Source organism: Notechis scutatus, chromosome 1, assembly GCF_049901735.1.
Source record: "Notechis scutatus isolate UNSWTSFEM ecotype Mainland chromosome 1, rNotScu1.2, whole genome shotgun sequence".
In the NCBI taxonomy this organism is placed as follows: Eukaryota; Metazoa; Chordata; class Lepidosauria; order Squamata; family Elapidae; genus Notechis; species Notechis scutatus.
The window spans coordinates 228,322,957-228,395,045 of record NC_142009.1 but is presented as its reverse complement, the minus strand read 5'-3'; the positions used below and the strand labels follow the sequence as shown (position 1 = coordinate 228,395,045).

Here is a 72,089-nt window from a genome sequence, read left to right as displayed (position 1 = left end):
CTTCCGGTTTGAGTTCCTTCGGCGACAGATAGAAATCCGCGATCGTGCGCGGTTTCAGTCTGGTCTCGCCACTGGAGCGCACTGAGCCGGCTGATTTCGGGGCTAAGCCACCCCATAGAGGTGGTGAAGAGGGGGGAGACTTCCAGCAGGGTTGAGGAGAGCCGCATCTCTCCTCCTCAGCTGGCCATTACTCCCTTTCCCAAAGGCGGTTGCAGCGGTGGTCAGAAATGGCCACCTCAAAGAAGAACTCGACCGGAAAAGAATGTGCAGGAGGAAGATAAGAAGTGAAAGTTTTGGCTGACTGGGTTAAATTGCAAAAGCAACAACTAAGGTACCCTGGAATTTAAATTTACAGAAAAATAACATCGCTCCCAAAGAAGAGTCGGAAGCAGCGAAGGAAAGTGAAAAGGGAAAGGTTTGGGGTTTTTTTCTTCTCTCCCTTTCCCTATACTGACAACTATGAGACTTAAATAACAAATCGGAAAAATCCGCTTTGACATCAACAGGCAATTAAGCTGAAAATAAAACAAAATGTCAAAGGGATAATAAAGATTTTTGGACACTAACATTTTTTTTCATAAGCAGGAAGGGAGAGAAAAAGAATAAAAGGGCAGGATCTGGAAAGAGGGAGGAGACTGCCTGGAATTAAAAAGAACCTACAGTAAAACTTCAACAAGACTTCTAAAAGATACATTTGAACGGAAACTTTGTAACTAAACAGTAGAACCCCAGGAAGAGAAAGTGAAAAAAAGAGCAAAAAGAAACAGCTTGTGTGAATTTGGATTACTTGGTGATCTTTGGATTCTTGGTTATTGCATTTGAATGACTAAAATTAATCAGGTGGTTGTTTAAAAATTTATAAAATGGCACTACTTCTGGATGAATTGAAAATGGAACTTAAAAAGTATAAAGAAGATGCACAAGAAGGGAGATGTTTTTTTGGCTTTGTTTTTCAATTCTTAGAAATGGAGATTTGGAACGATGAGAAACAACAAGAAACGTCTGCAAAACAAGAAGACTGGGACAAAGAAGAAGCCATCTTTAATGAACAAGTAATTCTATGTGGGGAAGAAAAAGGAAAGGGGGGAAAGAGAATGGAGAATTTAAGACTTAAAAAACAACCAAAGAAAAGAAAAATGATTCAAAAAATAAGTATAATACTGGAAAGCAACAGAAGAGGGGAATACAGAAGAGAGAAATAGAGGTAGAGAGACAAGGGGGTAAAAGGGGGAGAGAGAAGAAGAGGGAAGAAGGAAAGGAAAAGAAGTTACAAAGGACCGGAACAAGATATAGAGAAACAGGACCTATTTAGAGATAATGGGTGAAAATTTAACTGAAAAAGGGATTCTGTAAAGGTACCATTTGCCGGCGTATAAGACGACTTTTTTGCCCTAAAAACATGCCTCAAGTGGGGGGTCGTCTTATACGCCGGTAAATACATTGTCACTCGGTGCAAGAGCGACGGGGCGGAGCTCCGCAACTTGCGAAGCCCCTTCAAGCCCAGCCGAAGTCTCTCTTCCTCCTCCTCCTTCCCACCCACCCACCCACCCTCCGCCCGGCTCGGGCGCTGCGGAGGCCAATCTGGAGGTGGGGTGGGGGTGGAGCGGGAGGGTCTCTGGGGGCCGCCGCCAGCCAGCCCCGAGCCGCGTAATGGCCCGGGAGTGGGGGAGAAGGTGGTGGGGTGGACTGTGGCGCCCTCCTTCTGGGCAGCGGGCGGGGGCGGCAATTTGCTCCTCCCGCTTCTCCCTCCCTCTTTGAAAGACCGGGAGGGCTGTGCTTGGGGCGGGGGGGTGTCCTCAGGAAGTTCCTGATGGGACCCGCTGGGCAGGGCCACCCGGCTCCCGAGCTGCTTTCCAGGGTCCCCTTGGGAAGAAAAGGGTCCGTGGCGGTGGAAGAAGGCGAGCGCCCTCCTCCCGCCCCTGTCCCGTCCCGTCCCTCCTCTTGTCCCCTCCTCCTCCCCGCTTAAGAGAGAAAGATCTGCCTCCCCTGCACCGAGCTTCCACCCGCGCCGCGTCTCCCAGCAGCGCGCTGCAACTTGGGAACCGGCCAAGCGACTTTAAAACCGAGCGGAGGCCAGAGATAGCCGGAATTACCCTCCACACCACACACACACACACACACACACACACAGAGAGAGAGAGTTGGCAGCTGTCCATCCCCCACCCTTGAGTCCCGATGGCACGCACGCGGGGCTGTCACAAAGAAAGGGAGAGGAATTGAGTGCCAGCCTGAGAAAGGCGAAGCTGCCTCTCTAAAGCATTTTGGTGGCTTTGTAAGTTTGGGGGAAAGGGGTTGGGGGTGTCAATCAAGAATTATATCCAGAATACCCCAAGTGTTACAACTTACCGTATTTGCCGGCGTATGAGACGACTTTTTGCCTTGAAAAGCATGCCTCCAAGTGGGGGGTCGCCTTATACTGCGTAGTATATAACAAAAACTATATTTTGAGTGGAAATGTTGGGGCTCGCCTTATACGCCCAGTCGCCTTATACGCCGGCAATACGGTACATAAGATTGTATTGTTATATTAGTAATAGAAATAACTTTAGAAAATTGGAAACAATGTATGATTAAAATGAGGGATAAAATAGTTAGTGTAATTTAGTGAAATGTTTGTTAATAAAATAAGTGAAATAAAATAAATGAGAAAATTGAATTTGGAAGGGATGGGAACATTTTAATTAGTTAATGTTTTATAAAATATAAATGAAGAGGGGGGGGGAATTAATTATGGAAAGCTTATAATTGTTCCCATAGAAGTATGATATTTAATTGAAAAGTAATGTTAAAGAAGTTAAGATTTTAATGAATATTAACATTAATGATAGAATTGAATTGGAATGGAATGTGTTGTTTTAATTACATATATTGATATTTTTTTCTTTTTTTAAGAATATAGTGTGTATTTTAAGAATGTACCAAGCAGAATCCAAATGGAAGTTATGTATTATATTGAATGTTATAACTTTAGGGTATATATTGAAGCCTAAATAAGAGTTAAATGGATAAACTTAAAAGATATAAAGGCGTCATACTCCAATCAGTAACTACAGGAGAAACTTTGTTTAATGAGAAAAGATAATAAATAATTGAAACAGGACAGACAAAAAATATAAATATAATGATTTGAATTGAGACGAGATAATTAAAATAAAATTGAGAAAATTAAAAGAGGGGAGAAGCTATGCAGAAAATGTAAAACAGTAATAAGATATGGAATAGAACATAAAAATGAGCATGAAATTGAATTTGTGTCTGTACAAAGAAATGTAACCCGGGATTATGCTACTTTCAAAAAAGATGTTTTATTTGTATTTTTTTGTGAAAACTCAAATAAAATTTACAAAAAAACCCAAAAAACTAAAGGACCATAGGCTATACTGTTCATTATAGAACAGTATTGAAATAAACTTAGATAATAAACTTACAAACTCAAATTCAGCCATCTACTGGCTGAATACTTCTCTAATTGTTGCAATACAAAATACATTCTAACATGTATTCCAACACAAACTTTTCTTGAATAATTCAACAATGGAGCAGCACAACTCCAGGAAGCAAGCTTCCATTGATTAAGTGTTCTTACTGTCAGGAATTTCTCCTTAGTTCCAGGTTGGATCTGTCTTTCATGAGCTTCTATTATTCTTTTTGTATTGACTCAGTATGGCCTCACTAGTGCAGGATAGAGCAATATTATCACTTTTCATGAAATTGATACTATTCCACTTTTCATGCAGCCTAAAACTGCATTGACTTTTTTGTCAATTGCATCACACTCTGGCTCATATTTAAGTTATAGTCCATTTGGACACCAAGATCCTTCTCACAGTTGCTACATGCCTTGCTTTTCTCTTGTCACTGAACTGCATCTTGCTGGATAGGTCCCAATGCTCATGTCTGTCAAGATTCTTCTGAACTATGACCCTATCTTCACGGCGGGGTTGGGGAAAGCCTTTCCACCTACCATCCGAGGGTCAGGAACCCCTGTGGGAAGGTGGAGTCCTCCGCACAAACCCGGAAGTCATCCCTCTGCGGGGAAGCCCTGACCTGACTCCTTTCCCGTGGGCGCCACTGCAGCTGGTGGGAAGACGGGGCGGTCCGAGAACGGCCTCCGCGGAGCTCCCTTCGCTGGATCTCCCCACCAAACGCCTGCCCATCTATTCCTTGTGAGAATGGAATGGCGTTTGGCTTTTCACCGCTTGCTCTAAAGGGCGCATCTGTCGACATTTGCCTGCCTCAGGGACCCCGCGCGTCATACCAAATGCGGGAGCACGGTTGCCTTATCGGCGCTCTCGAGAGGTTCTCAACCCCGTCCTTGCGGAAGGTCCGTCGAAGCCAGGTATCCCTCGATGACTGCACGTACCCGAAGTAGGACTCCGGCAAAGGGCCGTCCTCCTCCTCGGGTGTGTTCGCGGGGAGAACGGGTGGCACCAGAACGGCTTTCTATCGGAACCGGGCAGAAATAGCTCCATGGTCCACAGCGATGGCCCAGACGGGGAGGTGAGGTTGGGTAGGTTCCTCAAGAACTTAGTCCTTTTGTGTGGTCCAGAAGGGCAGATCAGCGTCCTTTGGGGGAGGTTTCCAGCAGCCAACCCAAACCACTGTGGGCACCTTGGACCCAGAGCGGGTACCCATGTATGGATGGGAGGTCAAGAGAGGGCGGTCTACCACTATGTCAGTTGATGGAAAGGTTCCTTCTACCAGGATGAAGAACTTAACTTGTTTGATGTACAGTTATCCAGGGAGACTCAAGAAGGGCCAGTCTGTTGGGCTCCCCAAAACCAGGGTTAGTCCGGTCCACTGCATCCCTGACCCCCCCAAATAGAGCTTGGTCTAGTAGGCTCACAGAGATGCTGACCAGATGTTCTACTGGGCTTTAGACAGCCAGGTAGGACAAGTCAACGGGGCATCTGATAGCCTAAGCAAGGACTAGTCTACCAGACCTCTGATGCCCAGCTTGGAGGGACTGGTCTACTGCTTCTTGGTCATAGTGATCTACTGGGCTTCCAACAGCCTTGACAGGCCCATGTTTCTGCATTTCCAGTGGCCAGAGCTGTGATTGGTTTGCCCACCTTACTAGCAGTCTTCTGGGCTTGCCAAGAAATTGAGTAACTGATGCCAGAACAGCCTGCTCTTGGAATGATTGCATGTGATGCACCAGCCAAATCAAGGCAAAGATGTTCCTTGCCATGATCTCCATTTTGGAGCAGGATCCATGAAAATCACAACCTATTTTTGGTAGTATAATCCAATTCAAAAGTCTTTTAAATCTTCTCGGTAGACTTCATTTGCTTGGTCATGGAGCCCCAGGTTCTGCAGCACCCAAAATGCACTCGAACACTGTCTGGTCTCATAATGAAGCAGCTGCAAGCAAGAACAAGCTGATAGCACACCAAGCATTCCACAATCCAAAACTCAGCCCATTAGATTTCTGACACAGGAACCTTAACTTTATCCAGTTAAGTTTGATAATAGAGGCCAATCCCCATTGCCTTTTCTCTAATCATCCATGGTGATGTATGGTCTTATTGTGGGTTCATAAATATTAATCCCACTGGCAAGAACCTGGGCAGAATTTTGTTCTGAATCCTGCGGGGTGTAAGAAGGGGAAGCAGGAAGGAGGGAGGGAGGAAAGAGAAGAAAAGTAAGCTAAGAAACATTGTTTTGTTCAAGGAAGATAAGAACTCCTTTGTTTTTGTTTTTATCATTTTATTATCATTTTAGCCTCTACAATGATTCATATTTACTGGATATTGCGGTTACAAGTACATAGGTGACATTGAATTTATATTCCTATCCTGTTGCAAAAATATATTAGCTGAAATAAAAGATAGCTATAATTATTCTGCAAGAATAATTAAATTCTGCTCTGGTAACCAAAAGGAATATAACAATCCAGCATATTAATAAATATTAGTAGAAAAAAATATGAAATGGATAAAAAGTAATTTGAAATAATTTGTGATTGGCCCATGACCTTGGCCATAGGCCATTAACCATATTGCTAACCATATTCATTTTTTCTTGTTATGTTTATGATATAAAAGAGAGTTTTTCCCACAAACAAATTTATTCTTTAAGATTAATTTCAAAGTCTTAATATTCCAAATCCAATATTCCAATGTTTTCTGAGTCATTAGTCCATTTAAAACTTTCTGTAGCCAAAGCCTTGTCTTATTTTTGCTGTTTATTTTAATTATTTAAAGATTATAAAGATAGATATTCATTTTCTTATATTAAGGATTAAAGGCACTCACCCAGTGTTTGTGATTTTGTTTCTTAGAAAGTATCTAACTTCTTTGAAGCAGTTAATAGGAAATCATGGAAAGTAGTAGCAGAGGAAATGTGAACTGGAGATGTTATGATGAATTCTCTTGTCTTCCAATTCTTATTCCATCCTGAGGAATAACTGTTAGGAGAACAGCTTGGGCAATTTCATGTCCTCTCTTTGTCTAGAGAGGACATGAAACCTGAGGATCAGGAACCCCCATGGGATGGCGGAGTCCTCTGCATGACCCTGGAAGTCATCCCGCTGCGGGGAAGCCCTGACCTGACTCCTTTTCCAGTTGGTGGGAAGACGGGGCGGTCCAAGAACGGCTGCTTTTCACACAGCTGACATCAAGTCACCTGCTTTTTAACCAAATCTTTTCAAAAATAATTTAATGTAACTTTCATTTTCAAACTTTTTAATTTCAAGCATGTAAACATGTTTTTTTCTGGACCCCAAAAATGAACCAAAAGGTCAGTGAACTATACAACTGCAGAAAAGAAAAGGTTTATAAAAGTGTGTGTGTGTGTGTGTGTATGTGTGTGTTTGTATGTCTGTGTCCTGAATTTAAAAATACAGTGATGGACAGGAAATTAGATACTTTCTCCTAAGTGCTTCTGAGTCTGCTTATTCCCTTCTCAGAAAATAATAATGGGGAAGTGAATTGGTGCAGGAGAAGATATAAATCCAATGTCCCAAAGTGCTTTTTCAAGAGGCAACTGGATTTTCTGGACGTCCAGAAAAAAAGCACCTTTAGGACAACCATGAGCAGATGACTGAGAATCTCCATAGACATATAAATCCAATATGCTCCTGCCCTCTTAATCTACTGTTGAAGTACCATTTTGTTAACGTTGGTGCTGAAAAATAGTTGGGGTTTTAGTGAGAAGATGATGGAAACAATTATTTTGCCATACTTGAACCATGCAGTAAGACTTTAGATAACAGAGCTCTCTGAATGTTAAGATTATCCAGGCTAGCTAAAGGATAAAAAAGAAATATGTTCTATGTGAGAACAGCTTATTTGGGGGGGATTAAAAGAAAAACAGAAAAAAGGAAAAGGCAATTAATATAGAAGGACTTCTGAGAATAAATCTATATTAATATTTTCAGGGTAAAAAGTGCAAATATCTTGACATTAACTGTTTGTGGCATTCATCTTATACTACTATTTTGTGCATTATTTACAAATATATACAATTTATGCGAATGTAAGAATTCGTTTTCATTCATATTTTCTTAGGGTATCTTCTATTTCATTGCTTTCTTTTTCAGAGTTTTCTTTACCTCCTCATTCCTGAGACTATAGATGAGAGGATTTATCATAGGAATCACAACTGTATAGAAGACAGATACAACTTTGTCTCTCTTCAAAGCATAGCTGGAACTTGGGCGTGAGTAGGTGAAGAGGATGGAGCCATAATACAAAGTGACAGCAGTTAAGTGAGAGGCACAAGTTGAGAAGGCCTTCAGTCTCCCTTCAGTAGAACGTATCTTCAAGATGGCTGCCAGAATGAGGACATATGAAGCAAGGATAAGTGCCAGGGGTATAATTACATTAGAGACAAGAATGAAGAACAGCACTGATTGGTAGCTCTCAGGCACATTACAAGAAAGTTTGACTAATGGAGGTAGGTCACAGAAGAAGTCATCAATTATGTTTCCATTACAGAAGCTCAACATGAAGGTTTTGATAGTCATTATTGTAGCATTGATGAAACCACTGAGATATGAGAGTGTCACCAGTCCTGTGCATAACTTTCTGGACATATAAGTGGCATACAGCAGTGGGTTTGTAATGGCCACGTATCGGTCATAGGCCATGGCTGCAAGAAGATAGCATTCACTGAGGGCAAGACCAGCAGAGAAGAAGAACTGAGCAGCACAACCTCCAAAGGAAATGCTCTTGTCTTCAGAGATGCTATTCACCAGGATCTTTGGGGAATAAACAGAGGAATACCAGAGATCCAGGAAAGATAAGTTTCCAATGAAAAAATACATAGGCGTATGGAGGTTGGGGCTGCCATAGATAAGTGCCATTAATGTAATGTTTCCTGTGAGGCTGGCTATATATATTAATAGAAATGTTACAAATAGAATCAGTTGTAGGTTTTGGTTGTCTGTGAATCCCAAAAGGATAAAATTCATCAACATAGTGTGATTTTCTTTCTCCATGAAATATTTAACTGTTAAAAAAATATGCTGCAGTTATTTCATCAGGTTAGCATAAATTCTCCAAGTGCTATACTACAGAAACTTTAACATGCAAATTGCAAAGATTACACATTTTCCTTAAAAACACACACAAAAATGTTGGGGGGGATCATCTATGTTTGATTATATCCTAAGAATACAATTAATATTTGAATAAGGAAAATTGAACATTTCTGTTTCTGCTTAGTGAAACTTACTTTCTTCTCAACAACGAGTACATTTTTTTCTCTTCAGGATTCCTGGAGTTTGGACATTTCAGTGGTAAGAACTTTGTGGGTGGGTGAACAAGTCATACTAGAATTCACCACAATGCAGGCACAGGCAACTGAACAAAGTTAGATTAGTGCTTTAGACTTGAAGAGAAGTGACTTCCACAAACTAAGAGAGAATAGAAAGGATTCCTTGGATGGAAATTCTAGAGGGAAAAACTGTTTAGGATGCCTGGGAAACTGATACACGAGATAATGATAGCAGTCTTCCAGTATTTGAGGGGCTGCCACAGAGAGGAGGGGGTCACAGAGAGGAAGGGGTCAAGCTATTTTCTAAAGCGCCTGTAGGCCAGACAAGGAATAATGGATGGAAACTGAACAAGGAGAGATTTAACCTGGAAATAAGGAGAAACTTTCTGACAGTGAGAACAATCAACCAATGGAACAGCTTGCCCTCGGAAGTTGTGGGAGCACCATCACTTGAGACTTTCAAGAAGAGATTGGACTGCCATTTGTCAGAAATGGTGTAGGGTCTCCCGCTTGGGTGGGGGGTTGGACTAGATGACCTACAAGGTCCCTTCCAACTCTGATTATCTGTTAATAAAGGCCCAAACAAAAACAATACATCAGAGAGAGAGATGGGGGGAGGGAAAGAGAGAGAGAAGTTAACATCATTACTTGGGAAAACCGAGAAAAAATAAGATTTGTCAAGAAATAAGGTGATTAGTAGAAGCCACATGGGTTTGTTAAAAACAGATCATGCCAGACAAACCTTATTGCCTTCTTTGATAAAGGGAGTAAATGAATGGACCAAAGAAATACTGTGGATCAGAGGTGGGTATTCAACAGGTTCTGACCAGTTCTGGAGAACCGGTAGCAGAAATTTTGAGTAGTTCAGAGAACTGGGAAATCCCACCTCTGACTGGCCCTTCCCCCATATATTCTCTGCCTCCTAAGTCCCAGCTGATTGGCTGGGTCTTCTTTTGTTGCCCTGCACAGGAGAATGGAGCTGGAAAGCAGGTTAGTGGGGTGGGGAGGGAATGGGATTTTGCAGTAACCTTCTCGCAGGAGTGGGGAGGGAATGGTGATTTTACAGTATCCTTCCCCTGCCACACCCACCAAGCCATGCCCACAGAACCGGTAGTAAAAAAAATTTGAATCCCACCATTGCTGTGGATATACTATTACTTGGACTTCAGTACAGCATTTGTCAAAGTAGACCACATTCTACTTTTTGATATGATGGAACAATGTGAGGTAAACCACCTAATGGATTTGCAGATGGCTGATCAACTGCACTCAGTGTGTAGTCCTCAATGGAACTACATATACATGGAGGGAAGCATGCAATGGGGTACCTCAAGGTTCTGTCTTGGGTCCAGTGCTCTTCACCATCTTCATAAATGACTTAGATGAGAGGATTAAAGGGGTGTTCATCGCATTTGGGGATGACACAAAGCTGGGGGCAATTGCTAATACTTCAGAAGATAGTCTCAAGATGCAGAAGGCTCTTGACTGACTTGAGCATTGGGCCCTATTCAACAAGATGCAATTCAGTGGTGAGAAAAGTAAGGTCCTGCAATTAGGAAAAACCAGCTGCGCAGGTACAGAACAGGCAGTGCCTTGCTAAACAGTAGTGCCTATGAAAGGGTCTAGGTGTCCTGGTGACTTAAGTCAGGAGTGTGCTGCAGCTTCCAAAGAAGTCAACGCAGTCCTCCAACAACAGAGAAATAGTATCAAGATCATGAGAAGTGATAGTACTATTCTACACCACACTGGTGAAGTTGCCTTTGGAATACTGCAAGCAGTTCAGGCCACCATGATACAAAAAAACGATACTGAAGCCTTAGAAAGTATGCAAAGAACAACAAATATAAGGGGCCTGGAAGCTAAATCATATGATGAATGGCTAAGTGAAGATAAGGCCTAGGGGTGACGAGGCGGCAGTCTTCCAATACATGAAAGGGCTAACATGGAATAGAGTGTAAATTTACTCTCCATAGCACTTGAAGACAGGACAAGAAGCAACGGGGAAGCTCATCAGAGGGAGATCTAACCTGGAAACAAGGAATTTTCTGGCATTGAGAATGATTAATCAATGGAATAGCTTGCTTCCTGGAGTTGTGGATGCTCCATCGCTGGAGGTTTTCAAGAAAAGATTGAACAACCATTTTTCTAGGATAGTATAAAGACTCACACCTCAGTGGGGGCAACGCATTGAACTAGAAGACTTCCAGTGTCCTTCCCAGTTCTATGATTCTATGTCTCCAAGGGGCGGCAAAAAGTCTGTCTTGTCCATATGACTGGAACTTTATGTCAAAATGGAAGTCAATATAATTATACTGTAGTCTTAGTAGCTATGATATTTCCATAGTTTGAATCAATTAATTTAGAAAACTTGATAGAAATATTGATGCTCTTTGTTATATCATACCATAAATATGAACATAACATTTGCTGCAAATCATTGGGAGACCTCAGGCAATAACATGCATAGACAACTAAATATATATTCATATCCCCAATTAACATCGCTAACAGTACCTGTACACCTGTAAATTGATTAGTTAATCAATCCATGGATATAAAAAAATCTTTGTCTTACTTTTGGCTTTGAGTATATGTGATATGTATGGTGGGGGGAACATCTTCAAGTCAGTTTTGACTTCTGATGACTACCTGAACAAGTTCCTGCAGTTCTTGGCAGGATTTTCAGAAGTAGTTTGCCTGTGTCTTGGTCCTAGGACTGAGAGAAAGGGACTGGCCACAAACCACCCAGCTGGCCTCATCTTTTTTTTTTTTTTTAAAAAAAAACTTTATTAAAATTTTTAACACATATAAACAAAACATAGGATGTAGTGACATAAAATATCTTTTCTAGAAGAAACAAATAAACCATCTTATTTGAAAAGAAGATAATTCCAAATTTATCACACTTCTATATATATATTTATCTTGTCTACTCAACTTCTTATCTTTTACTCCCTTTCCTTCTATTTAATCATATTTCTTCTGCCTTAATATATTTTCATTAGTATTCTTCCACATCCTATCAGACTTAAACAAACATTACACAAAACATAAATACATAAAACTTCTTTTTGGAAGGTGGCTTACCCCGAGTTAACTCTTTTTATACAGACATCAATCAAAATTTATACTCACTTAATATACTATCTCATCTTATTTAGCATTCTCTAATTTTCCATATATTTTCTCTCTCCTACTCATTCTTTTAATTCTGTTTTATTTATTCCCTCTCAATTAAATAATTATATTTGCATCTTTGGTCCGTTTTCTTTCAATCACCTACTTATCCTTTCTATCTAATACAATATTTCTCCTGTAAACCCAAATTGAAGTATGACAACTTTTTATCTTCCCCCTAAACAACACTTAAAATAAAACATATTTTCCGTGCTGATTCTGCTCCGTACATTCAAAGTATTACATTTCAAAATAATAAAACAAACAAATAATATTGAGTTTGATAAATAATAATAAAACTAAAAACAAGTAAAAAAAAGAAATATTAAATTTATAATACAATAAAAACAATGTTTTAAATTCTATTATTAATTCTTAAACAATAAAGATAATATTTCATAAGAAATTAAACTCTATAATTAAATCATGGCTTCCCTTTAATACATTTTTAAATCATATAATATTCTAATTTTCTAACTCAGCTTCAAATACTAATATCTACAATGCATTCTTATGTACTTTTGCAGAATCATTTTTAAAAAATTATCTCACCCCTTATCTCTGAAAAAAAATTCATTTTTTAGCATCTTGTTTAAAGCCTTTATGACTTCTCTTTCCTTTTCCCCTTTCTTTCTTCTCCATTCTAACTTTTTGACCCCACCATCTCTCCAATTTCACTCTCTTACTTCCCTCTCTGTTGTATTTCTCTTTTCTGTTGCTTTCTGACATCATATCGCTTTTTCATCTCATTTTTCTTTTTCTTGGTTGCTTTTTTAAGTTCTAAGTTCATCTTTTCCTTGCCCCCCTTCCGCTTTTCTTCCTCCACTAAGTGCGTATGTCCATAAAGATGGCTTCTCCTTCATCCTGTCGTTGTAGGTAGAAATCGCCATTTCCAAAAAATGAAAGATAGATCCAGAAGAGTCCTTATCTTCTTTTTTCAGTCTTTGAAATTCCATTTAGTCCTTCAAAAGATAATGCCATTTTTTCTTTCTTTCTTTTATAATGCAACCCTAATGTCTTTAATCCCCCCCGCTTTTTAACAAGCTTTCACAGAAATCTCACAGTCACAAAGCAAGCCAAATCAGAGCAAACAGTTTCATTTAGCACTTTCTTCTTTCTATCTTTTCACCTCCTTTAGGGTAGAATTCAAATACACACTTCCAAGATGATCTTCTAGAAGTTTTAATGTCTTTTAATCCTGTTCTTATAGGCTCAAAGCAATCTCCTTCAGTACAATCTTATAATGAGTCTTTATCTCTTCCCTTCCCCTTGTAAAAAATAAAAGGAATTTTAAGTTTTTTAAATCCAATGTCCAGAAATCCTTTATCCCTTGGCTTTAAATTTCAAATTGAGTTACCTTCGGTGCCCAAGTAGATTTTCCAGATCTCCGTCTGTTATTTCTATGGGGAGGGAGAGTAAATAAAAAGCTTCCCCTTCAGCTCACCGCAGCTTTCCGATCTTCTTTGACAAACAATATATCCTCAGGCAATTCAAGCAGTTCAGTTTACAGGGTATTTAAGAGTTCTTATTGTCTCGGCTCAGCCAACACTTTCACTTTCAGCTTCCTCCAGCACAAATCTTACCCGGCTGCAGGCTTCTTTGTGACGGCCATCACTGACCGCCGCTCCACCACCTTGGGAAAAAGGGGTTTTTCCGGCTGGGGAGGGGGTCTGCGACACCCCCAAACCCCTGTCCGGATCCCCTCTCTCTTCAGCTGCCTCTACAGGGCAGCCATATCCCCCAGACCCATTTGGATCAGGGGCACTTTGGCAGCAAGCACAGCAGGAATCGTGAGCTGTCGCGAATTCCTGCTGCCACCGAAGTCATGCAACCGGAAGGGCCCAGCTGGCCTCATCTTAAGACAGGACTAAAACTCATGCTTTTCCAGTTTCTAGCCTGGTCCCCAACCACTATACCAACTGGCTCTGTACTCTGTACTCTGTACTCAGTGTTGAATAATTTGCTAAACAGTCCATTAATTCTCATGCATGCTTCCCTTCCCTTCTCTTCCATCATATACTGCTCTTCAATCACTTTTTAACTCCATATTGACTCAAAATATTTCTGAGTCAAGGTTTATTAACTTTATTCTATGGTTTCCTTAAATCAACAAACCTACATTACACTTCCTTTTTTTAACCTTTGTATAGTACTCATTGACCTGATTTAAACACTCTTCCCGCAGCGTTCTTTCCTAATTTGCTCATGGTCCAAATTTTCTCATGACCATCTTTTGCACCCACAGTCAGAACCCTGAAAAGGGAACAAACTAATATCCAAGTAGTGTTTGCTTTCACTTGTGCAACTTTGTTCTTTGTATAGGGGAGAAATGTTCTTCCAGTGATCAGGAACAGGTGCAGTCTTCACATACACAATAAAGTAGTCATTTAGCCACTCCATATGTAAGCCAAAGTCCATCACTGGATATTCTCCAGTTACACTGTCCTTACAGCATTTATGATTTTTTTCTATCTATAGTTCTCAGTCAGTAATGTTTATATGAAGTGTTTCAGTCCAACTCTTTAGTATATGATTTTTTTTTCCTATACAAATATCTAAAATACTCCTTCCAGTCTTCACTCACTTCTATTTTACACAAAATCATTGTAAGACCTTATATGAAAATTATATGGCTGTATGAAAATCATTGTATTTTCTATTCTTTTGATTAGAGATGATTCCTTGTTTAGCCTTCTTTTCACTTCTATCCATATGAATTTCAACTTTATTCCACATTATAAGTCTATGCTTCCTCAGACACATTACATTCTTTTTCTTTCTCTTAATTTCACAGACTTATAGCTATTTTCTTTTTTTATATCATTTGTTAACTCATAGCATTTAATATTCACTCCTCTTACAAACCTGTAGTCATATAAGGAAGTGTGAAGATGGGTTGCTTCTCCTTCTTTCTTCCCTGTTTAGAATTAAACTGGATCTATTTGGAGACCAGTCTCCTCAAGAAAAAACAGTTTTGACTTTTGATGATACTTCTGATAGGTTGCAGCAATTGTGCTTGTAGATTCTGGAATTATATAAATTCAGAATATCAAATTCTCATGCTTCCAGGACCCAGAACTAATTTGTCAAATGAAGTTCAGGAAAAATAATTCTACATGGATACAATTATATTAAAAATGCTGTTTGGAAAATGCTGAGGGATATTTATTTAGAAGATTGTATTGTCTCTCAAGGATACCATCCAAGGGACCTCTTTAATTGGAGATGACTTCAAAGTTATGCTGTGATTAAAGGTTAGCTATTATATGAACAGACAAATTAGTAAAAAATAACCGTGATGAGAAAATAGACTTGAGAACTCATCCCCTAAATCCGTTCTCAGATATTTATTTCTATTTGTAGGTATATATGTATGTGTGTATGTATATATATATGTTGTGGCCCCGATTCCCGAGCCTATGCTGTCAGAGGAAGAGGACCTGGAAGATGAGGAGGAGGAACTGGGAATGTCTTCCCCCCCAGGACCTTCCTCTCTGGCAATGCCTTCCTCCCCAGGACCTTCCTCCCTGGTAATGCCTCAGGTTCCATCAGACAACTGAGAGGAACAGCCTGAGATTAATCAGGAGGAAGGCATATCAGAGCAGCCCCTGACAGGGAGTAAAGAGGAAGAGTGTTGGCTCGATCCTAAGCAGTGTCATAATGAGAAACGTGAGCAGCAACGTAGGAGGCATGGGAGGGTCAGAGAGTGAGCTGAGTCACTGAGCCACACCCCACAGGGGATAAAAGTGGGTGTGTTTTCTCCTGAAACTTTGTACGGGACAAAGTTTAACCTTACTTCAGATTTTCTTTGTGGACTGCCTTGTGATTTTCTGTGAGTAAAATTTTATTTGCTATCAGTTCGGACTTGGCAGGCAGGACGTGGTGGAATGCCAAGAATATTATCAGTTCCAAAGAATTAACTCTGTGAAGTCCGAACCAGCTTGCCTGACTGTGTTTGTGTGTGTGTGTGTACTCTTTCATCTTTTCGAAAGAGGAAATGCGAGACAAAACACACACACACACATAAATATTTCCATTTGTAATTTTATCTATTCTCTTTATAAATTACATTGAAAGTTCTAATTGCTTGCCATTTTTTCCCTAAACACTTATACATTTGATGCAATAACTTTGAACATTCGTAAGTATCGTAACATTTTCTATGATGTTTTTAAATTCTAATGTGATGGTCTCCTTTAGAATGTCTCTTGGCTTACAGAGTCTTACTTTTAGTACGCTTTGACCGGGGATGGGATTCTACCAGTTCGCACCTATTTGCTAGAACCAGTTGTTAACATTCTAAGCAGTTCAGAGAACCGGTTGTTAGAAGAAATTACTGGCCTAATCCTGTAAGGAAGGCAGGAAGGAAACATTCTGGTGTTGCTTACAGAAACTGCCTCTCCGTTAACCCTTATTACATTTTTGGCAGGACTAGACTTCCTGTCTCAGGAACGTCTCTGGAGTTCTTTTCCCCTCCTTTGCTGGTCCTTTGCTTGTGTGGAGTGACCATTCAAAGTTACAATGGCACTGAAAAAAGTGACTTATGACCATTTTTCACACTTACAACTGTTGCAGCATTCCCAGTCATGAGAGGCCAGGCGAGGAGATGCATGCCTCGATATGAGTGATGTTGAGTTGGCCATACCCAGCCAATAACATGACCACCAAGCCATGTCCACCCAGTCACATGACCACCAAACCACACCCACCAATTAAGCCACGGCCACAGAATCGGTTGTTAAAAAAATTGACTTTGGCTTTGACTCATTAACACACATATTCACACATATTTATGTATGATTTATAAATTTATCCTGGTGAAACATTCTAAAAAGAAAATTAGAATAACCAGAGTAAATCTTATAGCTATGGCATCCTCTTCATGTCCATAAACTTGTATGTAATGCAGTGATTGATTATTGTATAAGATTTCATATTTATGAAATATATGTTTTTAAAAAGACACACTATTCCTCAGATACAAATTTTATTTATTTTTAAATTTATTTATTTATTATTTGATATTTATTCCACCTTTATTATTGTTTACACATAACTCAAAATGGTGAACATACCTAATACTCCTTTCTCTTCCTATTTTCACTATAACAACAGAATAGAATAAATATAATTCTTTTATTGGCCAAATGTGATTGGACACACAAGGAATTTGTGCTGGTGCAAATACTCTCAGTATACATAAAAGAAAAGATACATTCATCAAGAATCATAAGGTACAATACTTAATAATAGTCATAGGTTACAATAAGCAATCAAATGTTACTAGGAAACAGTCCATATAAATAGCAAGGATACAAGCAACAAAGTTACAGTCATACAATCACAAGAGGGAGGGGATGGGTGATAAGCAGTGATGAGAAGATTAATAGTAATAGTAGTGCAGACTTTGTAAATATTGGACAGTGTTGAGGGAATTATTTGTTTAGCAGAGTGATGGTGTTCGGGGAAAAACTGTACTTGTGTCTAGTTGCCCCCACAGTCTAAGCAGGGTTGGATAGCTGATCTGATCTGTTTCATACTCAGCTGTGGCAAAGTTAATTTTTATTATTTATTTATTTTAGATATTGTGGCTCTATTTCCCCCCAGCTCCTGAATATTACCTTCTGTAAGGGAAATGTTGGCTGGAGGGCTTTGCATTTCTAAACAAAACAGGAGAGTAACATTAGTCAGTTTTCCTTTTCTTCTTGGCATTGTCTTGTCACCAAGACCTGGAACTTTTTTCAGGCTTTTTAAAAATTCATTTTCTTGGGGTTTCTGGATTCATAGAAGCGAAGACAAATAACCTCTTTGGGGAACAAGTATGCTGCAAAAAGGAAGTGTCATCATATGGTTATTCTGTATATAATTGTAATTAACCATATATTAATTTCAGTGGGAAGTAAGCATGACTAACTTGTCCTTAATATTGTAGTTGGGTTTGGGTACCAAGTGATAATGTATTATCTACTAGCCTTGAAACAATTGTTTACATAGCCCCTTATTCAACTTTAAAATGAAACCAGAATAAATTTGTTCTTTTTCAAAGGTAAAGCATTTGGAAATCAGTTGATATTAAAACTTATTTGGAGGTTGTTGTTCTGACTGGAGTGAAATATACATATATTTAACATCAAACATAACAGGAGATAGGTTTATTGTTTTAAGTCTAATGTTACCCTTAGAAACCACGTGATGAAGCCAAGTTTTCTTACATCAAATGCTTGATTTTCATGGTGAAAAAACCCCTATCGTTTGCTTTTCAACTAGAAAACTGTAGATTCCTACATAGAACCTTACATACAACAAACAAGCACCGTGACATTTTTAATTTAGCTTCTTAAACTGAGAGATGGTTATTTATGGAATAATTTTTTTTTGCTGATAACTCTTCTAAATGCTTCCTTCACATCTCTGTTTCTTAGGCTATAAATCAAGGGGTTCAGCATAGGGATGACAACAGTGTAGAACACAGAGGCCCACTTATCCTGATCTAAGGAGTAGCTGGATGGCGGCCTCAAATACATAAACATCACTGTCCCATAAAAGAGTGTGACCCCAGTGAGATGAGAGGTACATGTAGAGAAGGCTTTGAGCCTGCCTTCAGCAGAGCGGATTCTCAAGATGGCAGCAAAGATGAAGACATAAGAAATGAGGATGATGATGAGGGTGCTGAATTCGATGAATCCACAAAGGCTGAAGAGGAGGATCTCGCTGACATAAGTGTCAGAGCAAGACAATGCCAGGAGTGGAGGAATCTCACAGAAGAAATGATTGATGACATTAGAACCACAGTAATCTAAGCTGAAAGTCAGACTAGTGTGGGATGCCAAGCTTATAAGACCCATTACATAGGAACCAATCACTAACACCAAACAGACTTGTTTTGACATGATTGTGCTGTAATGGAGAGGATGACAAATGGCCACGTAGCGATCATAAGCCATGGCTGCCAAGACATAACACTCAGCATCCACAAAACCCACAAAAAAGGCAAACTGTGTGGCACAGCTGGAGAAGGAGATGACTTTAGGTCGTCGCAAGAAGTCAGCCAGCATACGTGGGGCAATGGCTGTTGAATAACCAAGGTCTACCAAAGAAAGGTGGCAAAGGAAAAAATACATGGGGCTGTGGAGCTGTCCATCAAGCAGAATCAGGAGAACCATGCCCACATTTCCTATCACATTTGCCAAGTAAATGGTCAGGAACACTACAAAGAGGACAATTTCTAGGTACGGATTATCTGTGAATCCCTGGAAAATGAACTCTGTCACCTGTGTGTGGTTGTATCCAGCCATCTTCATGGAGGGAGAGGGAGAGGTGATGAGCTTTGGAGGTGAAATAAAAAACCCAGTTCAGGAAAAGAAAAACTATTCTAGACTCAGTAAAAATAGAGCAAGAAGCTTTTCCAATGCTGGGCAGAGATGCCAATAGTCCTTCATCTGTGTCCCCCTTTAGTTCCTTCGGTTGATGGGATCCTCAGAAGCAGCACAACTTGATTCATTCTATGCTACTGTATCAAGAAAAGAAAGCAGTTCTTTATTAATCTTGAGCCAGTGAGAATCGAACCTCTTGAAGTTATCTCTATGTTACATGTAAGTGCACATATACAATGTCTGACTGCAGAAAAAAGACAGAGTAAAGCAATAAGTATACCAAGGAGCCCTGCCCATGGTTCTTACTGGTGTGATTACCTGACCATCAGAGATTAAGTATAGTTTTTCTCTGCTATTACCAACAAGAACCAGCAACCAATTGCCTTCCAAGCAGCTAATTACTCTGAGCAGGTGGTCAATAGGAAAGTGCACTGTCCACTTTTCCTGCTGGCCAGCTATCCGTGTTTGATGAACTGATTGGCAGAGAACTGGTCACTGGATCCCTCCTATGAAATGACATTTGGAAAAAAGAATCTGAAATAAAATCATTGGGCGTATGAGGGAAACATGTCATTTCTCTCCCCTCCTTGCAAAACTATTTCAAAAACTATTTCAAAGAACTCAGTTGCTGGAAAGAAGAGTTGCCACCTCTCTCCTTATGGCAGCCCATGAACTTTTTGTCTTCTTTTTTTTTTTTTTAAACCAGATTGAGACCACACCAGTGCTCTCCATCATTATGGGATGCTCTGCAAATACTTGTTCATGCACACCTCAGTGCATACTCATGGTCCTCAAGATGTCCGATTGCATCTGGTGGGTATCTGCTGGATTGAAAATATGCTCATTCATGTTATCAACAGTTAATGGTAGTTACAGTATAGTTTGTCTGAAAAGATACTCTGGAGGTTGTTCTTTTTAATTCTATTTCTTATTTGATTTCTAGACAATAACCAACTTTTTTTGTGTATATTCACTGCACTCTGGAAACAATAAGATACACAAATGGGGACAGAATAAAGATTATTTCGAATCCCATATGGACACATTCTCCAATATGTAGTATGCTTTAGAGCCATGAAATAGTCCTTTGATCCAGATTGATGTCACATGACTTAATGATAACAGTTGATAACAGTTCGCTAATGCAGCTGTTTTTGACTAGATTTTCCAATTCATCTTGATTTCCATTACTATATGAATAGTTTGTGACACTGCCCAGGTGGACTAATCTCAGTTAAGATATACCATGTTTTCCCAGTGAGGCTTCTGCTCTATGCACTTAATTCTTTCATTCTGTCTGTTCCTCAGATAGAACCATGCACGCAGGTCAGCAAAATAATAACAATAGCTATAATACCCGGCCTCGCTTTCTCTAAAACTATATCCTACCTGAAAATTATGGTAGGAATCTTCATGCTGTATTTGGATTAGTCAGGTACCACTTAGGATACTCAGAGAAGATGTCAAACAGGATGCTCAGAAGATGATCAGCCCATCCTTTGTTGTTTTCATGTGCTTCAATTATTCAGACAGACATATTGGAGGTATTTATGTGTCTACCTCAAAGCCCCAGACATCTACTTCAAGAGTTGCATTGCTAGAGGAAGCCATTAAAAACACATTTCTCAAAGGACTTCTATTTTTTCCAAGTTAATTAAAGAGATTCACTATCTCTTGAAATTTTGCCCCAGTAAAAATATTGTTAGGTGAGCATAAAAGTCATTTGCAATTGACACTATCCCACCAAATCAATACCCAATACAATGTACCATCTTTCTTAGAAGACGCTGTCAGGATTATTTATCTGTCAACATATATAATACATCTGTATAACAAGTTACATTGATTTGTTATGGGGACAATTATATTTAACCAAACAAGAATACATGTTTTTATTAACACCATTCATGTTTAGATTATTTTCTTGATCTCTTGATCCAGGACTGATTTATTTGAAAAGTAGTGTATTGACTTAACCATAATTCCTGATCATGTTACAATAATAATAATATCATGCTTTGATACATGGACATTAATTTTAGAAAGAAGTGGGGTTTTTTTTAGATTCATAATTGTTAGATGATGCTTGATAATCAAGGAAAACCGGTATTGATTTTTTAAAAACAAATGGAGAACTGACCAATTGTAAGAGCAAAGACACCACTGTAAGATAGAACTCTTCAAGGAAACTGGGACTTTCAAGCAAGGTCACTGGGAAAGCAGGAAGAAGCTTATCTCTTCTCTCCCTGAACCTGCTGAAGAGCAGCATTTCTCCTCGGTATTTAGCTGCAAAGGAGCAATTCTTTGCTCTCTACTATCCACTGAAAAACTGATCAGTTAACACAAGAAAAAAAATATGGGTGGGTTTTCTGTTGAGTTCCTTGAGAATTCATCAGTCTTCAAATCTCTGTTTAAGCTGTGAAGCTTTTCTTTTGCCATCTATTATTTAAAGCCAAGGCTAGAATATTGGACAGAAAGTCTCACTTCAGAGGAAGCATTATCTTTATCTGGAGAAGATCAAGAATTTGGATTGTTTTATTATGGTTCACTTGTTACAGCGTGAAATATTGATGTTCAGAAGGTTGTAGGAATCCTCCCTTTTTAAAATGCTCTGTTTCAAAGATGCTGAAAGAGACAAAAGCCCATCCATGTTTTTTAAATTTTTCCTCTAGGGAAAATTTGAAGCCAAAATACAAACATATTTCAGTTTACACAAATGGTTTACATGACTGATAATCCTAACTGTGTCTGAAAATATAATTCCAGAAAAGGCTTCATACATATATTTCTACTTCATTTATGTATATATGTGTATCTTTTACTTAAGATGTAGTGTAGTCGGATAGGCATGCTGTATTTTTCTTGAATGAATAACTATAATTTTTACCAACTGACTGACTGATTTTGTGTTCTGTTTCAGAGAAGATGAGCTTATGAAAAGGCCTTTGTAAACAAGCAGGCTAGAGCTGGCCTAAGGCTTTTAGCTAATGTGCTAAACTGCTTTTAGCTAATGTGTGATCTAAGGCCACCTATGCTTATGTAAATAGGCACTATTAATGCAGTACTTAGTCATATCCAAAATGGCATATGACCTCTGAGACTATTTCCTACTTCCTTTATTTGGTGTTTCATTCCAAGAGCCACGGTGGCACAGTGGTTAGAGTGCAGTACTGCAGGCTACTTCTGCTGCCTGCTGGCTGGCTGCAATTGGGCAGTTCAAATCTTACCAGACTCAAGGTTGACACAGTCTTCCATCCTTCCAAGCAGGGTAAAATGAGGATCCAAATGGTTAGGGGCAATAAGCTGACTCTGTAAACCATTTAGAAAGGGCTGTAAAGCACTGTAAAAAGTCTAAGTGCTATTGCTATTGCTATTCCAGGCCTGAATTTGACACTCATCAAATCAATTATAATTTCCTCTAAGATAAGCTAATTCACTTTGCACTCAATCACAATCCATCAGCCACTTACCCGCAAAACATTATAAGCAGCCATATTGGGGGGTGGGAGGAAGGGGATTATAAATAGTAATGTATTGATGTTTTTATCAAGTGTCTATTTCCTTTTAAAGGGAAGGTGATTAGCATTAATTATAATATTTAGATAACTAGTATCAACACCAATGAAAGAGGTATATTGGTAGCAGTTGGGAACGAGAAAAGGACTTTCATGCTGGGGGCCTTCCCACTGACAGCTGGTAGCCACCCACACGAAGCAAAATCTTGGATTTTGGCTTGATTAAGTAGGGCTCTTATACTATTCTTAAAGTAATTCAGGGCATAATCAATATCAGTATGTTGACTCATTCCCAATGACATGCTCTGCCTGTTGTGATTGTATTGGTTTGCTTGCTTCTCATAGTGGTGCATATATTTAGAGATAGCTGGAAGCCCTTTATGAAGCAGCCACATGATCCCAGAATAAGGAATAGCTGCATTAACAATTTGAAAAGAGGTACTCCATACATACTTTCAGGTATTGTTTGAAGGATCTGCCCTGTGGTCATGGTGAGTATTCATTCATGGCTAAAAAGAGGCTATCTCAGCAGAAGAAGCATTCTTGGTTTTTTCCTTTCTCTAAGTAGTTCTACTATTAAAAAAAAATCCACAGTTAAAAACCCACAATTTATTATAATCCCCACCCTCACACCCTATGATGGTGCCAACAAAATCAAGCAAGCTGCTTGATTGGCTTTGAATGGGGTCCCCAAGCCCATTGGCAAAACCATGGCTTCAAGGCCTTGTGAAAAAACATTGGTAGTAAATCATGCTTTATGGCCTAGTGCAGGGGTGGGATTCAATTTTTTTAACAACCAGTTCTGTGGGCGTGGCTTAGTTGGTGGGTGTGGCTTGGTGGTCATGTGACTGGGTGGACATGGCTTGGTGGACATGTTATTGGCTGGGCATGGCCAACTCAATATCACTCACATCGAGGCACGCATCTCCTTGCCTGGCCTCTCATGACTGTGGGGATGCTGCAACAGTCATAAGTGTGAAAAATGGTCATAAGTCACTTTTTTCAGTGCCATTGTAACTTTGAATGGTCACTCCACACAAGCAAAGTACCGGCAAAGGAGGGGGAAAAAACTCCAGAGACGTTCCTGAGACAGGAAGTCTAGTCCTGCCAAGAATGTAATAAGGGTTAATGGAGAGGCAGTTTCTGTAAGCAACACCAGAATGTTTCCTTCCTGCCTTCCTTACAGGATTAGGCCAGTAATTTCTTCTAACAACCGGTTCTCCGAACTGCTTAGAATGTTAACAACCGGTTCTAGAGAATAAGTGCGAACCTGTAGAATCCCACCCCCCGGCCTAGTATAATTGTTGAACTTAGTCAATATGTTGAAAGCTTATTAGTTTAATTAGGTCATCTTCTGAATCCATAATGCAGTGTTGAAAATTTTATAAAGAATATTTGTGTCCTTAATAACATCTTGACAGTATTTTAGTACTATTTTAGCCACCTTATTGCTTCTCTTGCATTAAAACTTGAAATATGTCAGAGAGGAGATTCATGTTTAATCAAAACTCTTATGAGAAGCTAACATTATGGGGCAATTGAAGATTGTTGGCAAATCATTTTGGTAGAGCTCATGGGAAAAAATATATTACAGGTAGTCCTTGACTTACAATAGCTCATTTAGTGACCATTCAAATTTACGACAGCACTGAAAAAAGTGATTTATGACCATTTTTCACACTTATGACCACTGCAGCATCCCCATTGTCACATGATTTACATTTGGATGCTTGACAACTCGTTCATACCTATGACGGTTGTAGTGTCCTGGGATCACGTGATCACCTTTTGTGACGTTCTGACAGGCAAAGTCAATGGGGAAGCCAGATTCACTTAACAACCATGTTACTAATTTAGCAATTGCAGTGATTCACTTAATAAATGTGGCAAGAAAAGTCATAAAATGGGTGGAAAGTCATTTAACAAATTTCTCCATTAACAACATAAATTCTGGGCTCAATTGTGGTAGTTAGTTGAGGACTACCTGCACTGTAATAAATTGTAAATTTTGTTTCTTAAGATATTCATCTATTTCGACTAATCCCACCCAGTCCTTTCTCTACTCCTTTCAGGGACATCTCGTTTTCCATGAATCCTTATAAGAAGTTAAGATAGATTTTTCAATAAAATATTCATTTCCTGATCTTATTGAACTCCTCTAAAGATGTACAGCAATGGTTGTGTTTCAATTTTTGTATGCTGGAGATCAATAAATGGGAAGGCACTGTGATTCATATGTTATGGGCCTCCTTTGTGTTGGCTTAGTAAGGTAGCAAATTGCATAGGAAAATGACATAAAAATTAAATATGTCTTATTAAATTATATTTTGAAAATTTGGAGTTAATGAAAGCATGAAGAACTTTGGATATATAGGCATAAGGAGCAGCTAAGAAGGTTGTTTTACTCTAGTAGAAAATCCGCACTGCACTTGATTTAAAATCCTGGATGAAAGACATGTCTACAAATTATACGTATTTTGATTTTATAACAATATTATGGATTGTCTGACCAATATGATTCCAAGACTCAATTTGTTCTTACAGATATTATCAAATTGTTATTATTAAAGAATGATATAATATGCAATAATTTAATAATTATTTGAAAATAATTCCCTTTATTGCTTCACTGCTATTTTCAGGATTATTTTGTTTTGCCTTTTACCTTAACATTTATTACTGAGTTTGATTATTGATTTTTTTCTCATTATACATGAACAAGCAATTTTATAAAAGAGTCAAAATGAAACTAATGACATTTAATTATAAAGTTAAAAAGGAATTCTGAATGTCTGTTGGGCAAATCAATGTATCTGGGTGATAATGATTTACTTTTGTATAAAGATATTGGTCTCCATAAATTTCTTTACACTAATGAATGCAGAAGTCATTAGTGCAAAGTTTACAGCATTCATCCAAGCTTTTAAAACACATTTTACATAATTTCTTTTTTAAGTGTGGAGAATACACTTAGGACTATTTTGCTACAGGAAAAAGAATAAAGTTCACAGGGAATAATTAAGAAGTATGCTACAGTTTTCTATGTTGTAATTAAAAATAATAAGACTGCATAAACAAAAAAACAACCAAACTTTATTTTGTATCAGTGATATTGTCTATACAAAATTATATGTTCATCTGTTTGCCTTCTCTGGAGTAAACATGTGTTTTCATGCTGTCATCTTAATGAAGTCTCACAGGGCTGCCCCAAGCAATTTAACAAGTTGCTAGTTAGAAACAGCAACTTGCCTGAACATCATCTTTTCTTATTAGCAAAGAAAGACTGTGACTATAACTATCCTGACTACAGAAAATACTGCAGATTCCTTCCTAACATCCTTATCTAGCTAATCAGTGCAGAAGAGTGAATATCTAACTCCAATTAATTATTGTTATTCTTGAAAAACCACAAAGAAAATCAGATTTCACACAGTTCAAAAGCATGGTTTTCATAACTTGCTTTTAAAAATGCTAATGCTGATAGAATTATAAAATGACATTGTGGATGGCCTACAGTAGAGCTTAAAACTCTTCTCTCTAATTTTGTATTTATAAATAGCAAGATGATTTGAGCATTCACTACCTCAAATCACAGGAAACATACTAGCTAAAAATATGCAATACAGTTGAGGAATGACAAAATAAGTACAACAGATACAAACTTGGGGGGGGGGGGGTTCACACTTTTCAGAATTCTTCAACTATCAAAAGTAGATTTTTTTTCTTAAGTGCTCTACCTATAGCAGTGGTGGCTAACCTTTTTCGGCTCCCATGTTGAAAATTGCACGCACGCTCGCATGTCAGCACCCAGAAGGCAATACGTGCTGCCCCACCACACCCCCTGCGCATGCACGAGTGACCCCTCTGCAATCCCTGCCATGCGTTTCTGCACATGCGTGTGTGATCCCCACCATCCATCTCTATGCATGTGTGTGCATCTCCCCACCCCACACCTCTCACGCATGCGCGTCAGATATCTGACAATCAGCATGTGCAGCGGGGCTCTTCCGGGCAACCTCTCATGTACCGGCAGAAGTAGCTCTGAGTGCCACTTCCGGCACGCATGCCATAGGTTTGCCATCACTGACCTATAGCAATGCATAATATCTGCTCTTCCAGAGCTACTATTAAAATGCTTGTCTCCCGATATATAATTGAATTAACTTGGCCCATTTTTTAAAAAAAAATATTTGCAAAATTTTATTGAATAAACTTTAAAAAATGTGAACACAGTGCGACTTTCCTGACATTTGTTTCTGCCATACATATTACAGCATAAAACCACATACAAAGTTAGCCATCTACCTATCTTACATTACTAAGTTGATGCTATTTACATATTCATTTCCATTTATATTCATATTTACAACGTAACTTCCTTTCACATTCTTTTTGTATAATAATTTTATCCGTTATATTTCATTATCTTTAGCCTAAATGTCTTCCACCTTCCTTCTTATAAAGCGTCACAATTTTTTATTCCGATTTCTTTTCTTCGAATCCAACCATTGGTACATTTTATTCCAGACTTCATAGTATTCTGTCTCTTCCTAATTTTTAATTTCTAATGTTAGTCTGTCCATCTCTGCACAGATCAGTATTTTTTTTTCCGCTTTCAATGAAGATATTTCCACTTTTCCAGTTTTGGGCATAAACCAATCTTGCAGCAGTTACAATATGCAACATTAAATATATCATTCCTTTCCTATATTTTTCTTCTATTATTCCCAATAGGAACACTTCTGGTCTAAACTCTATTTTTTGGCTGAGCATCTCTTCCAGCCATACTTTTATCTGCCACCAATATTCTTTTGCTTTTGTACATGACCACCACATGTGATAATATGTCCCTAGCACTGTATTACATTTTCAGTATTGCGGTGATGCGTTTTTATTCATTTTTGCCAATCTTGTTGGAGGAAGGACATTTTGTATAGGACATTTTGTATAGGTTCTCTTTGTATGAAGTGGCCAAGGTTAGTTTTCTATTTCTTTCCTATAGCTTTTGCCCTTTATCCAATTCAATGTTATAACTGAAATTTTTGGCCCATACTATCATTACTTCTTTAACTTGTTCCTCCTCCATTTTATATTCCAATAGGTATTTATAGGTTATCTTGATTGCTTTTTCATCTGTTGCTAGTAATATTTTATCCAATATAGTCAGTTCTCTCTGTAGTCCCCACTCATTTTTATCTTTCTTATAGTGTGATTGGATTTGTAAGTATGCTCACCATTCTAGTTGTACCCCTTCTTCTTTTAGTTTTTGTCTGGATTTTAGATTCCCATTTTCATTTAGTATTTCTTTATATGTAATAACTTTACCCAAATTAATAAAGTTTGGGTGCACTAATGCTTCTAGTATGGAGAGCCATGCTGGTGTTTCTATGTAATTCTGTTGTTTGATTTTTGTCCATAGCTTGAGCATAGCTTGGCTTATGTGATGTCTTTGGAAGTACTGGTGAGCAACTTAGCCCATTTTTAACATGCTGGTTCTAGTAAATATAAATATATCCCCACACATCCAGGCCCTCCAGTGGCTAAAGAAAATTATTCTGTATTTCTTATTATATTTTTGAATAAAACACAGTATAGAATATATATGTACACATACAAACACATATATACATACATATATACTTTATTGCAAATAAAATAAAATGGGCAGTGAATAGCCAAGAAAATATAGTATAACAACAGTACTTATTTCTGTTTACTTCTTGTATTTTAGGGTGGGTTGGGTGACTGAATAAATTTTCTACTGTTTCAGAGCCTAGTCCTGATTGAATGGTATGCAGGAGCTGCTGCAAATGAGAGTCTGCTGAGATCTTGTCTTTTATATTTAACTTACACCTGTGATAATAAGCTTACAATATGAGGATAGAGTCCCAAAGGTTCTTTTTTCAAGAGGAAACTAGATTTTTTGGGTTTTCTTTTAAGATGCTTTATTTCTCATCTAAGAAGTTTCTTCAGCTTTGACTGGATGATGGGGATGGAAGGATTTATGCTCGTTGCAGACAGCTGGTCATTTGCATCCTTTTAGAGGGTCATTGAGGCCAGCTGGAGGTTTACCTTTGTCATCAGGGTCACCTGAATAGTGCAAATGGCTGTGGAGCCTTCTTGGAACTGCTGAAAGGACTGTGTTGTGGACTGGAAATATATGATGTCATTTCCCTCCCCCTCTGTTGAGAGAAGGCTGTTCAATTTTGACATAGATGTCCTCTTTGACCTCTCTTTCAAACCAGAGGTCCTCTCTGTCCAAAATGTGGACTTTGCTGTCTTCAAAAGAATGCCCTTTGTCTTTTAAATGCAGATGGGCTGCTGAATCTTGTTCTGATGGATTTGTTCTTTTATGTTGTGCCATTCCTTTATGAGGTGGTTGTTTTGTATAAACATTTTTAATTGAATTCTTGACTTTACAAAGTTCCTTTTTCTTCACTGGTCTTTATCAACCTTCTACAGGAAAACTGCAACGTCACCCTATTATATTAAATTATGCTAATTTAGTGGTTGAATTGTATGCTGTTGTTAGTGACCTGGCAACTGTGAGGTTTGATCATTTTGACAATTTGTTATTATGGTAATCCGGAATACAGATAAATCTATGTGCCTACAGAGGACCTACAGAGCTAATTGTATAGGACATTCAAGACATTCTGGAAGCATTCATCCAAAGCTTTGTGATTATGGACAGATGACTCTAATGCAGGGGTGGGCAAACTTTTTGGCTCGGGGGCCGCATTGACTTTTAAAATTTGACAGACGGGCCGGGTCAGCACAAGATTTTTTGGGAATCGCCCCCCACCCTTTCCCCCCCCTTCTCCTCCTTCCCCTCCCCTCGGAGGCCCCCTGAGTCAGGAGTTGCTACCGCCGGCGTGGCTCCAGTCCCGCGTTGCCTCGGGAAGGGAAAGGCAAAAAGGAAGAGCCGCGGCGGTGCTTTGCACAACGGCAGCAGCGGCACCGGAGGCTCAGGCTCAGCGGCTCCTGGTTTTGCCTTTTCCTTCCCAAGGCAACGCGGGACTGGAGCGCGTGAGCTGCGCCGGCGGTAGCAACTCCTGACAGCCCCAGCCGGACACCTGAGCGGAGCCCAGGCGGAACTGCCTGTTGCTGCTGCCGGAGCACCGCCGGGTTGCCTCCTCCAAGCAGCCTGCCCACCCGCTGGGCTTCCCCTCCGCCGTGCGGCTCGGGGCCAGGCGCGAGCACCCGCGAGTTAAAAAGAAGCCAAAAGTTGCTGGGAAGTTGCTCGGGTTTCCGGGGCTTCCAGGCTTAAACTTTGCACAGGCAAAGATTGCAGGCGGGAGCGTCTTCCCGCCAAGGAGCGGGAAGGGTTCCACCCAGCGGGCGGGCGGGCTGCTTGGAGGAGGTGACCCGGCGGTGCTCCGGGTTTCCCCTCTGCCATGCAGCTCAGGGCCAGGCGCGAGCGCCCGCGAGGAAAAAGGAAGCCGCAAGTTGCTGGGAAGTTGCTCGGGTGCTGGGAGCAGGCTTTTAAAGTGCCGCCCGAGCAGGACCGCCGAGCCGGGAAACGGGGCACCAAGGCAGGGCAAGGCTCCACCAGCAGCGGCCTAGCTTTAGGTGGCTCCAAACAGCCCGCTCCAAGCAGCCCGCCAGCCCGCCGGGTGGAACCCTTCCCGCTCCTCGGCCGGAAGACACTCCCGCCTGCAAACTTTGCCTTTGCAAAGTTTAAGCCTGGAAGCCCGGGAAAAAAAAGGGGGATCGGCGGGGACTCACCTTCGGAGAGGTCGCACTCGAAGGTGATTTCGAACTCCCAGCCGAGGCCTTTGCAAAGTTCTTCTTTTCTTTCCTACCCCGAGAGCGCTCTGCACTGTTTTGCAGCTTTGGGGGCCACGCAGCGCAGGGCAATACGCCACGCCCAGCAATTTTTTTTCAGGGGCGGGCTGGATTGGACAGACCAACGGGCCGGATGTGGCCCGCAGGCCGTAGTTTGCCCACCCCTGCTCTAATGAGAGTATAGGAAGAAATATGGAGTGAAAAGGTCTTAAAGCAGTAGGTAGTATGAGAAACATATTAAATAGATATAGCAGCTTTTGCCTTTGTAATATTACCATATAGATGTTATTTTGAAAGCTAAAAGACCAGTTGGAAGACATTCACCATATATCTTATACAGTAGTTAGATGTGGTTGTTTACATAATCCCAGCTGAAGGACAGTTAGGGACAGAATAGCATTCAAAGAAAAAGGATGAGTAAATTAATAGAGTGGATCAACATGAACATATCAGCTAGCATGTGATTCCCTGGTATGTTCTCTTTGAAATTGTCTATCTTAGCCTGATCAGTGAGCTAGTCCAAGTCAACAACAAAGTTTATTCCATACTTAGAATGAAATAGATGGAAATAAATTTCCTTTGGGGTGGGAAGGTAACCATTCTTTAATGAAGAACCAGAATTCTCCCTCTTCTCTTCAAGGCCTCTTTAACCTCCTTGTTTCTCAGGCTGTAGATCATGGGATTCAACATGGGGATCACAAGTGTGTAGAAAACTGAAGCTATTTTATCGGTACCCAGGGAGTGATTCGTGCTTGGCTGCAAATACATGAAGATCAAAGTTCCATAGAAGATGGTAACAGTTGTCAGGTGAGAAGCACAGGTAGAGAAAGCTTTGTGTCTTCCTTGAGCAGACCTGATTCTTAGGATGGCAGACAAAATAAACACATAAGAGATAAGAACAATAAGAAGGGAGACTATCATATCAAAGCCAGCAAAAACATAGATCAGTATTTGTTTGGTGCTGGTATCAGAACAGGAGAGGGCCAAGAGCGGAAGATCATCACAATAGAAATGGTTAATCACATTTGAAGAACAGAATAATAGTCGGAATGTAACGATGGTGTGGAACAGGGCAACAGAAAAGCTATATATATAAGGTGCAGCTACTAATTGGATGCAGACTCTCTGGGACATGATGGATCGATAAAGCAGCGGGTTACAGATGGCAACGTAGCGATCATATGCCATCACTGCCAGCAGGAAGCACTCTGTGATCATGAAAGTCAAGAAAGACCCCAGCTGGGCTGCACAAGCATTGAATGAAATGGTTTTCTTAACTGCTAAGAGGTTTGCCAGCATTTTGGGGGCAATAACGGAGGAATAGCAGAGATCAACAAAGGCCAAGTGGGTGAGGAAGAAATACATAGGGCTATGTAGCTGTCTGTCAGTCTGAATCAAGAGGATTAAGCCCAGATTTCCCATTAGAGTGATGCTATAATTCAAGAGGAAGATGGCAAAGAGGGGCATCTGCAGCTCAGGGCGTTCGGTGATTCCAAATAAAACAAATTCCTTCACTGTACTCACAGTTGAATTGATATCTGCCATTTATTCCATCAACTCAGTTAATTTCTGCTCAGAAAATGGATGAAGAAGGAATACACATTCTTCTTTAATGTTCAGTCATACTCTCTCATATTCATGATAAATTCTTTTGCGTCTGCTTTTATTTAAAACTTAACCACTGTCTCATTTATTCTACTGATTTAGCTGTACCATCTGAAATGATTTTAGAGCAATACCATGAAGATGTGTTCCCATTACAAAAGTGCATCATATATCATAAAGCACTTGGATGCCACAGCAATACCAAGAAGATAGCTTATGTGCAGTAAAACATCTCACTCCTGTTTGAATAGCTGGAAAAGAGGTTCTAGGTTCTATTTATCAATCCATGATGCACATTGGCATTTTATCTTAGAAAGCAAGTGAGCAACAACATGTACACACTGTAAGATGGACCAGGAAAGCTGAAACACACTTATACCAGGTGTACTGAAAAGTCCAGAATTGGTCAAGACTCAACTAGCTGCCTGATAAAGTTTCATATATACATTGTAGAATCTCTCTTGCTTCCCTCAGGTTTCTTGTTTCTGTACAGAAAAAAGGTATATTTTTAGAAAAATTATAAGCCACATGCAAGAGTTCTCATATTACTGATTTTTATTTCATCATATGGCTTTTCAGAAAATCTTCTAAGAAAGCTAAGACGACACAAACAATTGATTTCTATGACATTTTCACCTTTGATTTGCACCTCATCCACTTAACATCTCATAGAAAGCTGCTTTGTCAGCAGAATTTGATATCGAATTTAGCTATATGTAGCTAAGGCTGCTCAGGGTATTTCATCTTCATATTATGAACTATCCTGACTTATATTTTGAAAATGAGATAATATTTTGGAATGTAATTACTTTTGGATGTTGATTTCTCCACATTTTGTGTCATACTTTTCTAAAATTTTGATGGAGCAAAAGAGATTTAGGAAGGTGTATTTCATGAGAAAGGACATTGAGAAATGTATATTTTTTGAGGAAAAATAAATATTCAGAAATACATATTTTAAAAATTCAGTACTATTTGTTTTTTTTAAAATCTATCTCAGTACATAGTGAACATTTTCTTGATTTTTTAAAAAAAGCCCTGAAAGAACTTTGTTTTTCAGAGAGCAAGTCTTGGGGAATCTGTGAGCTATTCCAGTTTCATTGAGACTAATGTCTAAAAATAAACCAACCAATGAGTTACTAAGTTATTCCCAGACTAATGCACATTATTTACTCTGAGATTCTCCCCATCTAAATGTGGTTGCAAATGGCTAAGAGGCACTTTTTAACTTAGTATTTTTCCAAGCCTACCTCTGTCTGCACTTTCTCTTCCATCTGTTATTTGCAGATGCTTGCCTTCATCAGGTATCTGCCCCAGTATGAGTGCCTTTGCCCCTCTAATAATCTATTTTCAGAGGTTTCTCAACATCTTCTGCTCCTCAGAGATTTTCCTTGTGAGGCTTGACTCCTCTGGGAGAGGAGCCGAGTTTGTAAATAACAAATCTGTAATGATAATGAGATGAAGAAAATATAAATCCCAAATGCACATTGTAGATTCTCAAGGATCAATTAATTTCTGTAAGCCATTTCTCAACTATTCAAGTGATTATTTACCATATCCTTCTGGGTTGGTGGTACAAGTACTGGTACCTATGTCCCATGCAAAGCTGAGACTAAGACCAACAGAAAGCAAAGCAACTGAAGTTCATGAGCTATAACTGTTCTGTTTTGGTTTTTTTAAACAAGTTTTATTAATTCTTCAAGACATACAATACATAAATACACAAAAACACAAAACATAAAAGCATAAAAAATTACTTTTCTGAAAGTTGTTTAGTCCCGGGTTATAACTCTTGGTACAGACACAAATTCAAATTCATATTCCTTTTATATACCATTTCATATCTTATTAACATTTTCAATTTTCTATATAACTTCTCTCTTTTAAATTTTCTCAATTTTATTTTATTTATCTCCTCTCAATTCAGATCATAATATTTATTATTCTTTGTCTGTTCTATTTCCAGCCATCCATTTATTTTTCTTCTTTAAAAAAGAAGAAAAACTTCTCCTGTACACTATATGAAGTATGATGCCTTTATCTCTCTCCCCTATATTTATAATACTTAATATAAAAACTGTTCTGTTATTTTATAAACCTTTCAACAAATGCCAAGGAAGAGAGAGTGGTAGGCTATGAAATAGGAAACAGCAAAGTCTTCAAACAATAAAAGAGAGAGTTTTTGCCATGCAAATTAACCCAATGGTATAAGGCTGCTTATTCAGAGTGTTTCTCAACACTCTCTACTTTCAGATCTGTGGACTTCAAGTCTTAGAATTCCCCAAGCTAACTGGACTAAGATACTGAAAATTAATTACTATTTTACTATTGAAATTATGAATGTTTTCTTCTTACATTAATAAAAAGGCCATAGTTCTGACAGCAGGTTTTCAACCAAAACTCCCAGCAACAACCAAGACCAGGCAGGGTCTTTTAGAAGTAGTACCTAGCCAACTCCACATCAGAGATTTTACAACGGACAAAGAGGTGGCATCCTTGGTGGGAGATTGTGGCATAGAGCAAGTGCACATTGGGGCTGTACAACACAGAAGCATCAAATGATGCCATCTGTTGCCAGCAGAAGATGTGGAGAAGTTGTCCTGGAGAATGAGGCAGTACTACATGACCTCTTCAATAGTAAACTTAAATGTTATATCTTGATAAGTGGCTTGAAATAAAATAAATAACATGACATCTCTTATTTTAAAATGAGGTTGATAACTCAAACCACATTACTTTGTGCCCTTTAGATGCTTCAAAAGAGTTCAGTAAGGATTGGTTGCAATTGCCCTGCTGGGGGGAGATGTAATTTCAGAGTTGAAACATTTAACTCGTGCCCAGATTTGTCCTATTAGTCACATTTTGGACTAAACTCACAGAATTGTTAATATAACTCTAGACTGCAAATTAAAAATACATATGTACTTCTCATTTAAATCTTGTCTACATCAATCAAGACATCAAGAACTGTAGAGTTTTTGAGAATGTAAGCAAACTAAAATTTATTATACAACACTAGAAAGAGAAAATAACATTGTATTCGTAATATTAGTTTGATGATTTCTGTTGTCATTTGAACTATTTTTTCATTTTTGAGAAAGGGACAAGAAAGATGATTTTCAAGCAGTATGAACAATATTTCAAAGTTGTCCTACTTTATAACATGTAGATCTTTAGGACAAAAATAACTCTAATTTGGTTCAACCGACAGGTTGGTGGCATAAATTATTCACAGATCCCCTACTTAAACGATTTTCATTATTCTGCTCTGCATCAACAAGCACACATACACAAAAACAAATGTCACAGGAGAATGGGAACTTTAGGGAATTTTTAAACCAGAGTTTAAATAAATGGAGCCCTCGCCCAACTCAGTAATCTCTGCAATGCTATCAGTATTTCATTCCTAGGTAAACTGCATATTCTGTTCACAGAAAGAAGTCTTGGAAATTTTGGCTAGAAGCTCTAGCTTACAGCAGACCCACAGCATTACTTGTGTGGGTCCCTCAGAACAAAGAAAAGGATGCATGGATGCTGAAATTATAGTTATTTCTTCTCCCACTGAAAGCAGTAGACGAAATTCAGGGGGGGAAATCTATTAAGGATAAGTATAGGAAAAACTAACTTCCTATTCTTTCTGATAAAGTTTAGGAAGTCTTATTGCTGTTCAATTGTCAATACATTTTGAAAATGCATCATATACAAAGTTCTGGCGCTCTCTCAAAAATAGGGGGTAAGTATATTTTTCCTCTTTCTATTTATTTACAAAGAATAGACCCTGCTCTATCATTGGCCAGGACAGGAATAAATGAAGAGTTGGTTATTAACCATGCTGTCCATCTCCTGATGAACAGCATGTCTAAATTGACTTGCCAGAGCACCAAGACAATGGTTATCAACCAATAGTAATGGTGTACATAAATTGATCCCCTGCAAGTCACTTTTCAAATGGCAACTGAATTCCAAATGTGATAGTATGCTTTCAGAGATAAATGCAATGTGAGGAGACAGAAAACTGTGATTTCCTGATCATCTGCTTGGGGCATAGCTGGGTGTTACACAGCAAAAATTATGATAATCTGTATTTATAGTAAGCAGAAAAGGGTAGAGAATGGGAGTAAATCATCAGTAGAATAGTAAGGAAGACCATATTCTAACATGTACTATGTTATCCTGATAATATACAGTATAAGAGATCTCAAGCAGGATGTTGTGTCCTAATTTAGTGTTATTAGAAGGAGCAACAAGTCCCCTTAGTTTGAAAAGAGGGATTGAGTTAAACTCTTCTCATAGATTTTTCTCCATCTTAACACATCTTTATACCACTATAAGTTTAAGGGATGGCTAGAGGTTATATAAACTAGGGAAAAATGCTTGCATTAGGTTATATTGAAAGTGGAAAGAAAAAAAAGGCATAGATCTATAGATTTCCAAATAATATAATCTCAGCTAAATAACATATAAATAACAGCTAAATAACATATCTCTGTGTTAGGCAGAAATTGTATTGGTCTGGGTGTTTTAGTTGCCTTACAAAGTAAGTAGTAAATTCCAATCTTTGTCTAATTGCATTTTTTCCTCCCAACAATTAATATACAAAGAAGAAATTTCCATGTGCAATCACACACAGGTCTCCAAGTTCATTCTCCTGGGCATCACAAATCAAAAAGAACTGCAACTGCCCCTCTTTGTGTTGTTCCTACTGGTGTACATTATCACCCTGGTGGGGAATCTAGGAATGATCATGCTAATCAAGACGGATTCTCGACTCCACATTCCCATGTATTTTTTTCTCAGTAATTTGGCATTTGTAGACATCAGCTATTCTTCCAGCATTTCACCCAATATGTTGGTGTCTCTCTTAACAGAAAGGAAAAGCATTGGATTTGCTGCATGCGCCATTCAAATGTTTGTGTTTGTTATATGTGGAAGCACTGAATGTCTTCTTCTGGCTGTGATGGCCTTTGATCGGTATGTGGCTATTTGTCATCCTTTGCGTTATTCAGTGATCATGTCAGGAAAAATCTGTGTCGGGCTGGCAGCTATTTCATATTTCCTTGGCATTTTCTATGCAGTTTTACACACCACGCTCAGTTTTTCTTTATCTTTTTGTGGATCAAACCTGATCAATCATTACTATTGTGATATCCCCCCACTCTTACAGCTTTCTTGCTCTGATACTCACACCAATGAGACTGTAATATTTGTGCAAGTGAGTATAAACTGTGTAGGCACCACAGTAACTATCTTGTTCTCCTATGCCTCTATCTTAACCACCATTTTAAAGATCCGTTCTAACCAGAGCAGACGCAAGGCCTTTTCTACCTGTTCTTCTCACCTTATTGTTGTGAGCTTATTCTATGGGATGATCTTCTTTATGTATTTACGACCCAGCTCCACATACTCCTTGGAGCAAGACAAAGTGGCCTCTTTGTTCTACACAGTGATGATGCCTATGCTGAATCCCATGATCTATGCCTTGAGGAATCAAGAGGTGAAATGTGCCTTTCAGAGAATGATTAGGAAGTCTGTTCTTGCAAAATGGAAGAGTAGAACAATAGAGGCACTTTAACTCTGCACTCTCCTAGATTACAATCATATTAAAGCGATTTGCAATTGATCATTATTTCAGATTGGAGTTCTTAGATGTGAAATGTTTGACCAATTATTGATCTTCAGATATTACTGAAAGTACTCACATTGATATACAAATGCAGAACAAAGTCATGTCTGATAACTTATTTGATAGTCTACAGACTTGAACAGGATCAGTCCCTGGTAGAATATTAAGGTTCTGTTTCCACAGAAGTTGAAGCTGTGGTCACCAGAGGATGTTAAGTTCATATTAGTGACATCTGGAAAAGTAGAACTAGTCACTTTTATCCCTCTCAAAAGTATGTTCAAGTACAGCAATAACAATTAATGTTTGTAGCAATCTCTTTTTTGTGTATATAAAGGACAATCACAAAGTCTGATGCATTTGTTAAAAATTTCCATTGTGCCAGAATAGTATTTTATAGAGCACCTCTTCTATATCATTGATAGAGAAACAATTACAGATGATAATGAAGGGCAGATTCTATCACGACTCTGATATTCCTTTGTCTTCAGGTTTTCATAGTTTAACATTATCTGAGAAGGTGGTATATTCTGCCTTTCTTCCAAGGGCTGAAGGTAGCATACACAGCACATCCCCTTCCATTTTTTCCATATAACCACAATGCTATGAGGTTGATTGGGGAGAGGGGGGAGAGGGAGGGATGGAGAGGGAGAGGGTGGAGGGAGAGGGAGGTAGACTTGAATCTCAACCTCCACAGATCATCCAACACCTAATTATTATACCACAATGGTTTATGTAACCCAGGGGTCCCCAACCACCGGTCCGCAGACCGGTACCGGTCCGCGGAACAACTCCTACCGGGCCGCTGGCTTGCTGGGCGCCGCCATCTTTTTTGATGAAAGCTCCGTGAGCTTTTCCATCAAAAAGATGGCGGAAGCACGCGCATCGATGAGCTTTCCGGTAGGTGGCTTTCTCCGGTGAAAGCTCACCGAGCATGCGCCTTTTCATCAAAAGATGGCGCGCCCGTGAGTCAGCTGATGCACTTTTCATCAAAAAAAGATCGGCGCCCAGCTGATGCCAGTACCGGGCCGCAGCGTAAAAAAGGTTGGGGATCACTGATGTAACCCATAGAAATGAAATATTCAGTCTTACCTGTTCCTATACTACAATGGCATTGCTCAGAATGAAACACAGTAACATGCCAGTACCACATCAAAATGGGGGACATTGTGCTGTTATGATAGACTAGAGTGTTTCTTAATATTATAAGGGATAATGTAGTGCTGATAATTTGCAGAATATAATGATTTATTTGAAACAAAGAAATTGGTACTTCTATGATAGGTCAATAAAATGTTTGTTTGTTTGTTTGCTTGTTTTACTCTCTTATTTTAAATGCTTTTGTGCCAGTTCAATGAAATGACTGTAAATGGTTTACAAAACATATACAATAAAATTATAAAATACATAAACAAATTCTCAATTTAAGCACGATCACAATATCATAGTTAGCAGCACCAATGTCTATATTAGGTATCTCTATCCTTTATGTCACCGTCCCCAAATGTCTGCTTAATCAAGTTTTCACTAATCTTGCTAATCTTAACAACAAGATTGTTAGCCTTTGTTCAGCAAGGAACTGATTCCTCAAGAGGAGAGCTCCAGCAGAAAATGCTAGTTACAAGTCCCTTCCCAAGGCACACCACAAGGTGTGGGGACAGGTAACATGGTTTCTCTGTATTGTCACCCAATAGATGGGCAGATACTATCTAACAAAAACAGTCCTGCAGATATCCAAACTCCAATCATGTAGTTCTTTATATGTTTATTACTAGCATCCTGAATTGTATCTGGAATCAAACTTGTAGTCAATACAGCATCTGAAGCTCTGGTGTTTCACCATAACATTCTGTATCTGTTGAAGCTTCCAGATGGTTTTTAAGAGCAGTCCACTGTACAACTAAATACAGATCAACTACTAGCAATTTTAAAGTAAAGATTTAAAATAGTAATTAAAACCGAATTCCTAAAATTAATGTTTCTATGTATCTAAGGTAATATTTTTTTTGACAGTTCTCAAACACTTTTTAGTTCCTCCATAAAATATTTGAAATCTTGTAAGAAAGAAGCTTACATAAGGTCACAGGAGAATCTAGGAAACACACAATATGCATAGTTCCCTAAATATCCAGAGAAGGACCAAAACCAATGAATTCTCATGTCAACACATTTATGTCAAGGAATTTTATTAAATCTACCCTATAAAACTACATAAGGTGTAATCTTAAAATGCACTATCATGATTCTGCTATGGTGTTAGAAACAGAGAGCAAACTGAACGGTCTTGGAAGTATAAAACATTGGAACTGATTTGAAATGATTATACTGGATGGAAAGTCGTTCCTAAAACAATTTGCTTGAGAACTAAGGTTGCCCATTTATATTCTGGAGGAATGATGCTGCAGTAGAAATTCTGTATAGACTTTGTCTTTCACCCATGGTCTTCTTCCAAGAGGGTTGAAATTTTTTTCCACCTCAAGCACAAAGTTCAGAAGTTGTGTCCATGTAGCAACAAAGGTACTTATATTCTTTTCTTGAATCAAAACGGTCAATTTAGCCATTTCTGCCACCTCCATCAGCTTCTGCAGCCATTCATACATGGTGGGAATCAAAATGTCCTTCCATTTTTGTGCATACAGTAGACTTGCTGCTGTCAACATACAGTATATAAGACCAAGTTCAAAAAATTTTCTCCCTGTCTTTTTCCATTAAACCCAAAAGAAAAGTTTCTCGTTTCATCTTTATCTTCATTTTAAGAATTTTCTGTATTAAAATATGAATCTTACTCCAAAATTTCTTTGCTTTATCACATGTCCACCATAAAAGATAAAAAGTCCCTTTTTTACTTTTACACTTCTTTTATACAACATTCATTTGAAATAACTTTATAGATTTTAGATAACTTATCCAGTGTTAAATATCAGCAATACATCATCTTATAAAATTTTTCTTTTAAATTATAGTTTAGTGTAAATTTTAAACCCTTCATCCACACATTTTTCCATTGTTCAAGCATCACATTACAGTCAAGATTCCTTGCCCACCGAATCATACAATGTTTTACATGTTCATGTTCCAAATTCAATTTCAATAACATTTCATAAATCTTAGCAGTAATATGTTCATCACATAGTAAGATTTCCAATTCATTCTTTCTTTCAGTTGTTGATATGTAAACCAATGGCAAACATAACCCTCTGATTCAAGTTCTTTTTTCGATTTTAGTGTAGGGTCACCAGAGTTGAAATATAGTATTTTAACATAGGTCCACCAGTCTGGCTTCGCCACCATTTCTTTTCTAAAAAAAGCTTCCTGGGGTGACACCCAAAGAGGGAACTTTGTATAGATAAGTTGAGGCTGGGTGACAAGGAATGGTTGGGGGGGGCAGGTGAGGCACCCCTTGATGTGAGTGACATTGAGTTGGCTACGCCCACCCAGTCACATGACCACCAAGCCACACCCATCCAGTCACATGACCACCAAGCCACACCCATCAAATAAGCCATGCCCACAGAACCGGTAGTAAAAAAATTGAATTCCACCACTGACTATGAAGCAATATATAAGTCTAAGTGCTATTGCTATAACATTGAATTAAATCTTTAGCATTCAGAAGGTCTTACTTCTGAAAGAAAGAACAGACCCAAGAAGTAGAGATAATATATTATGAAAGAAACTCTCTATGCCATGATTACAGAAGGTTTATACTGTAAGCAAGCTTTGGATAAGCAGATGTTAAGAGTCATGCTGTCTTTCTTAATCTTAAAGGAGTTTTCCTCCCATCGCTAAATGCGTAGCTTAATTAGATCAGAAAAAAGACATATTCCACAGAATTTTCTTAACAAAAGTTCAGCCAGAAAATTGGACTGTCCACTTTTTACAAAGCAACATAATCTACATGATATGATTTTTGGCATGTTGACCCCAAAAATATAATTTGACCAAGCAGAAGTATTTGATGTATAGTTTGTGAAGAAACATGCGATCTCATTCACCTGGCACTGGCACATTATGTCTGTATCACAACATATATGTTAACCAAACACGTTTTGCTCTGATGGTTCTGTTCCTTGTGATTAGGCTTCTAAGAAATGCATATCAAACATTTTCCCAAATCAAAATTTAAAAGTGGACAATTCCATACCACACCCAAAACTCCTACATTCTTTATTTACCTCCATAAATGAATCCTTCCGAACCACAATACATCTCATTTATTTCTAGAGTTAGAAATTTCCCAGTGCAGCAATTAAACTTGCGAAGAATCCCCCCACTCCTTTAGATGGATCTTCTGGGATGCTTTCTTTAAAAGTAATTGCCATGCAGGGGAGGATCACATGGGGATCACAGTTAGTAGATAGGGCAAACATTTCCCTCTGCAGCTTCACCACTTGCACACTCATAAAGAATCCCTTGCTTTCATGCCATTAGATTTGCTAAACAAACAAACTTCTGATCCCAAAAGAATCTGATTTCTATTTGAGGGCCACAGTTACGATCAAATGCTGCACATCACTGAGGAAGACTCGGTGGCCGCATTAAACTTTAGGCTGGAGGTTTCCTGATCTGATCTAAAAGTACACCTATGAGATGTGTCAAGATTTCCTCCCTGATTTTAATTTCCCCAGCATATACCATCTAAGAACATTAGAGGTCCCAAAAGAGGTAAAATTATAAATAAATAAATTAAAGGATATTTAGTGCACACACAATGTACCAGTGACCTAGTGATGGCTTAACTTTTTGTTTTACTTATGTAATGGTCTGAACTGAATGAATATAGTACTACTAAAGAATAAGCGTATATATTTGGGGGGCTCAAGTCAGTATACCAACTAATATTTACTAATACCCAAATATTAATAAATATGTATTTTTTTTATCTTCAACAGGAAATTCAGATAGATGGAGAAGTCTCTGTTCAATCACTCAAGAGTCACTCAATTTATTTTTCTGGGTATTACAAGTAAGCCTGAACTCAAACTCCCTTTATTCATTTTGTTTTTTATTGTGTATATCATTACTGTGGTAGCGAATTTGGGGATTATTTTTATAATCAGATTTGATGCCCAGCTTCACACTCCTATGTATTTCTTTCTCAGTAATCTGGCTTTTGCTGATACTGGTTACTCATCAGCCATTACTCCTAAAATGTTGGTGGATTTTTTAATGGAGAAGAAAATTATTGGAATATTTGGCTGTGCAGTTCAAATGTTCTTTTGTGTCCTTTGTGGGAGCAGTGAATGTCTCCTACTGGCTGTGATGGCCTTCGATCGGTATGTGGCCATCTGTAATCCACTGAATTATTCAACCATCATGTCAGAAAAATGGTGTTTCTGCCTGGTAGCTGTTTCATATGTTCTAAGCATTTGTTATTCAGTTTTATATATTGTGTGTGTCTTTAGTTTACCCTTTTGTGGACCAAATGTAGTCAATCATTTTTATTGTGATATTCCTCCACTGCTAAAACTTTCATGCTCTGATACTCACATTAATCAGATGGTGATATTTGTGCAAGTAAGTATAAATTGTATAAGTACTACACTGATCATTCTGATTTCATATGCCTGCATTCTGTCTACCATTCTGAAGATCCGCTCCACTACGAGCAAATCCAAAGCCTTTTCCACTTGTTCTTCTCATCTGATTGTTGTCAGCTTATTCTACGGGACAATCTTTTTTATGTATTTACGGCCCAGTTCTACATATGCACTAGAAGACAAAGTGGCATCTTTGTTTTATACAGTGGTGATTCCTATGTTGAACCCTCTCATCTACAGTCTGAGGAACAAAGATATGAAGGAGGCATTTCAGAAAATTTTGGAAAAACTGCTGTAACTTGAAAGTACAATATTAGGTTTGTAAAAGTGTAGACATTTATACATTGTATATGCAAATTTAATTGTTTGAAATAGGGCTCTGTATGGGCTGAGCACACAGCCAGGAGACTGAATGAGTTCTAACCCAGGTAATAAGATAACTATTTAGACTTAACCTGCAAGAATAACTTTTCTTTCAAATTCTAGTTTTCTATGGATATATATTTACTTTCACAGAAAGCCTTAAACAGGTGATCTGCTGGTATTTATAACTCCATAATGCCACAAAATGACATAATGTAATCCTGCCAATAATACATATCAAAGCTAAATGTTTGTATGGTTTTCTTCTCTAAATATATATTTAAGTATCTGAGTGAGCAACTGGAGAATAAAATCTTTTATTGCCTTCAAAGTCCTATTCATACATTTTTGAGAAATATAATTTCAGGATATAACATTAGGGGATAAACTATTTTTTCTCTCTGTACAAATATTATGCAATTTCATTTGTTTCATTTGTTTAAGAAAAATATCAATTTGCTTTCTTGTGGATGCAGGTTTGAATCCCCAAGGAATAGGTGTAAGCCAGCCCGCCCATAGTTTCCTTTACATTGTGCAGTCATGGGAATTGTTACTAAAATCTGGTATCAGGGGTGGGATTCTACCAGTTCGCACCTATTCACTAGAACCGGTTGTTAACTTTCTAAGCAGTTGAGAAAACTGGTTGTTAGAAGAAATTACTGGTCTAATCCTGTAAGGAAGGAAGGAAGGAAACATTCTGGTGTTGCTTACAGAAACTGCCTCTCCATTAAACCTTATTATATTCTTGGCAGGACTAGACTTCCTGTCTCAGGAACTTCTCTGGAGTTTTTTTCCCCTCCTTTGCTGGTACTTTGCTTGTGTGGAGTGACCATTCAAAGATACAATGGCACTGAAAAAAAGTGACTTATGACCCTTTTTCACACTTATGACTATTGCAGCATCCCCACAGTCACGAGAGGCCATGCGAGGAGATTCGTGCCTCGATGTGAGTGATGTTGAGTTGGCCCCGCCCATCCAGTCACATGACCACCAAGCCATGCCCACCAACTAAGCTATGCCCACAGAACCGGTTGTTAAAAAATTTGAATCCGTGTCTGGTATGCATACTCAGTGATCCCATTATCCATCATACACTTAAAATGAATATATTAATCATGGCATTTGAATGAACTAGGAGCCACAAATGTATTTCTTATCAATGGGTTCTGCAACATTCTTAAAAAATTTAAGCCACCTTTTCTAACTCTGTACTGCTGCTATCTCCTCCCTGTTAAAATTTAGAATTCTCTTTAAGTATTTAATGTTCTCTTATTCATATTTTGCATTCCTCAGTGACAGAGAGTAAAAGTGGAAATACAAAATCCCACTTTTATATTACCTGACACTTTTTGGGGGGTGGAATTAGTCAATAAAACCATACTTAATGTGACCCAACCACATTCAAACTTAATATACATTTCTGAACATCCATAAGTTTTTGAATCAAATGCCCCTAACTAACATGGTAAGGAGGGTTTTGCTAAGAAGTTATCATTTTAGATTGCTTTCAAAACAGACATGACTGATTAGTAGATACATAACCCTTTTATGGTCATGAACAAATTTCATCCCCAAGGCTGCACATAGTATCTATATTTTCTAAAATTGAAACAAGCCGCTATCTCTTTTTCTATATATCATTAAATTGTGATATTTGCTTGATGAATTTTCTGAAATTATGCTCAATAAAGACATTTGTGGTTTCCATTTCACATTCCAATATTTTTGCATTGTACTATATATGTATCTTTCCACTGCTTTGGAGGATTTTTTTTTTTTACATGCCCACTTTCTGTGTCATGGCATTCCCTACATTTATTGCTATGATTTGCTTATTTTTAGATATCATGGATGGAGTTGGATACCATTTATAGTGTCAGGATTCTGGCAGCTGCCCTAACTAAATCATGAGCCTCGAGCCAAGATAAAGAATTTATTAAGAGCGAACATGTTGGCATAACCTGTTTGAAGCCGATTCTGAGACATGTAACTCACTGTCACCCTTGACCCTGGTTTCCCCCCACCCCTTTGGGTGCATCATAATTCATATTCTCCAATGAAACATGTCCATAGCCAAGAGTCATCAATCACATTCTCCAATTAGAGATTTGCCTGGCAGAAACTCCGGTTGCTTAGTTACAATCTTTGCAAGATAATAATGGAATGCACTTTCGGTTCCAAACTGCTGCAATGCTATTTCAAATTCCCCCTCCCCCCACTTCTGTTCATGTCAACTCTAAAACAGGCATAGAAATGTTTTACAAGTTCACATATAGAATATTTTGTAGCAATTTTCCTTTGTTATAACTTGGTGCAAATTTTAAAGATTTAGTTCATAATTCATCCCAATGTAACATTGTAAGTGATTCTTTAAAATTCTGAATTCATTTTATCATACAGTTTTTAATTTGTTCTGTCTCTGTATCATATCTTTTTTTCTATTATTTTTATTGAAGAGTTTTAAAAAGAAAGTTAATAAAATTATGCAATCTAATATAAATTAGAAAAAAAAAGAAGAAATCAAAGAGAAAGGTTAAAGTGCAAGAAAGAAAGAAAAAGAAAAAAAAGAAAAGAAACAAAAAGGGGCAAAAACAACTTCCAATTTTCTTTACAATAGCTATAAGTACAAATATAAATTTACCTCTTATTCTATGTTTACAGCTTAATTCCCTTCTTTCTATAATCTATCCTGTCTAATAATAAAAGCCATAAATCATTTTTTCTGTTTTATGTTAAAAGTCCATAAATTTCTAATCATCAATAAACATAGATATTGTCTTTTCATTGATCAAAGAAATCAATTTAGACATCTCAGCAAGTTCCATCATCTTCACCAACCATTCCTCCATTGTGGGTATTGATAAATCTTTCCATCTTTGTGCACCCAATAATCTCACTGCAGTTATCATACATGAAAACAATGTTCCCTTACCTTTTTCCAACTGTATGTCCTTCAATCCAAAAAAAAAAAAAAAAAAAGCTTCTGGCCTCAATTGTACATTAATCTTTAAAATCCTCTGAATCAGTGTAAATAAATATTAAACACGATAAAATGTCCTTCCTGTTGTTCATATGTCCACAAAACAGCCTAACAGGTGGTGTTAGTTTTGTAGGAGTGTATCAAGTTCTTTTTTGTTAATATACCTCCTTTATTCTTGAAAACTGATTTTATCTTTCCAACATTTGTAATTTTTATATCTATAGTATTCTCTAAAACTATGCATGATTTTCATTTTTTTTGTATTTTGTTACCTTGTTACAGCAGCTGAGCTGTCACTGATATCTCTTTGTTTTATTCATTGTTTTTACTCATTGTTTCAAACAGCTTCCTTACCCTCTCTTCTCTTAGCTTTGTTTTCCATTCATTTTACAGTACTAGAAAAACTAATAATGTAACATTCTACATTCACTCCAATTTCTTGTGTCACTAGACACCAGATGGGCCCATAGAGATCAATTGACTTCACATCATGTCTTTGGTTAACTGAAGCTAGCCTTAGACATTAGTCAAAGCTTAATACATTTTAATGTAGTAAATTCCAATAACAGCATTGTGTACCAAAAGGATCTCCAGTTATTAGTATAAATAGAATGTTTACAAAGCTATAATGATAGTCAGCTTTATTAGTGGAACTCAGTGAATATGTGGAAACAATAATCTTTTCTAACTTAAAGCAGCTACTGTATATTTAAAGCAGAGCTTCTTAATGGGGTTGACAAATATACCCTTAACGCATTATATAGGAAGTCAGCAAAGTTTGCAGTTTGGGTTGTTTAAGCAAACAAAGGAGGGCTTTGGAAAATAGCAAGCAACAGATCCCGAGCGTCCAGCTGACAGAGAAGAAATGCAATAAGGTTGTTAAAAAGGAAGTCCCAGAGGCCCCAGAACATGAATAAATACTCCAGGGGTAGCTCCTCAGATAATCACAGAGATGCAATGCTTCATGTTATAACTAAGTTAGCTATTAATGAATTCGAGGTCTGGCATTTAAGAGACTGAGCTCAGGAAGACCAATATGATAATAAACATGTTTGCCTTAAGGCTAAACATGTGCCTGCTTTACGGGAGGAGTGTTGAAGTGGTGGGGAAAAGGGTTTTCCATGTTATAAACAAGATAGGGATGCTGAGCAATGGCTGGAACTGAGAATGAGGAGCAGGAATGAAACAAAAAAAAAATTAAGTGATGGTGGAGCTGATACCAAAAATGTTCCAGGGAAGAAGAGCATCTAGACTCTAGAGAGCTATTCAAAGGAGGCAAAAGGATTATTTGGATGGGAAGAAAAGGGCCAAAGTACTGCAAGGTTAATCAAAAGTGTGTGGGTAGAAAAATATGGAAGCTAGTAACGTATGGATAAAATATATCCGGGAAGAGAGAGGAGAATATTGCTTGTATGACTATTTATTTATTCTGACAAAGGACACAACTAAAAGGAAAAGCCATCTGGAAAAATGCTGTCAGCAAAGTTGTAGGGTAGGTTAGAGGTTTTGTTTCATTTTTGTCTTTCACGTATAATTTTAAGATTTTATTTTTAAATACTAAAAAGTAACAAGATCTAGATTTAATTGAGAAAAAGAGATGGTGATATGATCTTGACTGTTTGGTCTGGGTAAACATTTCATTTCATTGTATTGTTTCATATTTCAAACAGGAACTCTTGCTGGGGAAATGTCCTGGTAGAATCATACTACCATAAATGAATTCATTTTTCTTGGATTGACAAACCAAACAAAGCTACAATTGCCTCTCTTTATTCTCTTGCTAAATGTGTATGCTGTCACCTTATTGGAGAATCTGGGAATGATTTTACTAATCAAATGTGATGCACAGCTTCAAACCCCCATGTACTTTTTTCTTAGTCATTTAGCTTTTGTGGATATCTGTTATTCTTCAGCCATCACTCCCAAAATGTTGGTGGATCTTTTAGCAGAGAGAAAAGCCATTAGATTTACAGCCTGTGCAGCTCAGATGTTTTTATTTGTTATCTTTGGAGTTACAGAATGCCTTCTGCTGGCTGTAATGGCCTATGACCTTTATGTGGCTATTTGTAAGCCTTTTCATTACCTGGTCATTATGTCCAGGAAAACATGTGCTTGGCTTGTAGCTGGTTCTTATGCAGTTGGCTTATTTCATTCATTCACACACACCATATTCACATTTACTTTATCTTTCTGTGGCTCAAATAAAGTCAACAATTATTTCTGTGATATTCCTCCACTGCTTAAACTTTATTGTTCTGACACCCATTTTTATGAGATGGTTATATTTGCTCTGGTTAGTATCAACTTTGTAACCACCACAATGACCATTTTCATCTCTTACTCCTGTATCCTGATTGCTGTTTTAAGGATAAGCTCCACAGAGAGTAGACATAAAGCTTTTTCCACCTGTAGTTCCCACATGACTGTAGTGGCCATCTTCTATGGGACAATTTTCTTCATGTATCTGTGATCAACTTCTACTTACACTCTGGATCAAGACAAGGTGGCCTCTTTGTTCTACACAGTGATGATCCCTATGCTGAATCCCATGATCTATGCCTTGAGGGATCAAGAGGTGAAATGTGCCTTTCAGAGAATGATTAGGAAGTCTGTTCTTGCAAAATGGAAGAGTAGAACAATAGAGGCACTTTAACTCTGCACTCTCCTAGATTACAATCATATTAAAGCGATTTGCAATTGATCGTTATTTCAGATTGTAGTTCTTAGATGTGAAATGTTTGACCAATTATTGATCTTCAGATATTACTGAAAGTACTCACATTGATATACAAATGGGGAACAAAGTCATGTCTGATAACTTATTTGATAGTCTACAGACTTGAACAGGATCAGTCCCTGGTAGAATATTAAGGTTCTGTTTCCACAAAAGTTGAAGCTGTGGTCACCAGAGGATGTTAAGTTCATATTAGTGACATCTGGAAAAGTAGAACTAGTCACTTTTATCCCTCTCAAAAGTATGTTCAAGTACAGCAATAACAATTAATGTTTGTAGCAATCTCTTTTTTGTGTATATAAAGGACAACCACAAAGTCTGATGCATTTGTTAAAAATTTACATTGTGCCAGAATAGTATTTTATAGAGCACCTCTTCTGTATCATTGATAGAGAAACAACTACAGATGATAATGAAGTGCAGATTCTATCACGACTCTGATATTCCTTTGTCTTCAGGTTTTCATAGTTTAGCATTATCTGAGAAGGTGGTATATTCTGCCTTTTCTCCAAGGGCTATCCTCCAATATCCAAGGGCTGAAGGTAGCATACACAGCACATCCCCTTCCATTTTTTCCATATAACCACAATGCTATGAGGTTGATTGGGGAGAGGGGGGAGAGGGAGGGGGAGGGAGGGGGAGGGTGGAGGGTGGAGGGAGAGGGAGGTTGTTGTATATAGACATTTGCAAATTCATAATACTACATTCCGATTGGACAATCACTACCGCCTAACGATTGGTGGTTAACAACAGATTATGATTGGCCGCCCAAACGGCAGGAGGTTTAAAATAATGCCATTGGTTGCGAGCCGCGAGCAGCCGCTATAAAAGAGGCTGCCACGGCTCGAGTTTAGTTGAAGTTACTGACAGTTAAATAAAGAGCTGAACTCAACTCCAGTCTCGAGTCTATCTTGTTCTGGCGATAGAACACTGGCGACGAGGATGGGATGAGAGGATAAAGACCGTAAGCACGTGACGAAGAGATCCAAGAAGTCAAAGAGATGGCTGGAAACAATTCGCCACCCACACCATTCAATCGAGCCGAAGAAGACTGGGAATCATATATCGACAGGTTCCTGATGTTCCTAGAGAGTAACGAACTACAAGGAATCACGGACCAAAGGAAGAGAGCCGTATTTCTGACGCATTGCGGACCTACCATTTTTAAAATGGCCAAAGCATTGGCAAAACCGCATGATGTCAAACAAATGGCATGGCCAGACCTGAACTGGATGCTGAGAGACCATTACGCGCCTGTTGTTTCCAATCTTATTCGAAGACACGAATTTTATAAACGGGATCAATGAGAAGGCGAAAGTATCGGGGATTTCGTAGCAGCACTAAGGGACATTGGAGGAGCATGCGAATTTCTCAACATGGACGAAGCCATGAGAGACCACATGGTCCTCGGGTTGAGAGACACTACCCTCCAGAGCAAACTACTAAATCGACCCAACATCACCATAAATGAAGCCATTGCTGAGGCAACCGCAGCTGAAGCAGCAAAAAAATCTGTGGTGAAAATGAAGCAAATGAATACAGCCAACAGCCCAAGCCAGAGCAGAGAAAAGAAAGCGGAAGGTACCCAGAAACACACTACCGCAACCACCCACCATGAAGACATCGAGTCATCAACCGACTCTGAGGACGAAGACGAAGAGGTACATAGGCTCCAGTCAGAATGGAACTGGCGAGAAAAAAGAGGAAGGAAACCTGATTTTCAGCGTGCTGGATGTGGAGGAAATCACCCGCATTCTGAGTGCCGTTTTTTGGACGCCATCTGCAGACACTGCGAAAAACGGGGGAACATTGCAAGGGTCTGGCGAAACAAAAAGAGCTATAGTCCAAAAAGATGAGGCAGCACCCCCCTCCCCCGAACTAAGGAGAAGCAAACCGGAAGTCGTTGGAGCCGGGAAAATAGAAGTCAGCAGCTCAACGAGAAGGAAGAAACACACCAGACAATTATCATTGGGAATGCCAGAGCAACTGATGCTAAGAAGGTTAGAATAAACGTCAAAATAGAGGGAGAGACATGTGAAATGGAAGTGGACTCTGGCTCGTATCTATCAATGGTATCATGGAACACAATAAAAAGCTTGATACCAGACATACGACAAAAAGAACTCAAAGAGCAAAGCCTGACGTTAAAAGACTACCAAGATTCCGGTAGTTGGACTGGGACATTTCAAGGTAAAATTCAAGAAACACACTGAAGTTCTCCCATTGACCATCGTCGACCGAGACCGCCCCAGCCTGCTTGGTTTAGAATGGTTCGCGCCTTTGGGGATCGAAGTGACAGGAATCAACAGCATCACCGAGACAGACTGGGAAGAAAGCCTGATGAAGGAGTTCCAGGACGTATTCGACGGGACGCTAGGCAAGTTCCGTAGGACCCCTATCTCATTTAGCCTAAACCCAAACATAGCCCCCATCCGGCTAAAGGCCAGACGCATCCCCTTTGCGTTAAAGCCAAAAATCGATGAGCAGCTGAACAAACTCATCGCACAAGGGTTGTTAGACCCAATCGACCATGCAAGATGGGAAACCCCGATTGTGACTCCCATGAAACCAGATGGGTCCGTGCACATCTGTGGTGACTATAAGGCCACCCTGAACCACGCATTACAGCAGAGGGCATACCCCGTTCCAGTAGTCCAGCACCTCTTGCACTTGTTGGGGGAGGAAAAGTTTTTGCAAAGCTCAATCTCGCGCAGGCATATCAACAATTGCCGGTTGATTCCGAGACAGTAGAGGCACAGACTATTGTAACACATAGGGGGGCATTTAAATGCAACAGATTGCAATTTGGTGTCAGCGTGGCCCCCAATGTTTTCCAAAGCCTGATGGAACGCCTCCTCCAAGGACTAAAAGGGGTGGTTCCCTATTTTGATGATGTATTGATATCGGCCGGAAATAAAAAAACAATTAAAGGATTGGCTAAGGGCAGTCTTGCAAAGGTTTAGAGAAGCAGGACTCAAGGTCAAAAAATAAAAATGCCAACTTGCCACAAATCAGGTCGAGTTCCTAGGATATCTTATTGATGAAGCAGGAATCCACCCCACCGGAAAAAAAAATACGAGTGATAAAAGAAGCACCCAGACCCAAAAACAAAACAGACTTGCAGGCATTCTTGGGACTCATTAATTTTTATAATGTCTTTTTGCCGCAGAAGGCAACAATAGTGGAACCACTGCATAGACTACTCGATAAAAAAGCCATCTGGCAATGGGGCCGACAAGAAGCTGCATTCCAAAGAATTAAGGACTTGATAACATCCAAATCCGTATTAATCCAATACAGCGACACACTACCACTGACTGTCACCTGCGACGCTTCACCATTCGGCGTAGGTGCAATACTTAGCCACACACTACCTGATGGCAGAGAGGCACCGATCGCCTTTTATTCCAAAATGCTGTCAAAAGCCGAAAGAAACTACAGCCAACTGGACAGAGAAGCCTTGGCCACTATCTCGGGGGTAAAACGTTTTCACAAATACCTTTATGGTAGGACATTTTCCTTAATTACCGACCACAAGCCACTGTTAGGAATCCTGGCAGGAGACAGAGCCACCCCAAACATCCTGTCTCCGAGGATGACAAGATGGTCGGAATTTCTTGCAGCCTACAACTACAAGCTCATCTATCGATCAGGAAAAGCCATACCCCACGCCGATGCACTGAGCCGCTCACCTCTACCAGACCACGACGATGACCCAGCTCCAACCACACGCACCCTGCAAATTGAAACAATATCAAACCTGCCCATCACCGCATCGGACATCGCAAGGGAAACCGCAAAAGACGCACTAATGGCCCGACTCCTGAACTGGATGGGGAGGGGCTGGCCGGAAAACGACAAAAACAAGACGTTTAAACCGTTCAGAACCCGGCAAACTGAGCTGTCAATTGAAAAAGGATGTGTATTGTGGGGGGATAGGGTTGTTGTTCCAAGGAAATTACAGGAATACGTGCTGAACATGTTACATGAGGGACACCCGGGCATGGTAAAAATGAAGTCCCTGGTCAGAAGCTACGTCTGGTGGCCAGGAATAGACAAAGACATTGAAACATGGGTAAAAACATGTAATAAATGCCAGATGTCCAGACCTAGCCCCCCTTTAGCACCGGTTCTTGACTGGGAGACACCCAGAGGCCCCTGGTCAAGGATCCACATAGACTTCGCCGGACCCACAAAGGGATATACATTTTTAATCATCGTCGATGCCTACTCGAACTGGTTGGAGGTCAGCATCATGAGTTCAACAATGACTGAAGCCGTCACTAAACAACTAAAGAAACTCTTCACCACTCATGGATTACCAGACGTGTTAGTCTCGGACAATGGCCCACAGTTCACAGCTTTAGCTTTTGAACAATTCCTTGCAGAACAGGGCATACGCAAGGTCACCCAGTGGCAAACGGATGGGCGGAACGCATGATTTGATACACGAAAGAAGCATTAGAAAAACTTGAAGGGGGTGACATGCAAGACAAAATAAATACCATGCTCACAATTCAACATATAACGCCGTGCACGTCAACAAACAAGAGTCCAGCTGAACTTTTAATGGGCAGAAAATTGCGAACATATTTAGACAGACTACAGCCCACCTACAACCCCGAGAAGCCACCGGACTCCTCCAGTAAGTACCGCACGTTTATACCAGGCAACCTGGTATACGCGAAAAATATTACTGGAGACCCATTGTGGTTACCGGCCACGATAACACAAATAACAGGCCCCCGGTCGTACCGATTGGAAACGATGGACGGCAGAACCTGGAAAAGGCACATAGACCAACTACAATCTCGAAACCTCGAACGCAACACCGACACACCCCGAAACATAGAGAAAACTCATTCAAAACAGCCAATAAGTAATAATAAAACCAGAGGGGGGGGGACCCTTAAATAATAAAGAAAAAGAAGACCCTCCTTTAACACAATTAAAAACAGGCCACCAACCAGCAACAGAAAGCCCAAGAACAAATAAAAACTACTTACCAACAGGCGAGTTCGAAAGAAGGGAGCTGGAGGAGAACCAGGGAAAAAGCAGCCGAGCCGACTCTACCTTCCCGAGTATGCCAGAAGGGAACGGCAAAGCCCGCTCAACCAACCTAACAAAGCACAGTGGGCGTGGCATGGCTGACTCACCCTTCCAGGAGGTTCCTGAGAGAAGGACAGGAGAAACATTGATCCCGTCCGAACCGATTGAAGACAACACAGAGACTGAGCTGCGCAGGTCAAGTAGGACCCACAAAAGCCCCACCTATTTGCGTGACTATGTTACGTAAAGTTGGACCGTACCAAGAGGGGAGGGGTGTTGTATATAGACATTTGCATACTCGTAATACTACGTTCTGATTGGACAATCACTACTGCCTAGCGATTGGTGGTTAACAACAGATTATGATTGGCAGCCCAAATGGCGGGAGGTTTAAAATAATGCCATTGGTTGTGAACCGCGAGCAGCCGCTATAAAAGAGGCTGCCACGGCTCGAGTTTAGTTGAAGTTACTGACAGTTAAATAAAGAGCTGAACTCAACTCCGGTCTCGAGTCTATCTTGTTCTGGCGATACAACAGAGGTAGACTTGAATCTCAACCTCCACAGATCGTCCAACACCTAATTATTATACCACAATGAAATATTCAGTCTTACCTGTTCCTATACTACAATGGCATTGCTCAGAATGAAACACAGTAACATGCCAGTACCACATCAAAATGGGGGACATTGTGCTGATATGGTAGACTAGAGTGTTTCTTAATATTATAAGGGATAATGTAGTGCTGATAATTTGCAGAATATAATGATTTATTTGAAACAAAGAAATTGGTACTTCTATGATAGGTCAATAAAATGTTTGTTTGTTTGTTTGCTTGTTTTACTCACTTATTTTAAATGCTTTTGTGCCAGTTCAATGAAATGACTGTAAATGGTTTACAAAACATATACAATAAAATTATAAAATACATAAACAAATTCTCAATTTAAGCACGATCACAATATCATAGTTAGCAGCACCAATGTCTATATTAGGTATCTCTATCCTTTATGTCACCATCCCCAAATGTCTGCTTAATCAAGTTTTCACTAATCTTGCTAATCTTAACAACAAGATTGTTAGCCTTTGTTCAGCAAGGAACTGATTCCTCAAGAGGAGAGCTCCAGCAGAGAATGCTAGTTACAAGTCCCTTCCCAAGGCACACCACAAAGTGTGGGGACAGGTAACATGGTTTCTCTGTATTGTCACCCAATAGATGGGCAGATACTATCTAGCAAAAACAGTCCTGCAGATATCCAAACTCCAATCATGTAGTTCTTTATACATTTATTACTAGCATCCTGAATTGTATCTGGAATCAAACTTGTAGTCAATACAGCATCTGAAGCTCTGGTGTTTCACAATAACATTCTGCATCTGCTGAAGCTTCCAGATGGTTTTTAAGAGCAGTCCACTGTACAACTAAATACAGATCAACTACTAGCAATTTTAAAGTAAAGATTTAAAATAGTAATACCAACAACAACTCCCAAAACAAAACAAAAAAGCAGATTACCCATAACAATAAGGAAACTTCAATCCAAAAAGAGATCACTCTGGCGGAAAAACAAATCTGGTCATGTTGCCAATTTCAAAAGCCGATACAAAAATTTATGCCACCAGATAAAGACCGAATGCATCAATTATCACATTAAACAAGAGAAAAACCTTCTAAGCAACAATTCCACCCGTGCTTTTTACAATTTTGTAAACAACAAACTAAAAGACTCAAGGTCTATCCCACCCTTGATAGGACCTGATGGTAAAGACTGCAACGACGACACCATTAAAGCCAACATCTTTAACACATTCTTCGGCTCAGTATTTGTAAACAGCAATGGATCATGCCCAGTATTTCCTAGTCGTACCACAGATAACAACAATGATCTAATACATATCGATTTTACAGAAGACAATGTTGAAAAAGCACTACGCAATCTAAAACCATCTCTATCTATTGGACCAGACAGAATATGTGCCTACTTCTTAAAAAAGCTATCCACTGCCATAGCCAAACCTCTAAGCATAATCTTTGAAAAATCTTTCAGGACCAGCTCCTTGCCTAACCTATGGTCACAAGCCACAGTCATCCCCATCTTCAAAAAGGGAGACCCAAGCCTAGTTGAAAATTACAGACCAATCTCCTTATGCTGCGTCACCTGTAAAGTCATGGAATCAATTATTAACCAATCCATCATCCTGCACTTAGAGACAAACAACCTACTCTCCAATAAACAATTTGGTTTCAGAAAAAAACTATCCTGTAATCTGCAACTCTTACACTGCAAAAACATATGGACGACACAACTCGACCAGGGCAAAGCAATAGACGCAATCTACATAGACTTCTGTAAAGCCTTTGATTCAGTGGTACATGACAAACTACTCCTAAAAATAAAATCCTATGGTATCTCTGGACAACTGAATAACTGGATAGAAGCATTCCTGGCAAACAGACAACAAATGGTCAAAATTGGGAGCATCCTATCAAATTCTGTACCTGTCAATAGTGGTGTCCCCCAAGGCAGTGTTCTAGGACCAACTCTCTTCATACTCTACATAAATGACCTCTGTGATCATATTAAGAGCAATTGCGTTCTTTTCGCTGATGATGTAAAGCTGTTCAATACCACAGACAATACTGCTACCCTACAAAAAGATCTTGACTATGTATCAGAATGGTCAAACAAATGGCAACTTCAAATCTCAACAAATAAATGCTCTGTCTTACATATTGGCAAAAAAATCAGAAAATAAAATACAAGCTGAATAGTCAAGATCTTGTTGATGACCCAAGCTCTGTAAAGGACCTTGGAATACTCACCTCTAATGATCTAAGTGCTAGGCCCACTGCAACTACATAGCCAAAAAGGCATTAAGAGTTGTTAACCTAATCCTACGTAGCTTTTTCTCTGGTAATATCACACTACTAACCAGAGCATACAAAACATTTGCTAGACCAATACTCGAATACAGTTCATCAGTCTGGAACCCACATTACGTATCTGATATTAGCACAATTGAGAAAGTCCAGAAATATTTCACAAGAAGAGTTCTCCACTCCTCTACTCGTTGTAGAATACCTTATGCCACCAGACTTGAAATTCTAGAACTAGAAAACCTTGAATTACGCCGTCTTCGGTCTGATTTAAGCATGGTATATAAAATCATACATTGCAATGTCCTACCTGTCAATGAATACTTCAGCTTCAACCATAACAACACAAGAGCACACAATAGATACAAACTCAAAGTTAACCGCACCAAACTTGATTGCAGGAAATACGACTTCAGCAATAGACTGGTCAATGTCTGGAATACTCTACCCGACTCTGTAGTTTCTTCCCCAAACCCCAAAAACTTTAACCTTAGACTGTCTACTATTGACCTCCCCCTTTCCTAAGAGGTCTGTAGGGGGCGTGCATAAGCGCACCAACGTGCCTACAGTCCCTGTCCTATTGTTTCTCTTATTCTTCTTTTATTTTTCTTATATGTACCCATTTCATGTATTCACAACTATGTATACACTTATACTTATTATCTTGTAAACAATTGGCAAATCAAATAAATAAAATAAATAAATAAATAAAGTTCCTAAAATTAATGTTTCTATATATCTGAGGCAATATTTTTTTGACAGTTCTCAAGCACTTTTTAGTTCCTTCATAACATATTTGAAATCTTGTAAGAAAGAAGCTTACATAAGGTCACAGGAGAATCTAGGAAACACACAATATGCATAATTCCCTAAATATCCAGAGAAGGACCAAAACCAATGAATTCTCATGTCAACACATTTATTTCAAGGAATTTTATGAAATCTACCCTACAAAACTACATAAGGTGTAATCTTAAAATGCACTATCATGATTCTGCTATGGTGTTAGAAACAGAGAGCAAACTGAACGGTCTTGGAAGTATAAAACATTGGAACTGATTTGAAATGATTATACTGGATGGAAAGTCGTTCCTAAAACAATTTGCTTGAGAACTAAGGTTGCCCATTTATATTCTGGAGGAATGATGCTGCAGTAGAAATTCTGTATAGACTTTGTCTTTCACCCATGGTCTTCTTCCAACAGGGTTGAAACTTTTTTCCACCTCAAGCACAAAGTTCAGAAGTTGTGTCCATGTAGCAACAAAGGTACTTATATTCTTTTCTTGAATCAAAACGGTCAATTTAGCCATTTCTGCCACCTCCATCAGCTTCTGCAGCCATTTGTACATGGTGGGAATCAAAATGTCCTTCCATTTTTGTGCATACAGTAGACTTGCTGCTGTCAACATACAGTATATAAGACCAAAGTTCAAAAATTTTTCCCCATGTCTTTTTCCATTAAACCCAAAAGAAAAGTTTATCGTTTCATCTTTATCTTCATTTTAAGAATTTTCTGTATTAAAATATGAATCTTACTCCAAAATTTCTTTGCTTTATCACATGTCCACCATAAAAGATAAAAAGTCCCTTCTTTACTTTCACACTTCTTTTATACAACATTCATTTGAAATAACTTTATAGATTTTAGATAACTTATCCAGTGTTAAATATCAGCAATACATCATCTTATAAAATTTTTCTTTTAAATTATAGTTTAGTGTAAATTTTAAACCCTTCATCCACACATTTTTCCATTGTTCAAGCATCACATTATAGTCAAGATTCCTTGCCCACTGAATCATACAATGTTTTACATGTTCATGTTCCAAATTCAATTTCAATAACATTTCATAAATCTTAGCAGTAATATGTTCATCACATAGTAAGATTTCCAATTCATTCTTAACAAAATCAACTCTTTAATCTTTCTTTCAGTTGTTGATATGTAAACCAATGACAAACATAACCTTCTGATTCAAGTTCTTTTTTCGATTTTAGTGTAGGGTCACCAGAGTTGAAATATAGTATTTTAACATAGGTCCACCAGTCTGGCTTCGCCACCATTTCTTTTCTAAAAAAAAGCTTCCTGGGGTGACACCCACAGAGGGAACTTCGTAGAGAATCTTATTTTATATTTATTCCAAACTCTTAGTATGGCATATCTAGCAAAATGATTATTAAAATCAACATTAACTTTAGTTTTATCATACCATAGATAACCGTACCATTCAAATCTTAATTCATGGCCATCTAATTCAAGTAACCTCTTGTTCTGGAGGTTCACTCACTCTTTTAACCAGACCAGGCAGCATGCATCAAAATACAAATTCAAGTCTGGTAAACCCAAACCCACTCTTTCCTTAGCATCTTACAATAGCTTGTATCTAATTCTTGGTTTTTTTCCCCTTGCCATATAAACTTGGAAATATTCTTCTGCCGTTCCTTAAATGGATTATCGGTTGTGTGTATTGATAATGTCTGGAATTTAAAAAAGCATCTTTGGTAAAATGTTCATCTTAATTACATAAATTATGCCCAATAGTGATAGGTGCAATTTGTCCCATCTTTGTAGGTCCTGTTTAATATCCCTCCAAAGAGGGTAAAAGTCCTTATACTTTTCTAGCCTTTTTCTGTCATAAAAATCTAATGTACTTCAATGTTTCCAGTAAGCAGGTGGGATCCCAAATTTATACTGAAATAAGATTAATAAGAGAGATTTTTCATATATATGTAAACCAATATCATTAATATATAAACATTTTATGCTTGGAGTCCTGTTATACTTATTATTCCAAAATATCCAACTATGTAGGGAAGTCAAATAAAAAAGAAAAACCTTTTTCTAAAACCAAATAAAAAAAGAAACAGATAAAAAAAGATAACAGTTAGGTACATTTTGACATACATTTATGAAGAAGGCAGACCATGCACCTCTGATTTAGGAGATGCATAAATCACAGTAGTGTAAAATTTATGACTGTATGAAAACTATGTTGCCTCTTGGAGGTAATGTAGGAAAGAAATCATGAACTAAATAAGTGTCCCATTTTTATTCTGCTGAGATACAAACTTTGTAGGGGAGCTCAGAATGGTTTAAAAATTCAGAAGGGAATAAATTAAATTCCTTTTAACTTCTCCAAGAACAGCCAAACTAAGTTGCTTCAGAGACTTATGCAAGGACATATCGTACAAATTCAGATCAGCAAACAATTTCTGTTTATGCTAAGAACTGCAAAAAAGCAGGGTTTGAAAATTAGAAACCAGCTGTGAAGTTAGAGCAGTTGAGCAGAAGCATTAGGGACCACATGTGGTCAGGCAGGTTAATGAAGAAAATAAAGCAGTCCTTTTGGTATTAAATAATATAATTAATCATGGGATTGATGATTAAAAATACATTTATTGCTTGTGTTAGATTCTGCAAATAAAATTGACGGAAACTTATGATTTTACTGCCATTATTATTATTCAACAAACCTTATACAGCTGGAAAAAAGGCTGCTGCCTTTTAGTTTTTAAAACATAAGAGAATTAAGTGTTTCTTCCTTCTTACTCCAACTGTGAATTATATTAAATTTCTGCAAAGACTGTTTCCAAGGTAAGTAAATATTCGCTTTATACTGTGTTAGTTTTGTTTATTTCAACTTTTACCTGAAATAAATTACTTAAAGGGATATCTATATGGAGAATCTCAGTCATCCAGGTCATAGCTGTCCCAAGGGTGCTTTTTTCAAGAGGCAACTGGACTTTCTGGTTTTTCAAAACAAGAAAGTCCAGTTGCCACTTGAAAAAGCACCTTTGGAACTTAAAGGGATAGAACAACTTTATATAACTATTATACAGAGAGTCTAAAAACAGCAACCTGTTTTATTACCGTATGATACGGGGGTTTAAGATGATTAATTAGACTATGTACAATCCAATTCCATTGGCTTTTCCCAGAACTACTTGGTTTAAGATACCCATTTTCTCCCCTTTTCATTTCCAGTCAATGTTCTTCCCTTTCCCCCTTGTTTTTAATTCTGTTTTCAATCCAGCACGTGTTTTGAGTAGCTATCAAGCATGGAGATGGAGCAAGAAAAGTTCTGAATTTTATACAAAGTCTTGTTTTCTTATCCTTCTTATTTAGTTCTAAAAACAAAAGCTAGACCTATTCTGTAGGTCACCGGTACTGCAATGGTGTAACTAATTTAAAACAAAAAACAGAAGGTATTTGGAAGAGGAAGGGGGTGGGAATGCAGAAACCTAACATAGGTATTGCATGTAGGTGTATTTCTGGTCCCTATAAAATGTGCATTAGGCAAACAAAAGGGGTGACCTGATTGTATTTTACCTATGATAGATTTTATTTTGTGCAAAATCTGCCGTTATTTTAAACTGAGAAAATTGTAATTGTTCAATGAGAGAAGACCGTATCTACCTGGCTGTCTTTATATACTGGTGACTTTTGCTTACATTTTAGAAATTTAAAGAAATTCTAATAATTTGAAAAATGTGTGTGCATACATATATAAATGATCATGTGTTTCAGGCTTATTTCTGGCCTTTTAAATTGCCAACTATTACCTTTAGCTCAGAAATGAATCTGAACACATTTAGTTCCCTATTCAGAAAATTATGAAAATGAGTAAAATAAATATATTGCTGCAAATTCTGTTAATTTAATGGCCATGTGTTAAACTAAAATTGTCTTAATTTTACTTCTCTTTCCAGAACTATAGTTAATGTTGTATTAGGGTTGGCTTTGTGTTAAATGGCATCATATACTTAAGGGATAACATCATGCGAATGGTAGTCCAAGATACTTTTTAAGCATTAACCAATAATCATGTATATTTATTCAATCATATAATATAAATTTGCTTCAGTAGGATTCAATTCTGAAGTACATCAGGTTATAGATTAAATACAATTGTTAAATTCTTAAGCCAGTTCAAAATTACTTATTGGTTTTGCTGCCTGCAGGCAATAAACTGACATAGTTATTCATTTGGAACCCAGATTTATTGCCAAAAGATTTTTATCACCTTATTTAATTATCTTTACTGACTGATGGTAATAAACTCCATACATTTGTTTTGTGTTGTACAAAAACAAACATTGTTTTTTCCTTATCTATACTTTGGAATTTTGCAGATATGGGGGGCAAAAATCTGGATGTGATGCTTGAAGGAAACAACACCACGGCTGTCAAGGACTTCATATTAGTAGGATTAACAAGCAGTCCTAAAATGCAGATTGTCCTCTTTTTAATATTCTTTCTCATTTATGTAACTACTTTGATTGAAAATCTAGGAATGGTTGCTTTAATAGGGAACAGTGCCTGTCTCCATACCCCTATGTATTTCTTTCTCAGCAGCTTATCCATTCTGGATGCATGCTTCTCTTCTGTGTTTGCTCCAAAGATGTTAGCAAATTTTTTGGCAGACAAAAACTCAATTTCCTATACCGGATGTGCAATACAGATGTACTTTTTTATAGGTTTGGGGACTGCAGAGTGCTTCCTCCTTGCTGCAATGGCTTATGACCGGTATGTAGCAATCTGCAAACCCTTGTTGTATCCTGTCCTCATGTCTTCCAAGGCCTGTATTCTTCTGGTGGCAGGTTCCTATGTTCTTGGTCTTTTACATTCCCTTATACATACTATTTTTACTTTCCAACTTTCATTTTGTGGTTCAGTTATCAATCATTTTTTCTGTGACATCACTGCACTTTTATCACTTTCCTGTTCTGATACTTACATCAATGAACTTCTGATCTTTTATGTGGCTGGGCTTGTGGAAATAATCACCATCCTGAGTGTAACAGTTTCTTATATATACATTCTCACAAACATTGTCATAGGGATTCACTCTGCCGCAGGCAGGCTGAAAGCTTTCTCCACTTGCACTTCACACCTCACCGTGGTCACCATCTTCCATGGGGCAATCCTTATTTTACACTTCCAACCAAAATCTAGCAACAGATCACCCTATCAAGATATGAGTGACAAAATTCTTGCTGTTTTCTACACAATCGTTATCCCCTTACTGAACCCTTTGATTTATAGCCTGAGAAACAAAGAGGTCAAGGATGCCTTCAGAAGTTCTTGGAGAAGAGTCTGGGTCAAAATAATTAGATATTTTTTGTTTTAAAAAAGCAACAGCTTTCCTAATTTAGAGGGCCCATGGTATTGTAACAAATCTGTAAATAATTTCTCTGAAATATAAAAGCAGAATGTTCTTTGCTATAAAAGATTTAATATGCTTTATTGCATTCTCAACTATTCTTCTTTTTGTGTACTTGATGACAAAGTGTGAAGACGTCTTTTCTCTCTAGGCACAAGGCCAAGAAATCATGGCATCATGTTTAGCAATAGCACTTAGACTTATATACCACTTCACAGTGCTTTATACAGTAGCACTTCCTGAGCAGCTTACAGAGTCAGCATATTGTCACCAACAATTTGGATCCTCATTTAACCAACTTTAGAAGGATGGAAGGCTGAGTCAACCTTGAGCCGGTCAGGATCAAATTTGTGACAGTGGGCAAAGTCAACCTGCAATATTGCATACTAATAAATGTGCCACAATGCTTATGAGTGTTTCAGATTTAATTGTCTGATTGTCTGATACAAAATAAAAATGATTTTTATGAATTTGTTGTTTTTATAGTTTTAGTCCTATATTAGTTGTCCACCATCATATGATGAGCAGGAAGCCTTAAAAGTCAAATGAATAAATCAATCTATGCACATCTTCACCCTGAGCTGTGAAATCAGTTGATGGATCCTCTAACATTCTCCATGCATTTCCATTCCATGTGACACATGTGCTCCTTGTATATTTCCTAGGAATAAATTTTAGAAAGGGGGAAATCAAAATATATTTTCATCCTGGGTTTTTACCCACCTAATTCCAAATGAAGTGATAGAGATATCCTTGTTGGTGTTCTCTGGTGTCAGTACTTGGTTGTTTTGTCATGATGGGGCTGGGTAAACTATGAGCATGTAAATGAGGGCTTGTTTCTCATTTACCATCCAACCAATAAGCAGAAAATCTGATCTAGTTTCTTTCTTGATTATTTTCTCCCTATGGCCCAAATTGAAACTCTTTGGGTTTGCATAACCATAATACTAGGTTCAGCTATCAAAGCCAAAATTTCTGATTGAAGAGACATGCCAGGGTGTCCTCTATTGACTTGAATTTGCAGTATAGCCCCATTAGATTACTATACTTAAGGAACTGAACACAACCTCTTCTTGTTTCCTTAAGCTCTAGATAGATGTGGTGTCTTCCTAGGTCTATGAAGTGGTCACATTGAGTTAACTTTCACAACCTAGCCCATTTCTCCTTATCACATGGATCCAGAATCAAACAAAGAAAAGATACATAAATACACACCCATTGAATTGATCTGATCTTACAGCTTAGAAATTGTCCAGCAGCTGTTCATAGGACAACCCTATTTACTTCCCTGGGTGCTTGTTGGAGAATTTCTCTAATGCTGACTTAGAAGAGTAGAACTGTGTATTCAAGTAGTTCCATGCTGTCAGGAAAGTATTTTTCTCAATAATTTTCTGTAAGGTAAGTTAGGCTGAAAAATCCAGACTGTCCTAAAATCAAACAATGAGTTCCCAGGGCTCATGGCAAATTTGTATCCGTGTCTTATGGGTAGGGGAGTCTTCTAGGTGTCAGTACAAGGCTCTCCTTCCTCTCCTTTTACTTGGTTTCCCTATGGATTTTCCAGTAGCTGGATTAGCTGGACCACACCAGCATTCCAGCTATAAAGGAAGAACACACTCTGGTGGGTGTATGTGAAGTAGCTATTGTGATGCCCTGTAAAGCTGGAAAAGGCAGGAAGTGTGAACCATTTGAATTCCAGGGAAGGTCATCATTGCTGTAAGGTAGTGCAATGGATTCTTGGCAATCTAGCAGAGCAATTCTCCAACTCATCTCATAACTGGGGTAAATTAAATTTAGTTACTCAGAGTCTCTTTCTGTTGCTTCCCCAGTGGACTTAAGAATCTTTCTGTAGCAGGCTTATTTCCCATTATATATACAGGTAGTTCTTGGCTTACAACCACAACTGAGCCCAAAATTTATGTTGCTAAGTGAGACATTTCTTAAGTGATTTTTGCCTCATTTTATGACATTTCTTCTCATAGTTGCTAAGTGAATCACTGCAGTTGTTAAGTTAGTAATACGGTTGTTAAGTGACTCTGGCTTTCTCATTGACTTTGCTTGTCAGAAGTTTGTAAAACCTGATTACATGACCTTAGTACACTGCAACCATCGTAAATGTGAGTCAGTGAGTCTGAATTTTGATCACATGACCAGATGCTCCACTGATTATAAGTGTGAAAAATGGTCATAAGTCATGACCTATGTGTATGTGTGTGTGTGTGTGTGTGTGTCTTATTATATGTATGTATGTATGTATGTATGGAGGTAGGTAGGTAGGTAGGTATATATATATACATGTGTGTGTGTTTTCTTAAGTTTTTGTGGGTACTTATATGTATGGTATTCAGCTTTGTTAGTCATTATAGTTGTGCTTTTAAAGTTGTAGCAATGTTTCGGCAGAATCTCATCTGCCATCATCAGGCTTCTGTATAGTGTTAGTCTGTGAGTCAGACTTTCACAGCCGTTTCTGTTTTAAATTTGGGGCTAGCCTACGCTGTGCCAGAATGGTTTTTTCTTCATCCTGATTGGTTGGAAGTCTTGGTCTGTGTTTATTGGTCTTGGAGTTTGCTGGGTTCTGCTTGATTGGTGTTTCTAATATCTTCTGTCTGTTTTGTAGGTTTTTTTGTCTTGATTGGCTGGCAACATTGTGCTTCCTGTATTGGAGGCTTTTAGTGCGGCTTGGCTTCGAGTAAACGGATGGCTATCATTTATTAGGAAGCTAGGTTTCATCTGGGTGCCTGGTTGGGGTGTGTTTGAGCTGGAGGTATCAGGGGGAGTCTGTTTGTGTCCAGGTGTTTGCCTGGCTTGTGGTGTGGATATTTTTTTTTGTTTGAGAGTGCAGGCTTCCAAATAATTGACAGTCTGGTGGAGTCATCTCTTCTATTCATGCTTTCAGGTCTGCTATTTTTCTGTCTGTTTTGAAGGCAGTCTTGATGTGATGCCTGTGTAGTATCTTACTGATTTTGTCTGTAGTACCTCTTATGTAGGACAGGACAGCTGTTCTATACTACACAGGCGTCACATCAAGACTGCCTTCAAAACAGACAGAAAAAATAGCAGCCATCCTTAGAAACCCCAAAGATAAAATTGACCTGGAAAACCAAGGCATATATGAAGTCCCCTGTGCATCATGCCTGGCCACATACATTGGACAGACCAATAGAAGAATAAGTACCCGCCTGGATGAACACAAAAATGCAGTAAAAAAGCTGGAACACACTTCCTCACTAGTCCAACACATGAAAGCCACAGGTAACAGCATCAACTTCAATGGCACCAAAACCCTAGCCACTATAGAAAACCCCAGCCACAGAATTATCAGAGAAGCCATAGAGATTGAAAAAAGACCTGAAAGCATGAATAGAAGAGATGATTCCACCAGACTGTCAATTATTTGGAAGCCTGCACTCTCAAACAAAAAAAATATCCACACCACAAGCCAGGCAAACACCTGGGCACAAACAGATCCCCCCTGATACCTCCAGCTCAAACACACCCCAACCAGGCACCCAGATGAAACCTAGCTTCCTAACAAATGATAGCCGTCCATTTACTCAGAGCCAAGCTGCACTAAAGGCCTCCAATACAGGAACACAATGTTGCCAGCCAATCAAGACAAAAAAAGCCACAAAACAGACAGAAGATATTAGAAACACCAATCAAGCAGAACCCAGCAAACTCCAAGACCAATAAACATAGACCAAGACTCCCAACCAATCAGGATGAAGAAAAAACCATTCTGGCACAGCAGTAGGCTAGCCCCAAATTTAAAACTGAAACAACTGTAAAAGTCTGACTCACAGATGAACACTATACAGAAGCCTGATGATGGCAGATGAGATTCTGCCGAAACGTTGCTACAACTTTAAAAGCACAACTACAATGACGTGGGAAAATACCCGAACGAAGCTGAATGCCATACATGTAAGTACCCGCGAAAACTTAAGAAAACATATATATATATATGGCCTTCAGCTTTGTTCGGGTATTTTCCCACGTCATAGTAGTGGTGCTTTTAAAGTTGTAGCAACGTTTCAGCAGAATCTCATCTGCCATCATCAGGCTTCTGTATTGTGTCCGTCTGTGAGTCAAACTTTTACAGTGGTTTCAGATTTAAATTTGGGGCAGCCTATTGCTGTGCCAGAATGGTTTTTTCTTCATCCTGATTGGTTGGGAGTCTTGGTCTGTGTTTATTGGTCTCGGAGTTTGCTGTGTTCTGCTTGATTGGTGTCTCTAATATCTTCTGTCTGTTTTTTGGCTCTTTTTGTATCCTGATTGGTTGGCAGCATTGTGTTACTTTATTGGAGGCCTTTAGTGCAGCTTGGCTTCGGGTAAATGGACGGCTATCATTAGTTAGGAAGCTGGGTTTTATATATATATATATATATAAAACACAACATGTATAAATGTTTAATATATGTATTTAATATATATTATTAAATGTAGTGATCATATTATCATATTTAGTATTATATATAAAGCACATATAATATATATTAAAAATATTTAATACACATAAAATATATTATTAAACTTTTTTCTTAATATAACAGAAGTAAATTGTTTTTTGTTTCTTTTTATTTATTTTTCCCCTTTGTCCCACTTTATTCCCTCTATTCTCTTTCTTTTCCCATTTTTCCATTGTCCACTTAACTGTCTTGTTTTCTCCCTATGTTCCTATGGTCTGTTCAGCATTCTGCCAGATGTATATAGAATTCTCCATAGATTGTACCACAATCGGCCCAGAAGGTTGAACAAGTTTTGATAGAATCGTCTACACTGACCTTCTTACCAGGCCTGAACTGCATGGACATCAAGAAGCAGCAGTTAAAAGTAAAACCAAACAAACTTCATTTTTAAATTTTCTTTGTTTCAAGAATTTATAAGGCCACTCCGCTCATTCTGAGTGTTACACAAAAAGAATAAAAAATTCAAAAAAAACAAACCCAAATCATTAAAAGATCACAGGGGTTCTTGTCTGTACACACACACACACACACACACACACACACACACACACACAATTTTTCTTTCCTCACACGGAACTGATTACTTAACCAACCCAGGAATAGCTGTAGTCTAAGACCCATTGGAGACTGAAGAGTATCACAGCCTCTCTAGAGACTTTGAAAGATGCTAAGATGTTCTCCAAGCACCCAGAGACTGGAGAAATGAGGTTTGCACTGTAGGGGAAAGACAACTCTGCTTGGATATGCATATAAACCAGACATATTATGACACCATATTTAATAGGGAGCTTCAGGGTAAGGATGTTTTTTGCTTTGGGAAATGATGTAATGATATGACAGCTGTCTCTCTCATTGGCCTTTGCTCTTCTATGGACCTTCCTTGAATTCTGGAACTGATTTCATCCTTTGAGGTTCTTGGCAGTCTGCTCATCCCTGTGTCCATCGATTTTATACATATTCTGTATAGAGATACTGACTCCCTATTGGCTGAGGCTTAGGGTATTTCTATCTAAGAAAAGCCTTTGTTCTGAAGCTGAGAAAGAGCTTTGAAAGGAGAAGAGATGATGCTTCCCAGAGGCTCAGTCATCCAACAAGCAGGATTCTCTATAGTGAATTCAAAATGGCAGAGTAGGAATTCTGCCTATAAAAAAGATCCTGCCAGAAGCTAAGAGCTAAACTGAACTTGGATTTCTTATGAACTGTGCAGGGGCTTCCTTTTAATTTACTCTATAAAAAGCATACAGTGGCCTAGATCAGACTGGAATCCCAGAAGTCTCCACTCTCATTAAAATGATCAGGTATTTAATTATCTGGTATATGATCACACTGTTTCTCAGATTAAATCAATATTTCATTTAGTCCCTTGCATTGTAGAAAGTCTCATCTCTATTAATTTTAGGAAGGGGAGAGAAAAGAGAAGATTACTTTACAAAAGTAATATTTATGTATGAATATTTAATAGCCCCTACAGTGGCATTTAAATGCCTATTAAAACAGGTGTTTATTAAATAAAATGAATAGCTTGATTATGTAGATTGAATTATAAAATACATGAAAAAGGTTCAGAGACAAATAATTGCACGGACTAAATTTCTCCCTTCCTTCCTTCCTTCCTTCCTTCCTTCCTTCCTTCCTTCCTTCCTTCCTTCCTTCTTGCATTTTGTTTAAAAAACAGTGATATTCATACCGCTAAATAATTAATGGAATGTGAAAAGTAAAAGTAATTAAATTATCTCAGTTTCCCACTATGGCAATTTGTTTTTTTTTTTTAATATGCACACAGACACATATTTAGCTTAAGGGTGTATACTTTTTCTACCTAAGCCTAAATGAATTCAACATCTACTCCAGTTTTTGCAAACCTGATGCCTTTGGCATGTTTTCACTATTGCTCACTACCCACAACCAGCATGCCAATGTGACTGGGGGAAAGGTAGAAAATATACCCCAGTATATCGTGCAGCATGAAAGTGAGACAGAAAAGTTTTAAGTTTCTGATTGGAAGGATATTTTTAGCGAGCTCAAAAAGAGATCTCAATTTGCTGTGAATTTCTCTATGTAGTTTCCTAACTAGACTCTCAAGAAGAATGCAAGTTACACTTTGAATAAAATTCACACTGCATTCTTCATAAACTTCCTTGCATTTCTACATAACTCAAACCCATGGTCATTCCTACATTTAGAATCCACAAATTCTCTGAACCACTTATATTAATTATTCAAAAAATATTGCTTTTTTTATCTGCCATATTTTTTTTAACCTTGCAGGTCTGGAAGGAAAATGACAGAAGAAAACAGCACCACAAAAGTCAAGGATTTTGTCTTTGTAAGCTTCATCAACAAGCCTGCCCTGAAGATCATCCTTTTTTTGGTGTTCCTGATCTTTTACATGGCTACATTGGTGGGCAACATAGGAATGATTGCTTTAATAAGGATCAGCCCCCAACTGCACACTCCAATGTACTTCTTCCTCAGCAATCTGTCCTTTATAGATTCATTATTCTCCTCTGTAGTTGCCTGTAAGTCTTTGGCGAATTTCCTGGAAGATGAAAAATCCATTTCCTTTATTGGATGTGCCATGCAGATGTACTTTGTCATAGGCTTGGCAAGTGCAGAGTGCTTTCTCCTTGCGGCAATGGCCTATGACCGATACGTGGCTATCTGCAAACCCTTGCTGTACCCAGTCCTCATGTCTCCCAGAGTCTGCCTTCTTCTGATGGCAGGTTCCTATCTCCTGGGATTTTTGCATTCCCTTCTACATACCATTTTCACTTTCAGATTGTCCTTCTGTCGGTCTGAGATCAATCATGTATATTGTGACATCACAGCCCTTTTATTGCTCTCCTGTACTGACACTCACCTAAATGAACTTCTCATTTTTTATGTGGCTGGACTTGTAGAAGCAACTACCTTGCTGAGTGTTTTTCTTTCATATATATGTATTCTGGCCAACATTGTGAGGATCAGTTCAGTTTCAGGCAGGCTGAAAGCCTTCTCCACTTGCACTTCACACCTAATTGCAGTTACTATCTTCCACGGGGCAATCCTTATTTTACATTTCCGACCAAAATCAAGCAATGGATCCCCCATCCAGGACATGAGTGACAAAATTCTGGCTGTTTTCTACACAATTGTCATCCCCCTGCTGAACCCTTTGATTTACAGTCTGAGAAACAAGGAGGTGAAGGATGCCTTAAGATGTTCTTGGAGAAGAGCATGGACAAAATAAATACATTTTTTTAAAGCAGCTTTATTTATCTATCAGATTTTTATTCTAATTTTATTACTTCATAAGTAACTCAAGGTGGTGAATATACATTCCTCCTCTTTTGCCCACAAGTACCTTACGAGAGTCCCCAAAATGTTTTTTTTTTCTTCAGAAAGTCCAGTTGCCTCTTGAAAAAGCACCTTTGGGACAACCGTGCCCTGGATGGCTGAGAATCTCCATAGACATTTACAAGAGACAATGAGTTTCCAAAAGTCACCCAGCAGGCTTTCAGGCCTAAAGCAGGACCGGCACTCAGATTTCTAAGCTAGCAACATAACCACAACCTCAAACTGGCTCTTTTTCCTTATTTTTTTTCTTTTTTGGACCGGGGGGCATTGTGTTGTAATTAATTTCTTCCCAAACATAGACATAAATGTTCTCAATACCTTTCTGTTAGATAGGTTGGGCTGAAAGACCCTGTGTGCTCTGAAGTCACATAATGAGCTTCTGTAGCTTGTGAAAGATTTGCACCTAGTTTTTGTTTTTATTTTGAAGAAAACTCTTCCAGAGGTCAATGCAAGATTCTTGTTTCTCTCCTTTTAGATGTTTTCCCTTTTGAGTTTTCCAGTAGTTGGATTAGCTGGACCACACCAGCATTTCAGCTACAAAGGGATAATACCTACTGCTGGGTGTATGTGTATCAAGAGAAACAATTGTATGTGTGTGTTGGAGAGCAAGAAAAATGAAGGCTGCAGGCATGAGAAAAGGCAAGTAACAAATACCAGGACAGAGGCAACTTGGTGAGATGATTGGAGCCAGGTTGCAAAATGCAGTGAAGGCTAGAGAAAATGGAGCAGAGCAGCAGAGGTCACTGGCCAGGCCAACATGAGAGGTACCTGGAGTCCTAGT

General features: G+C 38.5%; 7 protein-coding genes, 1 long non-coding RNA gene and 1 pseudogene across 8 annotated transcripts; 5 read left to right on the top strand and 4 right to left on the bottom strand.

Moving 5' to 3' along the window:
• Window positions 1-7,507: 7,507 nt before the first annotated feature.
• Window positions 7,508-8,443, bottom strand: LOC113424781 (olfactory receptor 9G19-like). Its single transcript, XM_026686634.2, is given in 1 exon segment — window positions 7,508-8,443. A coding segment is annotated over 1 exon segment (936 nt).
• Window positions 8,444-11,948: 3,505 nt separating this feature from the next.
• LOC148133223 (uncharacterized) lies at window positions 11,949-12,208 on the bottom strand. The gene is made up of 2 exons (XR_015747214.1): window positions 12,083-12,208; window positions 11,949-12,034 (listed from the first exon to the last, which is right to left on the bottom strand). It is a non-coding gene; the product is annotated as an uncharacterized LOC148133223 (long non-coding RNA).
• Window positions 12,209-18,251: 6,043 nt separating this feature from the next.
• On the bottom strand, window positions 18,252-19,199 carry LOC113424749 (olfactory receptor 5AR1-like). Its single transcript, XM_026686601.2, has one exon. The coding sequence runs from the start codon at window positions 19,197-19,199 to the stop codon at window positions 18,252-18,254; it is 948 nt and encodes a 315-aa protein (XP_026542386.1).
• An 11,978-nt stretch (window positions 19,200-31,177) lies between these two features.
• On the bottom strand, window positions 31,178-32,128 carry LOC113424765 (olfactory receptor 8U3-like). Its single transcript, XM_026686622.2, has one exon. The coding sequence runs from the start codon at window positions 32,117-32,119 to the stop codon at window positions 31,178-31,180; it is 942 nt and encodes a 313-aa protein (XP_026542407.2). The 5' UTR covers window positions 32,120-32,128.
• A 4,663-nt stretch (window positions 32,129-36,791) lies between these two features.
• Window positions 36,792-37,751, top strand: LOC113424780 (olfactory receptor 5AR1-like). The gene has a single exon (XM_026686633.2). The coding sequence runs from the start codon at window positions 36,792-36,794 to the stop codon at window positions 37,749-37,751; it is 960 nt and encodes a 319-aa protein (XP_026542418.2).
• Window positions 37,752-42,686: 4,935 nt separating this feature from the next.
• On the top strand, window positions 42,687-43,637 carry LOC113424766 (olfactory receptor 5AR1-like). Its single transcript, XM_026686623.2, has one exon. The coding sequence runs from the start codon at window positions 42,705-42,707 to the stop codon at window positions 43,635-43,637; it is 933 nt and encodes a 310-aa protein (XP_026542408.1). The 5' UTR covers window positions 42,687-42,704.
• A 4,732-nt stretch (window positions 43,638-48,369) lies between these two features.
• LOC113424752 (olfactory receptor 5AR1-like) lies at window positions 48,370-49,335 on the top strand (annotated as a pseudogene).
• A 13,137-nt stretch (window positions 49,336-62,472) lies between these two features.
• LOC113424779 (olfactory receptor 5AR1-like) lies at window positions 62,473-63,473 on the top strand. The gene has a single exon (XM_026686632.2). The coding sequence runs from the start codon at window positions 62,478-62,480 to the stop codon at window positions 63,471-63,473; it is 996 nt and encodes a 331-aa protein (XP_026542417.2). The 5' UTR covers window positions 62,473-62,477.
• Window positions 63,474-70,244: 6,771 nt separating this feature from the next.
• On the top strand, window positions 70,245-71,201 carry LOC148133222 (olfactory receptor 5AR1-like). The gene has a single exon (XM_087945134.1). It carries the CDS (start codon window positions 70,254-70,256, stop codon window positions 71,199-71,201), a length of 948 nt encoding a protein of 315 aa, XP_087801260.1. The 5' UTR covers window positions 70,245-70,253.
• The last annotated feature ends 888 nt before the right edge of the window (window positions 71,202-72,089 follow it).

What these genes read in the sequence shown, in the direction of transcription:
- LOC148133222 (XM_087945134.1), top strand. Translation starts at nt 70,254, where the DNA reads ATGACAGAAGAAAACAGCACCACAAAAGTCAAGGATTTTGTCTTTGTA.
- LOC113424766 (XM_026686623.2), top strand. Translation starts at nt 42,705, where the DNA reads ATGGAGAAGTCTCTGTTCAATCACTCAAGAGTCACTCAATTTATTTTT.
- LOC113424780 (XM_026686633.2), top strand. Translation starts at nt 36,792, where the DNA reads ATGTGCAATCACACACAGGTCTCCAAGTTCATTCTCCTGGGCATCACA.
- LOC113424749 (XM_026686601.2), bottom strand. Translation starts at nt 19,199, where the DNA reads ATGAAGATGGCTGGATACAACCACACACAGGTGACAGAGTTCATTTTC.
- LOC113424779 (XM_026686632.2), top strand. Translation starts at nt 62,478, where the DNA reads ATGGGGGGCAAAAATCTGGATGTGATGCTTGAAGGAAACAACACCACG.
- LOC113424765 (XM_026686622.2), bottom strand. Translation starts at nt 32,119, where the DNA reads ATGGCAGATATCAATTCAACTGTGAGTACAGTGAAGGAATTTGTTTTA.